The sequence below is a fragment of the Cervus elaphus genome, chromosome 3, assembly GCF_910594005.1.
Source record: "Cervus elaphus chromosome 3, mCerEla1.1, whole genome shotgun sequence".
Lineage (NCBI taxonomy): Eukaryota > Metazoa > Chordata > Mammalia > Artiodactyla > Cervidae > Cervus > Cervus elaphus.
In genome coordinates, this window is record NC_057817.1 from 21,216,911 (window position 1) to 21,288,999 (window position 72,089).

Sequence of the window (72,089 nt, forward strand, 5' to 3'; positions counted from 1 at the left end):
GTGAAGGAAATCATCAACAAAATTAAAAGATACCTACTGACTGGGAGAAAATATTTGTAGATGATATGTCTGATAAGGGTTTAATATCCAAGACATATAACTCATACAACAACTATTAAAAACAAAAACGAAGAACAACTGTCCAGTTAAAAACAATGAGCAAAGGATCTGAATAGGCAGATTCTCCACCAATGAGCCACCAGCGAAGCTCATACACGTACACGCGTGCGTGCTAAGTTGCTTCAGTTGTGTCCGACTCTTTGCGACCCTATGGACTGTAGCCTGTCAGGCTCCTCCATCCAGGACATTCTCCAGGCAAGAATACTGGAGTGGACTGACACGCCCTCCTCCAGAGGATCTTCTCGACCCAGGGATCGAAACTGCATCTCCTGCAACTCCTGCATTGCAGGCAGATTCTTTACTACTGAGCCACCGGGGAAGCCAATACACATACATACGCACACATATATACACACTCTGGGTAAAAGCACTTTGTTAAATATATGTATTGTAAATGTTTTATCTCAAGCTATCTCTGTAGCTTTCGTTATTTTTCTTAAAATGTCTTCTGAAGAGGAAAAAATTTAATTTTGGTAAAATCCAGCTTATCAACTTTTTCTATTATGGTTCATGTTTTTTGTATCTTATCTAGGAAATCTTTGCTTACCTCAAGTTCACAAAGACTTCAGCCTATGATTTTTTCTAGAAATTTTATAGTTTTAGTTTTTACATTTCTGATCCCTTTTGAGTTAAGTTTTATGTAGAGTGTAAGGTGGGCTTCCCAGGTGTTGCTAGTGGTAAAGAACCTGCCTGCCAATGCAGGTGACCTAAGAGACATGGATTCAGTCCCTGGGTGGGGAAGATTCCCCTGGAGGAGGGCATGACACCCCACTCCAACATTCTTGTCTGGAGAATCCCCTAGACAGAGGAGGCTGTCAGGCTACAGTCCATAGGGTTACAAAGAGTCAGACAGAACTGAAGTGACTTAGCACACACAGTGTTAGGTAATGGTCAATATGCATTGTTTTCCAAGCCAATGTCCAGTTGTTCCACGACTGTTTGTTAAAGTGCCTTTCTGTCTCCTTTCAATTGCCTTGTCAATGTTGGTGAAAATAATTTGACTGTATATGCATGGCCTCATTTCTGGGCTGATCTCTTTTGTTCAATTGATCTTTATATCTATCCCTTCACTAATGTCACACCACAGCATCATAGAACTTAAAAAACTGTGTATAAATGTTTGATACTTTCCTCAAAAAAAAAAAAGAAAAGCTTTATATCTACTTGGTTGTTTGTATTTTCATGTACACTTTAGAATCAGCTTGTCAGTTTCTGTATTAAGTCTTATTAGAATTATGGTTGAAATTGTGATGAATCTATTGGTGTGTTAGTCACTCAGTCGTGTGACTGAGGGTTAGACTCAGTCATGTCTGACTCTTTGTGACCCTATGGGCTATAACCTGCCAGGCTCCTGTGTCCATGGGATTCTCTAGGCAAGAATACTGGAGTGGGTTGCAATTCCCTTCTCCAAGGGTCTTACTGACCCAGGAATCAAACCCAGGTCACCTACATTGTAGACAGATTCTTTACCATCTGAGCTATCAGGGAAGTGATGAATCTGTAGGTCAACTATCTTACAATATTGAACTGTCAAATTATGAGCACTGTGTATGTCTTCATTGTTAGTGACTTCTTTGATTTCTATAAGGGATAGTTTGTAGTTTTCTGTGTATATGGCCTTACATGTCTCCTGTTAAATTTATTCATAAGTTTTCAAACACACATTTAATAATTCTAAGGTAAACAGAATAAAAGTTTTTTTTCCAGATTTTTGGTGCTAGTAAGCACAGACTTTATTCCTGTATATTAACCTTGTATTCTGTGATTTTGCTAAATTCATTTATTAGTTTTAGTAGTCATCTTAGTATTTTCTATGGATATGTTGACTTTATCCTCAAATAAAAATGGATTTACAGCTTCCTTCTAATCTTCATATTTTTATTTATTTTCTTGTCTACCACAGTATCTAGGACTTTCTGTACAGCGTTTAATAGAGTAATAAAGTTTCATTCTTGATATTTCCTGTTCTTAGAGAAAAATATTCCAGCTCTTAATACGATCAACACATGAATTTTGGGGTTTCAACACATGAATTTTGGAGTGTCACATTCAGTCCATAAAAGGGAGGCAATAGATAAATGGGAGAAGGAAGGAGTAAGCCAGTGAAGGGGTAAAGGAGATATCAGTTAAGATGATGGAACAGGAGAAAAGATCTTCCCAGGTTCTGTTAGCAGTGCAACCCTTTGCTCCCCAGCCAATGGATAATCCTATGTTTAGACCTATGTTTAATTTTATTTCTCTATCAAAGCCTTTTAAAATCACTTATTCCTTGTCTCTTTTGTGTAGCAGAATATAAACCAATTCCACTGCTGGTTGTAAAACATAAATGAGATTATATCAGTGAATACACTTGTCAACCACACACTGTCATATCAATGCAGAGAAGCATTCCTATTGCTATTGTTATTTTTGCTACTGAGAGAAAACCCAGAGAATGGATATAAATAGATGGATGTTAACTAAATTTATTGTGGTTATTGTTTCACTATCTAATGAGTGTGTGTATATATATATATATATGTATATATGCTTAGTTGCTCAGTCATGTCGGACTCTTTGTAACCCCATAGACTGTAACCAGGCTTCTCTGTCCATGGGGCTTCTCAAGGCAAGACTACTGGAGTGGGTTGCCATGCCCTCTTCCAGGGGATATTCCCAACCCAGGATCAAACCCAGGTCTCCCATTGCAGGAGGATTCTTTACCATCTGAACCACCAGGGAGGCCCACATATGTACACACACACACACACACACACACACACACACACACATATGTATATATTTATAGTAAACACCAAATCATTATGTTGTACAGTTGTCCTTGGTATCCATGAAGGATGAGTTCCAGGACCTCCCACAGAAACTAAAACCTGTGGGGACTCAAGTCCCAGTCAGTCCTCTACATCTGCTACTCTGTACCCATGGATTCAACCAACTGTGGATCATGCTATATGTTTTTATTAAAAAAAATCTGTGTGTAAGTGGACCTGCATGGTTCAGACTAATGTTATTCAAAGGTCAATTGCACACTTTAAATATAATGTCATATGTCATTTATATATCAATAAAACAGAGCAAAAATACATGCTTGCCCATGTGAAACAAATAAGCTGAAACAACTTCAAATCAGTTTACTATCTGCAGAGTCAAAAAGGACCAAGGTCAAGGAGTTCTAGCAACTTACAAAAAGACTGTGTTTATATTATTAGCTGGTTTTCAATTCTTGCCCACTAGGGTCAAAAGCATTCTTTCTCAGAAAGGAGTCCAAGGGGGACACTAGATATCTGAGAAACTGTAGGTCTTATGGATGTGACAGCAACTTTTACATTCCAGCTATGTTGTACAACCCAGTAATGGGTAGTTGTTTCCCTTTCAGAATCTATGAACTCTGTTGTCCCTCATCTTAGGTAAACAGATTGCTAATATCTTTATCAATGAGAGTTGCTGAAGCTCAGGAAGAAATACCAGGGGCGGGGGGTAGGAAATCCACGTATCAGTCCAGCTGGTATGAGAAGGATCTTAATCAAAATAACAACATTCATGAACATCTGGTCTCATAAGCTTTGTTTATCATTTCCTAGACCTCAGAAAAAGCTTTGTGAATTGTAGGTGGCCTGGTGTTTCTCACAGTGTTCCAGATGTTTTTTTCCCGAAGTCAAAGGCAGCCACAGGAAATTTGTTTAACATTATAATTTTTAATCATGAACAGAGACACAATACTTTTGACTTTCATTTCCTCTCAGAATCTTCTCAGATATTATCCTTTTATTCATTTTTAAAGTTTATTGAAATAATATCTCACTTTCACATCCCATCATTTTTGACTGCAGGAAATAAAATATACATTTTTTGTTTTTATTTTCTCCAGACCTAGCATAGTTCCAGTCATATTCTAAGTCTTCAATAAATGTGTGAATTAAATGAATACATGAATGAATGAGCAAATTAATAAAAATTTTCCTTCCTCTCTTGGTGGTGATTTAGTCACAAAGTCGTGTCTGACTCTTGTGACCCCATGGACTATAGCCCATCAGCCTCCTCTGTCCATGGGATTCTCCAGACAAGAATACTAGAGTAGGTTGCCATTTCCTTTTCCAAGGATCCTTGCTGACCCAGGGATCCAACCCACATCACCTGTATTACAGGCAGTCTCCTGGATTGCTGGTAGATTCTTTACCACTGAGTCACCAGAGAAACCACTTTCTCTCTAATAAGCATGTTAAGATGACAAGAAGATACCACCCCTCCACAGACGGACACACTCACACACACACATAACTGGTGTTGTGGAAAGATGAGAAAAAGTAACTTATTTCACAAGAAATGTCTGCTATTTTTCACATATCAGTGCCAGAGCAAGTGACTTCATGCGTTCTTCATAAACTGGTGATCAATATAAGTTATAAAAGAATCGTCTATGCTGGGATTTCATGAAATAATGACCAGCTGTGGAACTAGTTCATGTTTTTGTGGTTTTATAGTTAGATGTGCTGGTACAAGGCCTGACGCCCACTGAGACCTCCCCTAGTTTCAAAAATATACTTTCTCTATGGCACAGGACTGTTTATTCACAACTGTCAAACCACCAGCAAGTTATCAATCCACGTGCAAGGCAGGCACCAAGCTGTATTTGTGTTAATGTCAACTCTTGAGGGAAACCGAAACGAGATTGTGTTTTTATACAATTTTAAACACAGAGGAGAGAACACAGGAATTTTTTCAAAAATAAAATAAAATGCTTTCTCCTCAAGAGGTTTTTCCTTCATGGTGTTGTTCAAGCAAGGACTGTTTTGGAAATGCTGACAGGATCTTAGCAAAGGCATCCAGAGGGAAACATATAATATGTTTATTTATCTTAGAAACCACAAGAAGATTGCGAGAGGCCAGAACTGGCCTCATAAAATGTGTTGCTAAGATGTACAGTATGACGGCTTAGTTTGGGTAAAGTCAAGTCGTTTCTGTGCTGATAAAAGAGGGTAATCTATATTCTGACATCTCCGAAATTTATGTCTAAAACTGAACCCTCTCCCTGGAGCCCCAGATGCCTAGATCAAAAGCTTCTTTTATACCTCCTCATCGAAACTGAATAGGCATCTTAAAAGAACAAATCCCAAACCAGACTTTTCATTTCATCCACCCCAGCCTCCTCAGTGTTTTCCATCCCAGTCAAGGGTGACTTCATCCTCCCCGTGGCTCAGGCCAAAATTCTTGGAGTCATTTCTGTCTCTCTTCTTTCTCTCTCACACCCCATTTGATCTCTCAGCCATCCAGTCCTCTGTAACTTCAAAACATTTCCATATCTTGACCCCATTCTCACTTCCTTGTCTGATACTAACCAGGTCAAAATCATCATCACTTCTTTCTTGGTAAATATCCCTCCTAGGTCAATCCCTGTTTCTCTGCACCTCATGCAACTTGAGGTACCCTTTCACAGACAGATGAATCGAGACATTTTTCTACTGAAAACCTTTCAACAGCCTCCTGTCTTGCTCAGAGGAAAAGATAACCTTAAAGTCCTGTAAGATTTAGGTTCCCATTGCCTCTCTGACCTCATGCCATGTCTTGCCTCTCTTTATTCATTTTACCTGTTCACATTTGATCTCTCTGCTATTTCTAGAACCTACCACACATCTTCCTAACTTCTGGCTCCTTTTTTTGTTTTGCTTCCTTCCATTTTTCATAGCTCTGCTCAAATGTCACTTTATCTTAAGGTCTTCTTCTGACCCTGCTATATAAAATAGCAAGTCCCCTTCTCATATTGCCTATTCCCTGGTCCTTGACTTTCCTCTGTTTTGTTATTCATGCCCAGAAGCTCTCCTCCCACTATGACGTCTGCTGTCTGAGAGTGAGACATTGTTCATTGCTCTATGTCAACCACTAGCGCAATGTGAAACACACAGTAGGTCTTTAATAAATATGCGTTGAATAAACAAGGTGATATGTCAGACCTGGACAGAAGGGTTGGATTATTTGATGTCTGTGTATATTTAAAAATTGATTTGTGTTCCTACACTTGTCTGTGAAGGCCTGGGAGTATGAACTTAGCCCTGATAGTCCTTATTGGAATAAAGTGTCTAGGGAGCAAATCATCTGTTCATCAATGGTTAATCAATAGTTGAGAGTCATGTACTTGGTAAGCAACTCATCCAGTCCTTTTCTGGTTATCTTGCATTGTGGAGGCAGGAGTGGCAGACATATGGACTTTCTCTTCAACTTTAACTCTATTTGAAGGTTGTTTTACATTCCTGGATGTTTATGTTTTATTTTTTAATAAGTTTAGGGTTTTCCCTCTCTTGATTTTTCTTTTTTTTTCCACTGTTACACCTTGTAGTATGAAATTGACAGTATATCACAGACCTGTGACTTGAAATAACTATGCAGATGGTGGACTAGAATACATGAACAGATCCCCTAAAAGAAAATTCTTTTAGCAATGAGTGTAGGAATTTAAAAATGAGCAGCAAAATCAGAAATGAAATATCAACTTAACAACCTGTAACATGTGTGCCGCAGGAGAAGAGAGTCTGCAGCGCGATGAAGTCTTGTCAAGAGTTAACAGTGTGCATTGAGGAGCAATCTTGGAACAGCCCTCGCTGGAACTCTGGAGGAGTGAGAAAGTGTTGTATACACATTTTTAGTTTTAAGTTTACTTAAGGGATCGGGCGTTTCTTTGTTTGCCTAGAAAATAAGGCAATGAGATCCTGCAGCTGCAGCTATAAGAAAATGTGGAATGAGGAATTGTATTATGGAGAGGGAGGAGGAAAAAAGAGAAGGAAGGTGTAGGAATGACTCAGTAAAATGAGTGAACCAGGAAAAAAGTGGACATGCAGGTTACACCTGATTTATGTGATGAGAATGACATAGGCATTTCATTGCCTGGTCAAGGTCATTGATGAGGAGTGCATTAAAATAACATAAATACTGTGCTCTGGAAATTTTGGGGCACTTGAATATGATGAGATGACAGCCCTTAGGATAAAAAAGTGTGCAGCCTAGGCTAGCATGAATGCGTGAAGGGGGTTTACCCAGCCACAAAGGGTCAGGAGCAAATTCATACTTTCCAACCTCTTATGTAAACCACACACAGTCAAACAAAAGTGTTCATAGAAAGAAAAATAAATAAAAAATTTTATAAATATAAAAAGAAAGTGAGTTTTAATGGTTTAATTACATCCCCTCAAAAGACAGTTTCAAGATCTAGGCCCTAGTACCTGTGACTGTAATCTTCTTGGAAATAGTCTTTGCAGATGCAATGAAGATAAAGCCATACTGAGTTGGAATGGGACTTAATCCAATACTGTAAAAACAGACACACAAGAGAAAGAGGCCATGTTGGAGACAGAGACAGAGATTAGAGTTATATTGCCTCAATAAGAAGATTAAGTAACTCTCCTAAGTCCTGTGAACAGAAAATGTGGAAATCAAGGGAATGAACTACATTTACCCTTATTTCAAAGAAAAGATATTCAAGAAAGAAATTGTGCTGATACCTAACAGTGGGATTCTGAAGGGTCAGGCCTCTTTCCCATGAATTGGGAAAAAATTAAAAATAGCTTTACCACTGGAAAAGGTAAGTTTTAGTATCTGCCTTGAGGAGGAAAGTCCAAGCTCTTTCCCATGGTTCTCTCTCTATCTATCCCTCCCTCGGTTGTAGGTTAGGCAGCAGGGTAGCTGCAAACATTTCTTCTCCAGGAAGAAGGTTACAGCATGAAGGAGGCTGTACTTGAGAGGACAGTATGCATTCCAGCTCTGAAAAAAAATGTCTAGAGATGACCTTGAACACCAAGTGCCTTCCAGTAGAAATTACCTGTTCACTGTAGTCATGAGAGTAGGACCTCTTGAGAAATATGAGAGAAAAGAAGAAGAAGAAAGACATTTCCTCCTTCCTATTGAACGTTCTGGAAAACTGATATTTTGTGGACCGACAAGACTGTGGAAGGGAGAAAAAAAAAAAAGCCTCTTTCCCTAATGTTATCCTCAGCTCTGTGTATACTATAAGTAACTATAAACCACTGCCTCTGCTTCAGAAGAAGGTAAAGAAGTAGCAGAAAGCCTTGCTTTATGCCAGAGGATCAGACAATGTGCTAGGTATACCTCTGAGTGGTTGAACTTACTCTCTGCCTTGAGTACTCCCGAGATCTCCCTGTGGAAGGCTCATACAGTCATCAAAACCTATTTCAGTCCCTACCTGTGAAGTTTGTGAGGCTCCTCTGTTCTTATTATCCTGCTCTTAGACAAGGGGACCATCCCTCCTGTGAGCAACTGCTGTAACTTGCATACATTCCTATGGTAAAATTTATCCCTCTGAATTTCTATTGTTTGGTCAAATGGTTGTGTCCTTTGTTAAACTCCAATCACCTTAAAGTCAAAGATGGTGTCTTATTACTTCTTGTGTCTCCGGTGTCTGACATGGACCTGGTAAATATTTTTCCATGAATAGAAATTCACTCTGTACCATGAAAATCATATTTAAAATCATATTAAGAATATGATCTCCATTATGATATCAACATATGACTGTTAACTTAAAATTCATTAAAATTACATAAAATTTAAAAGTAAGTTCTTGAATCCTTTCACATTTCTCATGCTCCACAGTCAAGTTTGGTTGGTGGATACAGGCCTGAACAGTATTGATATAGAACACTTTCAAAATTGAACAGTGTTGTTGGAGAATGTTTTCAATGTTTTATGAACAGAAGTATCCTTTTTGGAAAGTGAAGACACTAATTTGAACTGGTGAGATTGTCCATTATTTTATATCCCTAAATTATATGGGAGATGTTCAGTGATTCCTCATTGTTCAGTACAATCTATTTTAAAGTAGCAGAAGATAAGACATTGAAGTGATGGAAAATTTGCCTTTCTTACTTACAAACTGTGTATCTGTGGGAAAATTACTTGGCTTCTCTAGGGCTCCATTTGCTCATCTGTAAAAGGGATATTAAATAACCATGGATAGTCCACAGAGCTGTTGTAAATATTAAATAAGATGCTTTGTGTGTGTATGTTAGTCGCTCAGTTGTGTCCAACTCTTTGCAACCCTATGAGCTGTGGTCTGCCAGCCTCCTCTGCTCATGGGATTTCCCAGGCAAGAGTACTGGAGTGGGTTGCTGTTCCCTTTTCCGGAGGATCTTCTTGACCCAGGGATTGAACCTGGGTCTTCTGCATTGCAGGCAGATTCTTTACTGACTGAGCCACCAAGGAAACCCCAAACAGGATGCTTTATATACAGTTAAATAATAATATTCAATAAATTACAGTGATTATCTTTAGGGAACCTGCACCTCAATACTCTAACCCATTAACACAGAGGAACTTCTGAGAACCATGAATAGATTCCCTTCTTAGTTTTTAAGACTATCACCTTTGGTCTTGACATGCTATGAACCATATAAATTTTTGCAAAAGCAAAACCTGATTCTAACCTGACCAGGACTCTGATTCTGACTCTGCATTTCCAATATCTCAATTTCATTATCTGTGAAATGGAATAACACAGTCTTATGGAATTTTTGTGATAAGTAGACATGGTCCCAAAAGAGCCAAATACAAAAGCTGGCAATTTGTTGTACGCACTGAATAGATTCCTGAAATAAAAGTCTATTTCTGCTACTGTTATTGTTGTCCTTATCTTTCTACCAAGAGTTATCACATGTCTGCAATACATTCACTGCTAGGTTTATTGAATAAATGAATGAACAACAGAATGAATAAGGTATGCTAAAGCAGTAAATAGCTTCTTCCAGTTATGGACTGATAACGGATTATGAATAAATATCACTAGCATGATCACTTCATGGGAGTCTGCTGGATAATTAAACTGCTCCTACAGAGCTTTGTATATTCCAGCTTTGTATACCCTCTTTTGTATTGATTTTAGCCAAAACAGCTTAGAGCTTAAGCTTTGATTCTTATGACCCTCATGATTATGCAAATATTATTTTGGTGTTCTGCTATATTTATGTACAATACGTAATTGACTGCCCATTAATATTGACAGCGTGCGTTTTCTGTTTACACTTTGATTTTTGACACTAACCACATTTTTTTCAATAAGTAAACTCTGCTTCAGTCAAAGCCATTATAAAAGCAGTCTGGTGTTTCACAACAGAAAATCAGATTTAGCTAATCATTTGACAAAGTTTTATCAAATATTTTTGTGTTTATTAGCACCTCTGTATTAGCATATCTGCTCAATGCAGAAAAGTCTAAAATAAACAGGGTCAGAAAAACTGCCTGGGATGACCTACAAATGTAGTGCTTAGATGAGTGTGTGCTAAGCTGCTTCAGTCATGTCCCACTGTTTACAACCCAAGAACTGTAGCCCACCAGGCTCCTCTGTCCATGCAATCCTCCAGGCAAGAACACTGGAGTAGTTTGCTCTGTCTGCCTCCAGGGGATCTTCCCAACCAGAGATCAACCTTCATCTCTTATGTTCTTGCACTGGCAGGCGAATTTTTTTAACACTAAGGCCACCCGGGAAGCCCATGCTTAGCTGAGGCTGGTTGAACGTGTTCAATGACCCTACTGATACAATTACAGTGTTTGGGCTAGTTATTCTCTGAGTGTTCTGAATAGATCCATTCCCCTCTCCTCACCCCTCAGCCCAGGAGGAAGCTTAATCTCTCTGGTTTTCTTGATGGGTTCTCTTTCCTTTAGGTTTGATCAGTGGGGGGACCTGAAGTAGGAAGGAAAGGTAGATACCCTACTTCAGTTCTTCACCTCTGGTGGGTACTGCATCTCACCAGGAGCATGGCTCCCTGGATGTGTCCTCTCACTTAGCTCTGGAAATTCAGTTCTTCTCCTGTCCATCAGACATGTGGGTGGGAATGCCTTTCTTCCATTGCTCATTCCTAGCTGCCTCACCATCCCTTGTTTCATGTGGTTAACTCTGAGCACCATCTAGAACAGACCCATCATCAAATTGCTTTCCTTTAAATTCTCTGGGGTGAATTCTGTTTTCTACCAGACCCTGACTTGTACAAAGATTAAAAGAGAAAGCTCTGTTGCCAGGTATTTCCCAAGTATTTGACTATGGAAAAGTCACGAAATTTCTCCTAATTTTAGTTCACTTTTCTACAAAATGGGGATAACAATGTATTTACTCTATAGGGTTGTGAAGTTTGTATGTGATAGTGAGAGACAATCTCATGACTTTTCCTGGAACTTTATGTTAATATGCTCTTGTCTGGGGGGCAGTGATGGAGGAAGTTCATATTTCGCAGCCGTAAGAGAGGCCAGCCTGAAAACGTAATGCAGGAAGGCAAAGCTGAAAGAATTGATGAGAAACTCTGCTAAAGGTTAATCTACTAGCAAGACTGTTTTGTATTCCCCTTCATAGTTAAACCAGTTTGGGTTGCAGTATTTACAATCAGAAAACATACAAGATTATAGAAGAAATAAAGTGTTCTCATATGTTTGCTTGTTAGATGTGGATAGCATACACGTACTTTTTGATAAATATTTACTCTATGTAAAGCAGCCCATTCCTCAGGCTTGTTGAATGATCTGCTTTGATAGCTATTTTTAAATTCTACACAAAAGAATTTATAAAACCAAAGGTTTAACTAAATGTAGGAAATATTTCTAATACAGCTGGTAAGTACAGAAATGTTTTTGTGAGCAGATTGATTATACACATAGTTTTAAAGCTGATTTAGTATCCAGTAACTGAAAATATTCTTTTTTTAGACCAATAAGAAAAAGTCAGTTTTGTGCCTTATCAGCTTAACACTTAACATAGATAAAGTAAGTTATAATACACAAACATCAAAGGACAGGGGGAGAATACAAACCTGAGAACTTGAAAAGATGTGCTGTTTTTTTTCAAGAAAGCAATGTCTACTCTCTTCAGAAGATTGAGTTTAGGGAAGATTTAAAATTACACCTTTATACAATAGTAACTTTAAATGTACTTGTGAATTTATTTTTTTCAAAACAATGACATTAGCAAAAATTTTACATAGCCTGGATTGAATTCACACACTCAAATGAGGCTTTATCAATAATAATGGGGATGAATACATTGCTAGACTATGTCAACGGAGCTAACCCCCCTATGAGTTACAGAAGATTGATACCGTTTTTATTTGATTCTTTCTGGAAATTAAATGCTCTACTAAAATTGTTTACTCCAAATTTTACATTTAGTGAAATAAGAATATCTGCAATAGCTCAGTTAACATCAATAATAAGCTTCAAAAAAGGATTCTGAAAATGCCAGGCAAAATATCTTTTATTGTAGGCAATTATTTAAACTGCATATTTGGCTTTATGCATAATAAGTCATGTGGGAAAAACATCCACATTGCAGATAGACTTCCAGTATCTAGTTTTCTTTTTTTTTGTTTTTTTTTTTTTCCGAGCAATGACATTAATGGGATTTTGCCAGGTTATAAAAATGAGGGCTTTCTTGGGAGCTACTTGTAGTTTCCAAGCTGAACGGCAGCACGCACGTAAACACATCGGAAGGTAGATGGCTGGATCTCCCAGTATTGGACTGGGTTGCTGAAAAGGCTCACTCCTGAATAAGAAGCCTTTTTGGTGTTGTATCCGGGTGGGCAGAAGTCGTTAGAGCCGATTACAGAGATATTGTTGTTGTGAAGGTAGACAACCTGCAACCCAAAATAATGGCACGTGGTTATTTTTCTCTAAAAATACAGAGACTGTACAGGTGAACACTACTGAATTCTTTTCAGCATGCTCATCCTTCAGTTTAAATACCTAAATACTCATCAAACCAAATGTTTGATTTCTCTCTCTTTTTAATCTTGTTTTTCCTTTCCTTAGTCTTCCTCATCTCAGTATATGGTATTTCAGTCTTTCCAGATGACTCAGGCTAAAAACATTGCCATCTTCCTTGACTCTCCCTGCCTTATACTTTCTGCGCTACCATCAACAAATCCTGCGAGTATAACCTTAAAAATGCACGTGTAATCCAGTTCTTCTCCCCATATCTACTCCTACAACCTTACCCAAAACCACTATTATCTCCTTCTAAATTGTTGAAGTTGCCCTGATTGTTCTTCCTGTTTCCTCTTTTGCTTTCTTGAAGTCTGTTCTTTCTTTCTCTTTTCTACCTTCCTGCTTTCCTTCCTTCCAGCTATTATTTTAAAAAGTAAGCAAGTTATATCATCTTGGCTCAGTACCCCAGCAGCTTCCCACCTCATGCAGAGTAAAATCTAAAGTTCTCACAATGGCTGACACATCCTACTTGATCTGGCCATCCTTCTACTCTGAGCTCATCTTTCTTCACTGTTCAGTCTAACCCCCCTGACCTACTCACTTCTCTTCAACTAGAGCACTGTCCCTCCTCAGGTTGACACACACCATATCCTTCTTTTGCCATAAACTCCAAGATGTCTGCCAGGCTTCTGACTCATGTAATTCATTTATCCTTACCAAAGAAATCTTCCTTGACTATCCCATTCTGCTATTTGCTGTTCCAATTAAATTTATTTTTATTCAGAGCAATGACCACTATATTTGCTTTTTGTCTGGTTTGCTTCTCTAAAATAAAAGCTCTATGAAGCGGGAAACCTGTTCTGCTTTGTTTGTGACTATATCTCTGGTGTCTGCTACAACAGAGCAGATGTTCAATAAATATTTGTTGAATGAATAAATGAATGATTTCATGGTTATTTCATAAATTGTGCCCACATTGAATATTATGTTTTCAGGAAAAAGATAAAATTATAGATTATTTAAAGAATTACTTAAAATAAGGAAGTAATATAGTGAAGTATAAGAGGGTATAGAGTATTAGAATCAGAATTAAAAATCACAAACTCTAAGAAATACTTGAATGTCACTGTATTTGGAATAAGCAAACGTAGAAATTTTTAACAAAAATGTATTCTGTTACAAGTTCTACTCAATGAATATAATATTATAGTTCATTAGAAATTTTTTCCAAAATATATTTTATGGTTATGTTTAATACAATGGCAATTTGTTTATAGATTTTTTTTTTTTAGCAAAACTAAATATCAGACTTAAAAAGAAGTTTGGAAATGAGTTTTTAGTCCCATTATTTATATGTGAATTCTGAAGAATAGAAGTGATTGATCATAAAACCAAGGCAAAAATATAATGGTAAAGCAATAATTTCTAAAGCAAGCTATAAAATCTATGAGGTCCTTCCTTAAAATACTGTTCCACCTACCAGAATATTTGTACTCATATGCTGGTGGAGAGTCTTGACTAAGAAAAGGTTTAGAAAGAGAACAATAGATGTCTTACACAAACAGAAACAAGGGATATTACTATCAAAACAATATCTGTAAAGTTTGTATATGTGTGTATGTGATTCTCAAACTTTGAAAATTTCTTGTTGTTATTTGACAGTCTCCATTGCTTAACAATAATTAAGAAGAAAGGAGAGGTGCTTGGTGAGAGTTTATGGCTAATAGTTAAAATAAGAGAAGGAAATATTAAGACATAAAGCAAGTGTTAGTCTGTGTAAAAAGAAAATTAAATTTCCAACTCATTAGATGAGGTCAATATTTTCTTACAGCCAGACAAAAATCATTACAAAAAAGAAAGCTATAGTCAAAATATCACATATGAATATAGACAAAAAATTAACAAAATATTAGGAAATTGTATATCACAACATATAAAAGGACAGTTCACCATGGTCAAAACCAAACATGATTTTTCTCAAGGATGTAAAATTTATTTAACTGGAAATCAATCAAGTTAATATAACATATTAAAGGAATAAAAGCAAAATGACATGATCATCTCAACAGAAAAAGAAAACATTGGAAAAAAAAAACACACATTCATGACAAAAATTTTCAGTAAATTAAAAATCAAAGGAAACATTTTTAACTTGATAAAGAGCATCTACAAAAGACCTATAGCTAACATCATGCCTAATGACAAAAGGTTGATTGCCCTTGTAAAATAGGGCAAACAAAGATGTCTAATTTCTTTTTTTTTAAATTGGAGGTCACACGTAGCCCAGTGTTCAAAGATGTCTGATTTCATCACTTCTACCAACATTGTATCATAGATTCTAGCCAATGCAATGAAGTAAGAAAAGAAATTTTAAAAATTCAGATAAGAAAGAATAATTAAAATTCTCTTTATTTACAAATTATAAGATCCTGAATGTAGAATATCCAAAGGAATGTATTAAAAGTACTACAACTAAAAACAATTTTAGCACAGGACACTAGCACTAGCACAGAAGATAGATATACAAAAATCAAATGAATTTCTATAAACTAACAAAAAATTCAAAAATAAAATTAAAAAAAATAAATAAAATTAAGGGAAACCATCCATAACAGCACCAAAAATAATACAAAATTTAGAAATGAACTTAATAAATTGTAAAATTTGCATATTAAAAATGCCAAAATATTGCTGTATTTGAGAAAATAAAGACAAAATAGAAAGATATTCCATGTTTGTGTATTGGAAGACTCAAAGTTATTACAAGAAAAATTCTTCCCTGAATGATCTATAGATTCAACACAGTTTCTATCAAAGCCCTAGCAATCTATTTGAGAAGAAATGAACAAGCTGGCTCTAAAACTTGAATGGAATGCAAAGAAACAGGAACAGGTAAAATTTTGAAAAATAAGAACAAGGTTAGAGGAACTTCATTTCTAATTTCTAAACAATCAGAAGTTACAGTTAACAAAAGGTGTAGTACTAGCAAAACAAACTGTGGTATATCCATACAATGAAGTGCAATTCATCAATAGAAATGAATGAATTACTGACACATGCTGTGATATGGGTGACCTAAAATTACTCTGATAAGTGAAAGAAGCCAATCACAAAAGCTACACATTGTATGATTACATTTAGAAATGTCTAGAAAAGAAAAATATAGAGAGACAGAAAACAGATGAATGATTCCCTGTGCCTGGGGACGAGGTTGAGAACAATGAGAAATAAATATATAAGAGGCCTATTTGGAGGTAATCAAAATATTCTAAAACTAGATTGCGGTGATAGTTGGATAATTACATAATTATACTAAAAATATTTGGACTATATGGATATAGAAAGAAAAGTAGAGTAGGTAAAACCCCTAAGAGCCTCTAGAAATGCAGGTAATATGAGTACATGGATGCCAATTAGAAATGGGAAACTAAGAGTAAGGTCCTTCTGAATGTGGGGCCCTGTGTAAATGTCCATGGAATTTGCTGATATTCAGCAAAGATTTCAAAATGTCATGTTTCATAATTTTTTCTCTGTGACCGCAGTAAGATACAATATATTGAGCTTTTAGTATGTATAATTTTTTTAAACACATAATTTAAATAACATGTTTGTTTAATTTCCTCAAGGTAACAATGGAAATCTTATATTATTATATATGAAATCACTATGACTACTTTAAGTAATAAGCATGACTTACGTTTGTAGATTTATGAACTGTAAAGCTCTATTAGCATAGTGAACCACTGAACCGTATCTTCTTATCTTTAAGAATAAACGATAACTGATAATTTATATGAAGTTAATTCGGTCACACTGCTAGGTAAACATTGTCTTTTGACCTACAAGATGTCTGTTGAAACTCAAAGTTAAAACTACTATTTTATTTCATATCTATAGATTACAGATGATATCTAACCACTATGTATTTGTTACACTGATCTGTGACTTGAAACTACCCTGCTTCATAAAAAAAAAAAGATTACATTCTGGAAGCAAGTATTATAGTAAGTTCAAGGTAGTAGTCCTAATTTTAAAAAAATTAATACTAATTTAAACCTATATGTCTCACAGAACCAGAATGAAAATTCATGTAGAAACATTAAAAATGTCTCTCTGCAAAAACATTTCTAAGCAGAACTTCCTGCCTCCAGGCATCCCAGTAGGGATGATTTGCTCCCTAGATATTCCTCACAATAGTTAGTGGCTTTATATTACCTGGATGTACTTGTGATCGGCCAGCCCACCAGGCACTTTGACAAGCTTGTTGTTGTTCAAATGAAGTTCCCTCAAATGAGGAGTGTTGGCCAAAGAGCCATTGTCAACAGCAGAGATGCTGTTGAAACTCAGTCCCAACCTGCAACAGAAAACAGAAATGAATGGATCCACTGCACGTGGATGCCTTCTTACAATAGGAAAGGCATTTTTTTGGTTTTGTTTTTGTACTTACTGTCACCTCTGCCTAATGTGATTTTTTTCAAACTATCTGAGCTTGGATAGAGCCCATTTGTTCTTAAGGTTCCATCTCAGATACAGTTAAATCTGTATCTGCTATATGAGCAGATACATATAGCATCTAGTTGTCACCCTCTTGTAATCAGGGGACTGTGTACTTGTGTGTCTTGCTTTGAGAAAAGTGACTGCCTTGTATATCTAGTACTAACACAGAGCTTGATGTGATCAAGAGTTGATTGTATAATGAATGCAGTTAACTCAACTGAGGTGAAATGAAAGGGACACTATTACTATCTTGGTCACTTTGTAAATCAAGCAATTGTCTATTTATTGTACAAATTTATTTGTTGTAAATAAAAAGTGAAAGTTTGTAATGTCAATAAATCTACCTGCCAGAAAGCTTAACAGAAGATGTGTTTGAAAGAGTCTATCAATGACAATCTGTTACTGTCAGAATATGCCTGGTGTCAATATTCCTGGCTTCTGACCCTGATCTCTGAGCTATGACCCCTAGAGCCCTGATCTCTGACCTTGATCTTGCCTCCTCTTCCATTATTCATACAAGGTTCTGGGTTGCATTTTTTTCACTAAGTGTTTAACAAGTGAGACTCTGCAGCTTTGATGTTCCCTCACAGTGCGTCCTAGGTCACTTCACTCATGTTCGATTCTCTGCAACCCTATAGACTGGAGCCTGCTGGGCTCTTCTGTCTATGGGACTCTCCAGGCTAAAATACTGGAGTGGGTTGCTATGCCCTTCTCCAGGGGATCTTCAAGACCCAGGGTTTGAACCTGTGGCTCCTACATTGGAGGCAGATTCTTTACCACTAAGCCACCACGGAAGCCCTCCCTCACACTAAATCAGATTCAAAACTCGGAAGAAGCTGACTTGAAGACAGAACTACTGTTCCCAAAATTCTCGGAATAAGTGTCTGTCATAACCAGGGTGCTGTCAATCCAAAAGGGCAGAGAGAGATGAGGCAATAAACAGGTGGAAGAGAACCAGGAAGCTCTAAGGCAAAGAAAGCAGAAGAATCTCTTGAATTCCTTCAAATTTAGTGAAAAAGACTTGGCCCTTTTTGAAAATTGATTCCTGCTTGCCTTCAGTGAGTTGAGATTTTTGAGCCCTTTTGGGATTCAGATGTTGGCTTAGGGCTTCCCTCATGGCTCCGCTGGTAAAGAATCTGCCTGCAATGCAGGAGACCTGGGTTTGATCCCTGGGTTGGGAAGATCCCCTGGAGAAAGGAACTGCTATCCACTCCAGTATTCTGGCCTGGAGAATTCCATGGACTGAAGAGTCCATGGGATCCGCAAAGAGTTGGACATGACTGAGCGACTTTCACTTTAGGTAACCAAAGTCTCCCAGTTTTCATCATGACTTGGTATTTGAAATAACTGAGATTAAAATGTACTGATTTTAGGCTCTTAATAACACAGGTGGCTTGCCTTACTTGTTGATTATCAGCCTGGCACCTTGTCTCATAATATCTTGTCTTTCCCTCAATCTTAAACTATCATCTCTTCTTTCTGGTCTTTCCTTTTCTATTTCAGAACCTTGACTCCTAGTTCTTATAGCACTTGAAGTCTCATATCCAATTTCGACTAATACATTTCTTAGAATATAATATTCCTAATAATCTAATTGAAGGAAACTACATTTTCAATGATTAATTTATATTCACTCATCAAATGTTTTCTAGGACCTATTATGTTAAAGACTTTTGTTCTAGGCTTGTGAGGGCAGAGGAGACATAGCTCAAAAACCATGATTCTTTCCATCAAAGAAAATTCCACCTATTAGGAGAGAATATGGTATATATGCTTAATAAGAAAAGGGAAGTTTGCCTGAAAATCACTTTGTATTCTTGCAGAGGGACATACAGGATTTTCTCTTGATCTTAATAACTAATGGGAATATTTGCCCTGCAACAGTGTTCTGAGATTAGTGGCTGCCTTTTTCTCCTTTTCACAGTTTTGATTTTCAGCACCAATGTACCTCTCATATTCCAGAATCAGGGAGCAGCAAACAACATAAGGATTTGATGGTTTACGAGGTAGACTTTTCTGAACTTGATTCCAAACAGAAATGTATTTAATCAATTCAAGAACTGAGAAAGTTTGCTTGGCCAGTGAGGCAATTTTCTCTAATTTAATGACTGGAATTCACATCCTTTTAAACAAAAATCTTCATTTCTATTGACCTTCTTAAAGTTTATTAGCTCTTTATGCTTCTGTTTGATAAAAAGTATGTGATGTTAATTTTGAAGTGTGGAATCTTAAAGTCTCCATACCACTTTCAGTACAAAATAAACTTACTTTTCTAAAATGGCACAATATTATGAATGATTTACCACATTTAGAATTTTATACTATTTCCAATCCCTGATACTTATACTCCTCCTAATACTACTGATAATAATCCAAATATAATAGCTGTCCTAAAGACACTTCTACACAGTGAGAAATGCAACTCATCACCTACAATTCTCTCTAGCTAGAGAGGCCTAATCAACATACAAAGGTAGGCAACACTATTTTGAATATTATTTTCTCCATTAGAGACTAATTAAAATTGCTTTAGATAATGGGTGTCTTATCATTTGAGGCACCAGGGTTACATATTGCAGCTACAGTTACATGCATTTAATACCTTCATCCCTCACGCTCCCCTGGGTCACTGGGGAATACCCGCAGAAACAGGGGAAAACTGCACTATATATGCATCTGCTTTTATGTATTTCTTAAAGATAAATGATATGCTTTGTATTTACTTATCCACGGTGAAATTTATGTGCAAAAAAAGGAGTGAGCCAATTTGGCGTAACACTGTGCTTCTCAGCAAGGACATTCAGCAGTACATGTGAGTCAGGAGCAGGCTGCTCATGAAGACAGCTGAAAGGGTCTGCCAACACTCTCTTTTTACAGCTTCGCCAGATTACAAATATTAAAAAAAATTGAAATTAGGTTAGAAAGCAGAATGGGCATTAATGATCATCTATAAAGAAAAAAAGTTTAGAAGGATCAGAAAAAAAATTTTTTTGAGAGTATATTTAATGTCCAGAGAGACATTTTAAACTCTTCAGGTAACAGGAGTTAAAAAAATCACATGATATGTATTCTGATACATGCTGTAAAATGCCCAATATTTTCATGTCCTGGTAGCTTTCATTTTAATATATTTTCAAATTCTGAATACTCTGTTATAATTACTTAGACTTCTGTTTGATACAATCAAGTTAGAACATATTGAATGAGAATACTGATTTAACCAAATACTAGGTACATATGATATAGCTTAATCTAAAAACAGTATGGTATTCATAAAATATAAGGCTGATATTAGTGGACTTATGATAAGTACACTATTTCATTAGTTTTTTTTTTTTTTATAATAATTCAGCAAAGCTGAAGTTTGTGGTTATTAGTAACAAAAACAAAAATTGTGGTACAGGCCAAAAATCAATCATCATGCTTATAATTCCGAGCATAAAGGCACTGATATACTGATCCATTTCACTGATAGAATATTATGAAATAACATTATTACTTAGCCAAATTATTCAGTCCTTTCAGGCTAGCTGCATCAACTTTGGTGATTTTGTTGCCATCGAGATGTAATTCAGTAAGGGAAGGAGGGAGACCTGCAATATGGAAATACAGGAAGTTAAATTAGCAGAGAAATATAATTAGAGAATGTATGAAGACTTAATGCAGACACATGTCATCAATTTTCCAAAAGACATTCAGTTTAAAAGGATTTGCTTTGCATCTCACTCATCAGTTTTGCTTTTCATCTTTTTCCTTCATCCCTTTTACAATAATACATGTTTTCAGAAGTAGTACAAGCCATTTCTACTTTTCTCCTAAATTGATTTTAACAAACTGTTTGCTATGTAGTCGATTACCATGAAGTAGATTTTTGTCCTAGGCACTGCCGATATAGTTGTAGAAGTGAAGTCAAACTTTGAATCTCATTAGTTTCTCACACCTTTGTTAACGGGTTCACACTGCCATTGACAAAGGATAATGACTCTAAAATGAAGCTTTTGGCATTTGAAGTATAAATAAGTAATTATGGATAAGTTCAAACTTATATATAAACAAACCTAATCATGTATTTCATTACTGAGATTCATTAATAACTCTTATATACTGTGTTGGCTTTAGTTTTAATCAATTTTTCCATAAAAACATCAAATGTTTCTGCAACATGATGTGTAGAAAGAGCTTACTTGATCCTTTTAAATTAAGACTGTTTCTTTATACTAGAGGAGTACAGAGTCCTATAATCAAGTGATCTGCCATATGTAGGACACCTGGGGAAATAATTTGAAATCCAATGCACCAACTAAACCTCTGGATAGTACCTCCTGAATGTCTATGACCTCTAAAAATGTAGTAATGTAAGTATAAAAGTTTAAATACTATATTTTCATTTCCTCTTGCCATCTGAGAATCTATTATGTTTTTATACCGTTTTTAAAAACCTACATATTGTTCCATTTACAAGGACAGCAACAACTACAAAGAAAACAGCAAATTGGTTACATGGAGAACTAACATCTGCTTAGCAGATAGGGTTGGTTGTTTATAATGAATAAAATTGGAAAATCACAGGTTATGTTTGGCTTGAAATTTTCACTACATCCCATTGAACTCAGTCAAGACATTTTATTTAATGTAAAAGTTTATTCCATATTTGATTTGAAAATGACTATTAATTTCTCAACAGTAGTATGATTTGTGTGGGAGATACCAAAGAAAGGGACTTCTGTTTACTGTCTGTTGTGTGCTGAACACTGATATTAGCATTTTCCTAACCTAGCTCATGTAAGTTTTTTCAATATATAAATTATTTTTCATTAATTCTGATTCATTGATGAAGAAACAGAGATTCACAGTTACCCATTTTGTAGATTATCTAGATAATAAGTGGGGACTGTGGTATGCTCCCAGATGGCCAAAGAGAATAACATGCTCTTCACTGAAGAAAATGAAATAACAGTGGCATGATTCTTGCAGGTAAATGTCAGGAAATCACAGTCAATAAGGTCTAAGGGATTTCAATCACTTTAGTCTCAGAATATATAAACGTGGATTTTTAAAAATACTCACATAAATAAAGCAAGTGAGTATATAGCAAAACAGCGAATGTACATCCTTTCTTCCCTGTCACTATGAAAAGGTGTTTTAAAAAATGTAGTATCTCTGGAACAACAATTATCATCACATCCCTCATTCTTACCTCATTTCTAAGTGTCTTCCCTTTGGGGACATCAGTTTCCCAAAAGGAAAGTTATGGTAAGTTTCACTGTGAAAGAGAAGTTTGTAATAGGAGGATAGAGAGATCCAAATTTATAAAGAACATCATTAGTCTCTCCCACAGTAGCATTTAGCCAAAGATTCTACACCTGTTACTGTTTTCCTCTTTCTCTTTTCCATTTTTAAGATAAAATATATTGAGAGCTTACTTTGGGCCAGATACTGTGTATGTACAAGTCTTATTTATATCTATTAATCCTCACAAATATTCTATAAGAGGTGTCTTTAATACCACCATTTTATAGGTAGCAAAACTGAGGTTTTAGAAATGTGGAGTAATAAGCCTGAAGTCATGGGATAACTAAACGACTGAGTCAATCCTCTCTCCCAGGTAGGTCTAACTTCAGAGTGTGAACTTAAAATCGCTCTACTCTACCCCACTGCCTTTTGACATCACTCAGTGATTGGAGATAACATGTGGAAATTAAGACTCCTGGCAAGAGGCTACGTTCAGGCATAACGGTACCAGCCTAGGAAAGGTAGACTCATACATGACATAGGTATAGATATGCACAGGCAGAAGGACCTAAGAAGGCAGCAGAATGAAATGGTCAAACACACGAGCTATGGCATCAGCCCAGCACAACCCAGCTGTGCCACTGCCTAGCTTGGAGGCTTTGGTCACAGTTCACTTTATGTCTTTCAGTTTATCTTCCTCAATTATTAGACAGGTGTGATTCATATAACAGAAGCCAAGAAAAGCATTTGGAATAACATAACAGAATTCATGGAAAGCATTTGGCACAAGTGCTTAATAAAACTGAGTTATTATGATTTTAATTCTATTAAGAGTTTAGTAAATAAAAGTAAGTAGAGAAGATGAGAAAAGAGCACCTAGCATAATAAATAGATATAAGAAATCAAGGAAAACTGATCACCAGGTGATGAAATGTGTTACTGAAATATATTTAGGAGATGTAATTAGAAGTACAGCAAAATCAAAGAATGTGCTTTAATGCAAGTCATCTGGTAGCATGAAGTAATAAAAAATACCTGGACTTTAAATTCCAGCTACTTTATACTTTACCTCCTATAGCTCTAAGGCTTTAGAGAATATATGTGTGTGTGTGTGTGTGTGTATAATAAAATGTACTATTGTAAGTGTAAATTAAAATACATTTACAAACATAAAATCCCTGCACTGGTGATGTAAAAATTACCTATTACCATGTAACAAATCAGAGACTCAATATGAAAGTACTGTGTGAACTATAAATCAATCTCCTCTCATCTATCTGTCTATCATCTGTCTATTGATCTATCATCTATCTATCATCTATACCAGTAGTTGCTATCAATGGGCATCAAAAATGCTTTGTAGCAAAAATATTATAGAGAGGGCAAGGGGTAGTAAGAACCATCCTATGGACTAAGTACTCTCTAGACCTGAAATTTCAGTAGAAGCACAATAAAGGATAATTGTTTCCTGTGGGCAAGTAACCTGTATTTTGTATCAATTCAAGAACAAGACATCTAAACTGAGGAAAGGCCAGGTTGAGGGGAAAATTGGAGAATACAGAGGTGGTTTTGTGTGACTGAAATACCAGGGACCAGAAAAATGTGAAAATTAGAGAAACTTATTTTTGCTGATTTGTTGGCTTAAAAACCTCTCCTGACTAAACCTTAGAATGGTGAACTTAACCCTGTGACTGTGTGATGATTGCTGTTTACTTGCCTGGCTTTGCTCTCGGCAATAAGCTTCTTGAAGGCAGGCCTATATATCCTATTCACTGCCCTGTCTCCATGCTTATACTTTGCCTAAGCTAAATGAGTGTTTAAAATACTTTTAATGAATAATAGAAGGTAACAGTTACCCACTACTTATTTACAGGCCAGATATTTTTCTATGTATTTAATTTTAAAACAATCCAATGAAGTGGATTATTATATTATTACCACTTTACAGATTTTACAAATGTGTCATAGATGGTGAATAACTTGTCCAAGATCATACAGCCAAATAGTGACAGTCTGAACTCAAGCAGACTCCAAAATCCACACTCTTTACAACATACAACCACCACTCTTAAAAGAGCGTGACCATTTTAGATCCTGTTATTAAGATAGTAATGACTAGAATGTCCTAAAATGCAATGGAATTCACTATGGGATTAGAGACTCAAAGTAAAAATTGGCTCAATTTCAGATGTTCTTCCATGGTATCATTTTTTAAAACAAAGTACTACAAAAGCAATCTGTTTTTTTTTAAATAACTGTAATCTTTTCTTTATGATATCACAGTTCTATAATTTAAAATCATTGTGTGTTAACTTGCATCTTACATTAGATGTAAGTATCTTTATAGCTAAAAGAGTCTAGCCATCTCTACAATCAGCCTGGATGGCCCTGTGGCCAGCTAGTTTTACTGGAATACTTCAAGGGATAGAGAATTTACTAGAAATAATGTTGGCCACTTGAGTCACCATTCAAATTTTCAAAGCCTTTTTTTTTTTTTTTTTTAGTGCCAAAGCTTTTGGATTTAGATATTCAAATTGCTTTGAAGACCCATGGCTGATTCAAGTCAATGTATGGCAAAAACCACTACAATATTATAAAGTAATTAGCTTCCAGTCAAAATAAATAAATTGATTTTTTTAAAAAAAGAATATCAAATCAACAAAATATATTAAAAAAAAAAGAATTTTCATCACCTTGAGGGATGGTGGTTATATTAGTGTCAGCAATGCGGATGTAGGAGAGCTTCTTCATTCCCTGAAAGGCTCCATTTTCAATGCCTGAGCTCTTCAGTGGGTTGGTGCCAAGTTCTACAAATGCAATTAAGTGCAAAACTTTTAGAGGACAACCTAAGGAAATTGCAAGCCAGAGTAGTGTCCGCTCAACAAGAAAAACTTGGATCAGTAACAACTTGAATGAAAATACAAAAGAGAAAGTAAAGGGCTTGTGTCTCAAAGGGATGGCAAAATGTGGTAAAAGTTTCCCTTATTAAAACAACCAAAAACAATAACATCAACAAAAATGATTTAGGAAAAAGTAATAATATAAAAAACAATAACAACAAAATTACTTAAGGTCCATACACAGGTTTGCCTAGAAATCAACAAAAGTGAGTGTTTATAAATCACACTTGTTATAGGGCAATTACTAAGATATAGTAAAATACTGTTAAATGATATGAATCTAGCATTTTGTAAGCCAATTATAATATGACAAATATTTTACCACACATAGAGAAAAACATTAGAACACATTATTTAAAGCAAACGATTTATAGATGTTCAGACTAGAATAAATTCTAATAATGTAAAGGTATTCTCCAAATATCTCTAATTAAGCACAGCTTAATTCCATCCTGCATCCTGGGCCTGCAGTAGGTAGTATAGCATCAGCCCTAGAGACTTCTTCCTACATTTTCAGATCCTCAAGTTCAAGAATAAAAATTTTGTAAGGCACAGATTCAATACCCATTTCTCCTGGCCTAGCTACTGTTATTTCTACATGCTTTAAGAGCTGTAAATTCTAGCTAATTTACCTTCCTGTAGCTAAAGCTTACTTGTAATCTCTTAAGGTGAACCTTGAATCCTGGTTTTAGAGCTATAAGAATATCTGTACCTACGACGATCATCTGGTTCAATCCATTGAACACAGACTTTCGCACTTTGGTGATCTCGTTCTCGTGTACACGCAGCTCCTGAAGAGTTTTGGGCATTTTCTCTGGCAATTCCTTCAGCTGATTCTTGGACAGATAAAGTCGTTCCAATTTCACCAAAGGGGCAAATGCCCCAGGGCTGATTTTGCTAATTTTGTTGTTGATGAGAATCAGTGTCTGTAGATAGTGAACAAAAGGAACATCTTAATTCCAGAACCTTCCACACATAAATATGTATGTCAAGCAAGTGTGTAATTTCATTCCATTTGTGGGACTAGCAGAGAAGTCTGAAAAATTAGAAGAAATTGGAAAAAAATTATACTGATCTGATTACTTGAAAAGCACATGAGAATCTGAACATCAGGAGAAAAGGGGAGAGAAATTTGATAAAATGCAGGTTATACATACAGAGATACAGATATTTAATTTTTAAACAATAAATGCTCTAAAATATTGAAATTACTAGAGTCACCTGGAAGGAATCTAGTGCCATAGACATCCATTCTCCAGTCAGCTTTTCAACCTATAGTCCATCTTCATTGGCTGTTGTCATGGAATCCACTACAAAATGGTGGCACTAATTTATACCATCACCAACAATGCAAGAGAGTAAAATTATCCCATAGCCTCGCAGAATGTGATATAATCATTTTCCAAAAGTTTGCAAATCAACACATAATGTTGTAGCTCATTGCTTTACTTTGCATTACCTTGTCTCTTGAGAGGTTAAAGAAATTTCCTTTTCTTTTGCTACCATTTACTTTATTTTTTGGAGGAAAAGGGTTGCTTGGTCACAAAACTTCTCACTTTTCTTAATGTTTAATGTATTTTAAAAAATGATTTATGGATACATTATATTTTCCTTCTGCTTTTGCTCATTTTGCACATAATGGTTTTATGTAGTCAAATATGTTAATTTTTTGTTATTTTAAAATGTGTGTTTCTAAGTTCTCCTAATGTAGGAAATTACTTGTAATCCATTATTGTTATACTATAGATACTGCTACACCTACTTTTGGACTACCTCCATTATCTTCCAATGATCTATGTGTATACGGACCACACTGCATTATGTCAACTTGTTGACTTATCATAAGTAATTTAGAATAATTTTATCAAGATCTAAGAAACTTCTGTTTTCAATTGTGGTTTGTTTTTAGGCACATGTGAAAATGTAAAGCGGCAAGAAAGGAACAAGAGGAATAGAAGAGTGGGAACTTTCCATCTCAAAAATGTAAGACTATTTTTGGAAGGTAATAGCTAGTTTAATAACCCATGTACCTTCTCATGTAGTTCACATTATTTGATTAAAACTTATTACAAATAATAAGTTAATAATCTTTTTAACTAATCCTAACAGGTGAATTGTTTGATTAAAATAAAATCCTAGGAAATTTCAGTAACTATTACAGAAAGTTAAAAAAAAAATGAAGGTTAAAGTCTTAGGAAATTGATATTAATAAGCAAAATGTCCAGAAAAATCAGTAAAAGCCAGAGCTAGAGGAGAGAAGAGAGGACTTGCATCATTAAAAAACAGTCAAAATGGTGGATGCTTAATTATAAACACAGGACGTCCTTAACTGCCATTCATGGAAGGAAATTCTGAAAGCCTGATATAATTAAATGCATTAAACCTGATCTGAAAAATATGTCTTATTTTATGTTGAATGTTGAAACCTATTATGAAGAGTCAACTTGCTGATATATTACCTGCCATTTCAGGTAATAAAATATTGCTTCTTTTACTAGATAATAACTAGATAATGTCTCTACTAGTGAGTATGCTATAGTAATAACTGCTGCTATATTTTGGAGGTGGTGTGACATTTGTCCCCAGTTATTTCTTCAGTAAAGCAGAAATAATAATAACACCTACAGGGGCTTGTTGTAAGGACTAAAAAAAATCAATCATGTATATAGACTGCTTTCTTGCAAAGTAACTTTCAAATAACATTGTTTGTAGAAAAGGTCTAGTCCAGCAAAAAGAATCTCCACTGAAAAATAAACTTCAAGTTTTGATCATCATGATATAAAGTGAACTGTTAGTTGCTCAGTTGTGTCTGACTCTTGGTGACCCCATGGACTTTAGCCCGCTAGGCTCTTCTATCCATGGGATTCTTCAGGCAAGCCTGGAGTGGGCTGCCATTCCCTTATCTGGGGAATCTTCCCGACCCAGGAAATGAACCCAGGTTTCTTGCCTTGTAGGCAGATTCTTTTCCAAGACCTGTATAAATTAGAGTTTCATATAAAACAGATCCACATGTGAAAAAAGTCACTCATGTATATTTAGTACTGCTGAGAATGGCTAACATTAGTTCTATACACAGGGATAGGTATTTAGGAAAGCATAGTTTATAAAATTATATGGCAAATGTTGATATGGCAAAAAATGGACTAATTACATTGACTAATGACAAAGCCCAGATAAACCAGAGAGTCAAAGGTAAACCATGTATATTGTTCAGGAGATCAGCTGATGAAAAGAAGAAAGACAAGCAGAAATGGACTATCATTATTTAGATAACAGGCTAAGAGAAGCCAAATTAGGAGGGGCACTGTTGCTTGAGGATAAGAAAATGCCCTGAGTGCCATTTAACCTAAAAGTGAAGCACAGGCTCAAAAAATCAGAACTACCTACTTCTTTGTAACTAAAGAAAAAGTGATGTAGCCTGGTAGGTAGGGGAGAGGTGATGAAAAAGTGACTGGCAATAGAAATAGGGTGAAGGAGGAGTAAAAGCATTGTCACCACCTTCATCAAAGAAAGTAGTCAAAAGGTACAGACTTCCAGTTTTAAGGCCAATAAGTACTGGGAATGTAATGTATGAAATGACAATAGTGAACTCTGCTGTATGGTATGCCTGAACATTGCTAAGAGAGTAAATCCTATGAGTTCTCATCACAAAGAACACATTTGTTTTTCTTCTTTTCTAATATCTGTATGAGACGATAGATACTAATTAAACATACTATGGTAATCACTTCACAATATATGTATGCCAAGTTATCATGCTGTACTCCTTGAAGTTGTATGAAAGTGAAAGTGTTAGTCGCTCAGGTGACTCTTTGCGACGCTATGGACTGCAGCCCACCAGGTTCCTCTGCCCATGGATTTCTCAGGCAAGAATAGTGAAGTGGGTTGCTATTTCCTTCTCCAGGGGATCCTCCCAACCCAGGGATCGAACCGAGGTCTCCTGCATTGCAGGCAGATTCTTTACTGGCTGAGTCATCAGGGTATCCCTGGTGAAGATATATAGTGCTGTATATTAATTATATTTCAATAAAATTGAAAGAAAAAGTGTTGAAATCCAACTTAATAGTATGTACAACTTTCCCCAAAGCCACTAATGTAGGGCTCATACTGTATGAGGGATTGTTTTAAGGAATTTTATTGTTACTATCATATTTACAGGCAATTATAAGTGCATGGACTTGAGCCAGACTGCTCCTGAGTTTAGAGCTCAAGCTCTGGCTGTTATTTGCTGTGTGATGATAAGCAAGTAGCATAACCGCACTGTGCCTGTGTGCCCTCATCTGTATTAAGGTGTTATCTAGAGTGTCTACTTCATTAGAACAATTATAATAATTAAATGTTAATGAATATAAGATTTTAGAAACAGTGCTTAGTACGTATGTGTGAAAGTCGCTCAGTTGTGTCTGACTCTTTGCAGACCCCATGGACTATACAGTCCATAGAATTCTCCAGGCCAGAATACTGAAGTGGGTAGCCAGGGGATCCCCTTCTCCAGGTGATCTTCCCAACCCAGGGATTGAACTCAGGACTCCTGCATTGCAGGTGGATTCTTTACCAGCTTAGCCACCAGGGAAGCCCCATAGTAATGACTAAAAAAGTGCTTGGCTTTTTGAAAATTAAAGCACTGTAGAATTTAAAGACTCTTTCAATCAATCAAAAAAAAAAAAAAAAAAACCTACCCATTAAATCCAAAAAAAGAACAAATGTTTGCTATTATCAGTTCTTGACAATGTTTGTTCATCTTTAATTAAAACAAAAGTTTTTTACTAGATTTATTTCCCAGGTGACTCAATGGTAAAGAATCTGCCTGCCAACACATAAGACACAGGAGACACGGATTTGATCACTGGGTTGGGAAGATTCCCTGAAGGAGGAAATGGCAACCCACTCTTCTATTCTTGCCTGGAGAATCCCATGGACAGAGGAGCCTGGTGGGCTACAGCCCATGGGATTGCAGAGTCAGACACAACTGAGCAAGAATGCAACTAAACTTTAATTCAAAGGAAATACATAGAATGTTGGATTATAATGTTTAACTTTCCATTATTTTATAGAATAATTGCTTATTTTTATGCTATTTATAAGAATATGACTACTCTCAAGCAGTACGTACCGCTGATAGTGAGGCGCAATTGTAAACTGAAAAAATTCAAAGTCGGACATGACTGAGCAACTGAACTGACTGAGGGAAATAAAGCAACATTTTTCTCTTAAATCCTTTCCATTTTAATCCTTGGTAAATTTTTATTTCTCTCCCTTCTCATTCAAGGGTGGCTTTCCTTGCTAAAATTACGATGTTTATTTGCATAATAACAAGGATAGAAATGATCATGAATGAAAGAGTAAGAGAAAAATAGCTGTTTAACATCCTCTAAATGTTTAGAAGCTCTAATAAACTCTCTCTCTTCTTTCAGTATTTACTTTAAATTAGAAAGAAAGGGATTGCCAAGATGATAAATTGCCTAAAAACATACTTAGGAGGGGATCAGGCAAAGAAAGAACACATTATTACAAACATCAGATTTAGTGAGCAGGTCACAGAGCTAGGTATCTCTTATTTAAGGTATGAGGAGTTTAAACAAACTTTTGAGATAATATTTAAACAAAGAGGAAGTTGAGATCAAGAGACTTTTCCTTTCTTAAAAAGTAGCTTGAGGGTAAATTTATGCAAATAAAATGAAGCATTTTATATTTTTGTTGATTGAAGCTAATATATTCATTTTTTAATTATTGCTTCTTTTCACTTGTTCAATAGTTGGTTTAAATAATCACTAACAAACTTTGTTGGCATCTCCATCAGCTCACTCCCAGTGAAATCAGAACATGGAAATAGAGGAAGGTGAGTAGAGTCCCATGCCCTGTGTCCTGTCAGTGGAGAAGGATCCCACTGGTCCAGGGTTCATCTCCAGCTCAGGCCTCAGCTCCCACTATTTTGGAGTCTGTATCTTTCACTTTAGCCATCTTCTATTCTTGTCTCTTGATCATTTTCTTCTGCCTTTCCTTCCTCTTGCACAGAAAACTCTCTTCTCTTCCTTTCAAAATTCTGCTAATCCTCTATGACCCTTTTGTCTCATATTATCTCAAAACACTATCTGGATAACCTGATGTAGGAACATGTCTCTTTTTTTCTCATCATTAGTGCCCACAATATTCACTACTTATATCATAATGTGCCTATATTACTTCAGTAATTTGAAGATGTCATTTTATTATGTGCTATTATGTTTATTAACTGTTTCATGAGCAATCTTAAAATGTCAAGGAAAAATTCTTTGCTTCCTTTTTAAAATCTGATAAATTTTCTCCTACTGGGTAAATGTTGCTTTTCTCATCTTGGCTGTTCCAAGGTTGATAAGTACATAGTGTCTTGATCGTGACATCCCTTTTCTGTTGGAATCCTGACTGGTAGACTGTGTTACCTTATAATAGACTAGAGGTAAGTGAAAAATCAGAATACACACACAGATACAGATAAGAATTCAGCACGTGCATGCTCAGTCGGTCAGTTGTGTTCGACTCTTAGTGACCCCGTGGACAGAATCAGCCTGCCAGGCTTCTTTGTCCATGGAATGCTCCAGGCAAGAATACTGGAGTGGGTTGCCATGCCCTCCTCCAGGGGATTTTCCCAATCCAGGGATCAAACCCATGTCTCTTGAGCCTCCTAAAGAAAACAGAACAATGAAATAAACTAAGATCAGTCCATTTTGTTCCACTGTTGAAATAAGTTCTGGAAAGATATTGGAAAGAGAGAGATCTTTATCAGTGAAATGTGAGAAGATTAAGATATAATGTATCTTTTAGAAAGCCGATACTAAAGCTACATAGGCGTTGCTGCTGGTGGTTAGTCTCTTAGTCATGTTTGTCTCTTTTGTGACCCCATGAAATGTAGCTCGACAGGCTCCTCTGTCCATGGGATTTCTCAGGCAAGAATACTGGAGTGGGTTCCCATTTCCTTCTCCAGAGGATCTTGCCGGCCCAGGGATCAAAGCCAAGTCTCCTGCATTGGCAGGCAGGTTCTTTACCACTGAGCCACCTAGGAAGCCTATCTAGGGGTATATGTGAGAAAATGGCTCTGATTTTTAGGGGTTAATACCATGCTTTACTCCATCACTCCCTAAAAAGAGAATTTAATAAACACTTATGTGTTTATTTATTGCCACAGAGCACTCTTGACCTTACCTAAGTTTTATTTTCAAAAATACTTTGAGTCAGATCTTGTTATAGCTCAAGAAAATGGCAATTCTTACATGAAGGTTCTTCAGGTTCTTAAAGTCTCCATCTTTGATCTCAGTTATTTTGTTGTTTTGCAGGTCCAGCAGTGCAGTATCGGGAGGAAGGTCTTTTGGCACTGCCTCCAGACCTAGCAGGGGAGGAAAAGCAACATGCAGTCATTAACAAGGGACACATGACCACAGAGTCACAAAGAATGTGTTTACAGAGATAGTAGTGTTTCTGTGATAGTTCTCCACTATCACATTTGTCTTCTTCTAGGAATTATATCAACTGTTGTTTAAAATATCTGCTTTACCTTTTCTAACAAAGTCTAAGGATTTATTTAAAAAAAAAATCATAAACAGAGCATACTACTTACCCATGTAATTACTCTTTTTCATAAAAGAAAAATTAATCGTTTGCCAGGTATGGTTCAAATGTCTCAGTACGCAGTGTGTTCACCTCATTGTTCTTATTTTGGAGAGTCATTTCTTTGATAAGTGTTAAGTGGGAGTGATTTGTAAATCTATACCTTTCTATATAAGCATGCTTTCAGTAGAGAACTTTAACCAAATCATCAAATATTCTTTTGATAAACTTAGCACTATCACAGATCTAATATAAAATTAAAATTATGTGAGTATGTAACCATGCTGTGTGTCAACACTTGAAAATTTATTCAAACTTTTGGAAGAATGGTTCTTTCAGTTTTAATTAACAAAACAGTATCAATTTTATGACAATCAGAATAAAATGAATAAAATTTGTGATTGTAACTTCTCTAAAATGTATTATACAAAGTGTTACTTTTAGACTTTAAATTTGGATCTAAATAACTGAATTTTTAGTTTATGAATGCAAATACATTGAAAAACTAAATGTTCTATGGCATTAAAAAGACATTTTCATAGTCATTCCACTAGATGTATAAGGATAAATTGCTTTTATTCAAAAGGCATGGCATTTAAAGTAAATTATCATGATGAATGTTAATGGAGATAATATTAAATTAGGAGGCCTTTTGCCTTGCTTTCTTCCATTGGCTTTGTCCCATATTAATATAAGATGATATTTTATTAACTCAAATGCATATACATTTTCATATTAATATTTTAAGATTGTATAACAAATCAGAAGTGCTTTTTAACCTCTTCATTATATCTGAAACTTGAAGTGCTGAAGATTATTCTTTCATTCATTCAATAAAGGCTTATTGAATGTTTTTAGACATCATTAATTTATTAGGCAGGCCCTGCCTGAGGATATATCAGGCACAAGATAGAAATTGCCCAAATTCTCATGGAAAAAAGAATTCAATCTACAGTTTTCAATTAAAAGGAAAATTACAACAGGGTATATAATAACTAGGTTGGGAAGATATCTTTTTGATTTTTATCATACATAAGCATATGAAGGTAGATTATCAAGGTAACCATATTTCTATTTTCATATTTCCTTCAAATTACAGAAAATGTATCTGAAATCACCAACTTCTACTTTCTTTCTGAAGAATTTTTCACATTATCACTGATCTGATGATAGTGGAAAAAAGTCTATAGTTTCCAACTCAGTGGTCAGCTAAGGTTATAAATTCGAACATCAAAATGCAGGTGATTCTGCACATGCATAAATATATTCTAAGAACTAACTACGGAAATAGTTCACAGAGGAATAACAGAAATGAAGTGTTTTCAGTGACAAACAGCAAACCACAGAACAGCCACCTTGTAGGAGGATATTTAACTGCACTATATACACTCATGATCATTGCCATTTTCAGAAATGTCAGTTTGCTAATTTCATGCAATTAAGGAGTGTCAGACTTCTGCCAAATCTTTGATAATTAGTGTTCTGTAACGAAGAAAAGACACGTTTCCTTTCATTTGGAAAAAAGTTACTGCCTACGTTTTATTATTACTTCATGGGCTTCTTTGTCCAAGTCTTAATTCCCACTTTTGCTTACTTTTATACATTGTTGAATGTGAATTCTAGTGTTCAGTGTCAAAATTGCCTTAACAGTTGTTCAGTGCCAAAGTGTAGGTTCATTTCAAATGTGGACAAAAAATGATATATCTGGCTGGCTGATCATTTTGATTGTTTATGTTGTCATTCTAGAATTTTATAATAACAAAAATTGCATGGGATGAATTATATACATCGTTCCCCTGATGATTTACCATAAAAAAATCAGGTTTGTGGCTTTTGCAGCTTAGTTCTTAGAGAGTCATCTTAATGATTAAAATCATAACCCTGCAATCCCTGAATTACTAGAAAACTCATATTCACTTGAGGGACTTAACAGATTTGTATTCTATTATTAAAACTTTGTATTTGCATAGCTTTACAATTTATAAAAAATGAAAATATGTTACCTCATTAATCTCACAGCAATCAAATGAAATAGGTAAGGCAGTATGATAATTTCATTTTTTCAGAAAGTTTTTAGGAAAAGTTCGGTGACATGAACAAGCTCATCTAACTGGAATGGCAAAACGCAGATGAAAAGACTATTCTCTCGGTTTCCAACAGGATATTATTTTTTTTTCCTGTCATCCCTATTTGTATCCCTAATAAGAACTGTTCTGACATCAGACTCAATAACATACTGAAAGGGCTAGATAAGGCATCAGAGAGCTAACTAAGCTCACTCAAAAATTACAGGAAGAATACGAAGGGGAAATAATCCTAGCTATGTATTTTTAGAATGTCACAAAGGGAAGGACCATTAAATATCAGCTAGTCTTTGATTCCTAAATGCTGCTCAGGTAGACTCTATGATGATGTTCTTATCAGTCTGTGTCAAAATCAGAAACCTATAGGGAAATTTGGTTATTTGGTTTTTGCAACCTATTTGGAAATTTGGTTTTAATATAAATTATCAGATATACATATATATGTGCACACACACCTTTGTGAGGCTAGCTCCTGCCTCCATTTAAAATATACCTTCTTTTTAAAAAAGGTAATTATTTGGCTGCTCCAGGTCTTAGTTGTGAAACTTGGGATCCTTACATATTCTTATTCAATACACACTTGTCCAACCCCATTGAAAGATGGAGTCAAACTCTTCTTCCTTCAAATTTGGCATGGCCTTATGATGTCTCTCAGAACTAAGGGGCTGTGGTGAAGGTGACACGGCATGACTTTTGGAACTAGGTCAGAAAAGGCTGTTTCTACCCAGTTCTTCTGGGATGTTTGCACTGGGGACAGTGTGGGGTCATGTAAGTTGAGTCTGTCTACAAGGAGACCGCTGTGCTGGTGAGGCCACCTGAAGACCCTCCAGATGACAGAAGAGCTGAGCTCCCAGGCAAGAGCAGCACCAACTGTCAGTCGCTAGAGTGAGCTGCCTTGAGGTGACCCACACTGGGTCAGCCTCACCATAGTTATGGCCTCAGCCAACACGCATGCGTGCTAAGTCACATCTGACTCTGCGACCCTGTGGACCGTAGCCCGCCAGGCTCCTCTGTCCATGGGGTTCTCCAGGCAAGAATACTGGAGTGGGTTGCTCTGCACTCCTCCAGGGGATCTTCCCTCCCCACGGATGGAACCACATCTCTTATATGTCCTACACTGACAGGTGGGTTCTTTACCACTAGCGCCATCTGGGAAATCATGGCCACCTGACTGCAAATGCCTAAGAGACCCCAAGGGAGAGCAGCCCTTCTAAGACCCGCTCAAATTTTCTGTAGCTTAAATTATGAGCAAATAAAATTATTTTTAAGTCACTAAGTTTTGAGGTAATATTTATTCAAAATAGTAACAGGCACAAAGTGGTTTCCTAAATCTAATTATTTTTCAATGAGCATTCTTTAACAGAATTCTAAATCTTTTGTTAAAACACAATTGTTTTCAAGCCTAGACTGAATTATTTAGTTGCTCTTCCAAATTCAGTAAAGGAAAATTTATCTTCTTTAAAATTGGGTTATTAATTAAAGTAAATAAAACTCTATTTAAGACATTACCAGGAAATCATTTCTGAAATAAAGGCAAATAAGAAATGTATTTTTTTCTAGTTGTCTCAGTGATGAATGGTATTGTTGTGCTAGTAAATTTCAGCAATCTGGTAAACATCTTGTTGGACAAAGGCCAGGATGTCCTAAAATATCATGCCTTTTTTTGTTGTTTTCTGCCCTGTGGCAGGGGTCCAAACTGCAAGATTTATTCTCATTGACTTCCAACACTTTTTTAATATTTCTGTCTCCAAGGTAATAATCAAGACAGTGGTGATACACTTAGTTTTGACACATGACCAGTATAATATAATGGAGTCCTAGGTCCATCAGAAAACGTTTCTGCTAAAGGCATGCACATTTCCCTCTTCTCCTAAAAATGGCAATTTAACACTGATGGCAGTGGATTCAGAAATATGAAAACTTCCCTTTAATTTAATTCTCTTTCCAAATAACTTAAGGAAAGTTTGAGTTTCCTGATTCTTTGTGTGTGTGTGTGTGTGTGTGTGTGTGTGTGTGTGTATGTTCAGTTGTGTCCAACTGTTTGGGACCCCGTGGACTGTATCCTGCCAGGCTCTTCTGTCCATGAGATTTTTCAAGGCAAGAATATTGGCACAGGTTGCCATTTCCTTCTCCAGGGGATATTCCTGACCCAGGGATCAAACTTGCATTTCCTGCATTGGCAGGCAGACTCTTTACCCCGAGCCACCTGGGAAACCCACTCCTGGTTCTATGTGTGTGTCAGTCGTTCAGACATGTTCTACTCTTTGCAACTCCTTGGAATGTAACCTGCCAGGCTCCTCTGTCCAGGGAATTCTCCAGGCAAGAATACTGCAGGGAGTTGCCATTCCCTTCCCCAGGGGATCTTCCTGACCCAAGGATTGAACCCAGGTCTCCCACATTGTGGGCAGATTCTTTTCCCCTGAGCCACCTGGGAAGCCCACTCCTGGTTCTATAGTCATCCTCAAAAAGATTAAGAAAGGATACACTACAGCTTCATGACTCCTAATTTCTAGTCAGTCATGTTCTACCCTCTTTCCAGCTCGATAGAGTCAAAAAAATAGAATTAAGCACTCATTCAAGCACTAAGTCATGTTAATTTATTCATATCAAGCATTTACTGATGTTTGAGAACCTAACAAGTATAAGGCACTTGTTGAAGTGGAGGGCCAAAAGATAAATTATCACCATGCTTTTCTTCTGGTAGGGAAAGTAGATATTTATTTTTATATAACAACCTAATTACATTTTGTTTGTTTGTTTTCATTTTTTGGCCATGCTGTGTAGCATGTGAGATCTTAGTTCCCAGACCAAAGTTTGAACTCTTGCCCCCTGCTTTGGAAGCACAGTCTTAACCACTGGACCACCAGGGAAGTCCCTGAAAGTATATATTTAAATAGATCATTAAAGATAATGAATAATTATCATATATTTAAATGTAATTAATTGATTATTGTAGTCATCAAGGCAAATATAGATTACAGTGAAAACACAGAAGTAGACAAATTGTAGAAATTGCCTGAAAACCATCTTCAGACTAAGTCAAGGGTTAATTGAATCTTAAGTGTTACAGTATAGCTGCTACAGGGTTTTTCCTTTTATTAAGACTGGATTGCAAACTGAGTTAATTCTCCTTTGTGCCTATTTCAAAGAAATATATAATTTTCTTGCTACTCTTTTGAAGGAGAAAATTAAGATTAGAGGGTCTTCTGCATTTCCTCTTTCATCCAGGAAATTGATATTCTGGCTAACCTATTCCCATCCTGTCCTCTGGAGCCAGGAATGATCTTCCAGAGGAGAATGTATCACAGCTGCAGTCTAACCAAACGCCTTGATCCCACACAGCTGCCTCTTTCTCCCCTCTGGGACTAAGGAGGAAACCAGGGATATGTTAGTTGTCAGTCAGATCAAGGAGACAGATGCTTCCTTTGGCCTTCTCTGACTCCTCTCTTCCTCCTCCTTCTCTTTAACCCCTTGAGTCAGAGGCGTTGGTTATCTGGGTCATACCTGAGCATTCCTCTCGCTGCATCTGAGATCTGTCATACTCCACTCCTACCCCAAACTGCTTTAGGCAAGCAATGGGCATGCTCTGTGCACAGCCTCCTGCTTGTACCACATCTTAGAGATGCCCTTTTGATGCATGTGAAACTCTGAATGAGGGTCATCCCACATCCCTGCTGATGTGAAGCTAGACATAAACTATGAAAGCAACTAAGCTTCCAGCATTCTCTCTGACCCTTGACAAAGAGGACTAATTTATTCTTCCAAGATGATTTCATGGAAGAAGTCTAATGGTTCATTTACCTCATACATAAGATTTGCTTCTAAAAAACCAGTTTGCCCTTAGATGCTGTGGCATCTAAGTCTCAAGTGGTGACCACTGACAAAATTTTCCTAACTGAAGCAAAATGATTTTAAAAAGAAGAAAGCTATGCAATTTAAAGGGCTGTAGATTTTCCTGAGATTTTAGACAAGTAAAATATTATTTGCATTATGAGGTACATTTTAAAAACATTAGTTATTCATAATGCTTTTGCCTGGAAAAATAAAATGTTCCACCTTCTGGCATCTTCTCTAGAGAAGATGCCTATATAACTATATAGGTCGTGAATCATTTATGATTATAAAATAGCCAAACACTTTATTGTTCTCTACTCAACCAAACCAATTTAGTTCAAAGGAATAGTCTTTGGAGAATACTATTTTGATAATTATATTAATTTGATAATTATACAATTTTCTAATTTTTGCCTATTTATATTTGGATGTGATATGGCTTTCTTTGGGGGAGAGTGGAGAAAAGGTGCTATTTTGTATCCAGCTTGGCAAGTCATATACTTAGTGTTTCTTAATTTCATATAAAAATAAAGACCATTATGAGAAATAGCCTCATGTTATTAGCTTACTTAAGTAGTAAACTGAACATAACATTTACTATGAAAAATATTTTGTATAAATATTTTCTTTTCTTACCTAATGAAGTAAGAGATATTCCCATTTATCCAGTGAGGAGACAGGCTTTGAAAGTTTCAAAGTTATAGGTCTCAGTCTCCATGTTAGTCATTCAATCGTGTCCAACTCTTTGCGACCCCCATGGACTGTAGCTCACCAGGCTCCTCTGTCCATGGGATTCTCCAGGCAAGAATATTGGAGTGGGTTGCCATTTCCTTCTCCAGGGGATCTTCCCGACCCAGGGATCGAACCCAGGTCTCCTATATTGCAGGCAGATTCATTACTGTCTGAGCCACCATAAATAGTAAAGCAGAACTTGAGTTCAGAGATGTTGGACTGCTTGACCCAAGATCTTTCCACAATCAAGTGTTTTTAAGGGTATTTCAAATCTTTTGAAAGTTGTTTATAATAAAAATCTTAATAAACTTTGCTTTAATTTGGAAGAATAGTCAAAAAAAAAAAACAATACTTATGCTTATTTCACCAGTTAGGGATGATCTGTCTTTAATAAATGAGAAGAAAGTACCAAATAATGCTTCTTGGTGACACTTGATCCAAAGATGAATGGCTGGGCCAAAGAGTAAGTAAGGAAGGAACTGTCTTCCCTTAAGGTACTAGGTACGTAAAATAAAGCATCTTTTCAAAAGATCTGACAAGGATGAGCTACATTGTGGGTTTATTATTTTAAGGAAATCCATAGGTTTCTGAATTTGCTAATCCTACATTTATTTTTATATTGATATTTTTATAAATGCTATAATTATGAGTGAATTTTTATGCCTTAAAAGGATAGATAATGAAAATAATATATGTGTCTCATAAAATTATGGTTCAAATCACAAGTTAAATACAAGTTCAACCAAATAATTTGGTCAATATCAATGGGGAATTCATAACTTTCTTAGGCTAAAATATATGTTTACTTTTTCAATCCCCCATGCTCTAGAAAAACATATGATAATACTATTCAGATAAGTTGGAACTAGGAACTAGTCAATGGGCCTTCTTGAACACTTCAGGTTTCCCATGGGCTGATTATTCATTTTTAATTTCACAGTTTTTACATCTCAGCTTTGAAAAGAACTGTTTAAAGATATGTTGTTTAACTTTGTCAGAAATACTTCTTACTGCAAAATAATCAGATATTTTTAATAAGAAATGTTTGCTTACATTAAACACTGTTTGGATAATAAGATGACAAAGCACTATTGTCCTTCAACACTGAAGCTCCTCCCTGTTCATTAAAAGCTCTGGTAAAAATAATCCTTAAGAAAACATTAATTGTTTATATGATAAGCATTCACATTTCTTATCCCAAAGTGCACTGCATTTTTTCTTTGCTTACCAACTGAAGAACAACAAATGATAATAATTCAAGCTTCATGTTCAGCTCACTGCTGCTAAGTCGCTTCAGTTGTGTTCAACTCTGTGCGACCCCATAGACGGCAGCCCACCAGGCTCCCCCGTCCCTGGGATTCTCCAGGCAAGAACACTGGAGTGGTTGCCATTTCTTTCTCCAATGCATCAAAGTGAAAAGTGAAAGCGAAGTCGCTCAGTCGTGTCCGACTCTTAGCGCTGCAGCCTACCAGGCTCCTCCGTCCATGGGATTCTCCAGGCAAGAGTAGTTCAGCTCACTAGAGAACTTAAAAAATAAACTGCATTGCCTTTATTTTAGGCTTCCCAGGTGGCGCTAGTGGTAAAGAACCACTTAACAATGCAAGATCCCTGGGTCAGGAATATCCCCTGGAGGAGGACATGGCAACCCATTCCAGTATTCTTGCCTGGAGAATTCCATGGACAGAGGAGCCTGGCAGGCTACAGTCCACAGGGTTTCAAAGAGTTGAACACTACTGAAGTGACTTAGCATGCATGCTTTTACTATGAATGAGATTGTCCACTTCTTCTTTGCTTTTCCTATGCTTCTTTCATCTTTTACTCCATGTAATCATCACACATGATGATTACACAAAACCTATTGAACCTCTACTATGGGCCAGGGACTTCACACACATAATAGGATCTTTAGGACTGTGATTTCTTTGCAGATGAAAATGTTAAGACTCTGAACAGCTTACCACGATCATAAAGGGAGTAGAGGCTATGTTGTAGTTGAAAATGTGAATACAGTGTTTTCTATAAAGGCAAGTGGATTGCTTTTCCTTTTAAAAAAAAATTTTATTTTCTGTTTTAGAAATTCATGACCAATTTTAAAAATATATATTTAACTACTCATCTGTGAAATTAAAAAACACTAAAAGTAACTTATAGGAGACCATTCATTGCTCACTCGAACTCAGGGCTCCTCTTCAAACATGGTTCCCCAAAATGAATCATTATTTCAATCTTAGCTACTTCTGTAAATAAGATCAGTAAGCCTAAAGGAATAATGTATTCTCTGGGATCTTAGAGAAAAAGATAACTTGGAAAACTGTCTCATTTGAAAACAACACAAAATAAACAAAACAATCTCAAGGACAAACAAGAAACTCTATCACGAAACAGCCACATCAATGACTTGATGTTTCCTAACGTTACATTTTTTCTGGTTAGTTTTGAACAATAGGCTTGGGAAATTTTCATGATAGACAATTAGTCAACTGTCCCAATGCTTTCATCAGAGTCAAGCTTTATGAGTTATTTATCAAGAAAGCAAAGTAAAACTATATTTATGGGAAAAAAAAAAAAAACTTCAGTGAAGTGATTGGATCCATCTTCCTTACAAATATCAAGTCTATTGTTGATAATATATGTAGTGAGGGGTAATTATGGATCCTTTTAAACTTGTTCTCAGGAAAAGTGAGATTCAATTTTCATCACACTTCTTAAGAACCCCAGCCATTTTTGCAACATTTGAAAAATTTTACTACCAGTATATCCATCACATGTTTATTCTCTTCTTTAGATATCTTGTCTAAACCAGTTATGGGGACAATCTCTAGATGCTAAAAAGTTTCTGTAGAATTTGGTAATAATTTAATCCCCTTTGTCTAGAATAAACAATTCAGAAAAGGAAAATCGTCACCAGTAGAGTAACAGACCCACAAGAACTGGGACCATATTTGTCTTCCTCATTGCTTTTTCCCCAGGGCCCAGAACAGATCTGACACATTATAAGATCTCAAAATATCTGCTGAATGAATGAATAATTAATTAATCTAATGGTATTATCCTGTAGCCTTTTAAAAATCTCACTTTACATTTTTTATTTGGGTTTAAATGACTGTACAGTACATGTTAGCATCAAAGAATCTAGCTCAAAGTGTTTGTATTTCAGCAGCTGTTACTATTTAACATGCTTCATATTTTCCTGGGTTCCTGTATGTGTTTATTCCAGCTCTAGGAGTTAGTGGCACATTTTCCTGCAAAATACCCCTAAAAAGCATATTCTGAATAACTATAGGATTTCTAAAATAAGTACTCTACAACACTATGGGGTTTATTCTATAAGGAAATGCTCCATGGCAGAATCATCCTGTGAGGTTTTTTCCTTCTTTTTTTCTTTCCAGTGAGAAAACGAACCAAAAGAAAAGAGGAATGTGAATCAGCTGCCATGTAAGCTAAATTCATTCCCCTTTGGCTCATCTGCTGGGGCTCCAAACTTTCTGGAGATTTATCTTCTGAGTATATGGCTCTTGGAATTCCCAGGCCAAATTTTTCTTGAAAGATAATAAATCAAAATGCATTTGCAGTGTTAGGCTAAAGATATAGGCTTCGTGATCATATTGAATATTTATACCATGACTTAGTTATAAAGATTTTCTTTGAAACTTTCTAAAGAATATAAACAGCTAGATTACAAAATTCCAAAGGCAGAGGCAAAACTAAGACCCAGGGATTATGAGAGTATTTTGGTACTTGAAAGATAAATTTTTGTTCTAAAACTTTACTGGGTTTGCTTTTGATAACACTGCATACTTTACAGTTTTGTTCAAACCCTGCTATCTGGGCTAAGCCAAGAGTAGACAGATCACCCAGGTTTTCTTAATATCTAAGATTTCATGGGAGCAAATCACAGACTTAAAATAATCTATCTCCTTGGAATCATAGAACACAAGATATTATTTGTTCAAAATTTTATTTTACATAAGGGGAGCCATGAAGCTCAGAAAAACATTTTTTTTTTTTTTTTTAGTGATTTAGTCCAAGATAGCAGAATGATGCTTCTCTGACTTAAAGAAAAGAATCAAGTCCCCTAACTTCAAAGTTACTTCTTTCACTCCTCCTTTCCTTCCCTTACTCCTCATTAGGTGGCACTGTCTCTCACATTTGGAATTGCAGAAATTGAAAATGCTGCACTCCCAGGGAAGCCATTCCCATGAATAAAGCAGATGAGGTAGCTAGAGCGCCTGCATCCCACTCACCCAGATCAGAACACTGGACCACTCGCAGGTGGCACTGGCAACGGAAGGGGCAGACTGGGCCCATAGGCTCTAATTCAGGAACTTCATGGAAGCGGTCGTCCGGGCCTATCCCAGAAGCCTCATCTTCCAGCATAAAGTCAAATAAGCCTTTCTGTTGAAACGGTCCAGCCCAGGAAACTTGTGCAACCAAGAGGAAGATGATAGTTGCCTTCATGATTTCTCTGGTATATTTTCACAACCAAGGAACCTGGGAAATAAGCAGAAGGTTTAGAAGAGTAGCCTTGCCTAGTTCATGCGTTACGTAAGTGGAGTGCACATAGAAAAAAGCATAAAAAGGTAATATTTTATGTACTGTTAGGAGCAGAACATTAGAAATATATTTGGAAGGTAATAAGGTTCAGTAGAGATGAACTTGCACTATTTACTTATGAAGAAAAATTTAAATAGCGTTTGAATCGCTTCATTGAATTTGGGGTCTGAATTAAGACCACAGGTTATATAGTCAAGCTGCAAAACTGTTGCGATGATAAATCACACTGGAATTTTCAAGGCCACGAGCTGTGCCACAGTTAAACAAGTTTTGTCTGTACACACGAGAGTTCTCCAATTCCTGCTCAGAAATATATCTGAAAGCCAATCTGATTTCTCCATCCCACTGCATTTATCCCAGTCCAGACCCTTCTCATCACTCCCTGAACAAGAGCTTTCAAATAGTCTCAGCCTTGAGTATTTCCTCCATTCCAGGCCATCTTCCACTCTGCTGCCCAAGTCATCTTCTAAAAATTCGATTTCATTGTATCGATTTTCTACTGCAAATCCTTTGCTGACTTCTCACAGCTTGCCAGTAAGGTCTCCATCCCCTTGGTTGCATATAAGACCATGCATGATTTGACACCAACTGATAATAAGCCATATTCCTCTCCATTTTCTCTCTACTCCCAGTCCCCACCTCAACCCTGACATTCCAAGCTAATCACCATTTCAGATACCTACCTTGTGAGAGAGTTGCAAAGGCTAAATGAGATAATGGGCTTCCCCTGTGTATTCTCTGGCGCATCCAGGCAGGATGCTGCGTTCTCCTTCTTCTGTGCTCCCAAGGCACGTTGCTTACCTCTTTTAAAGAACTTATCACATTATATTGTAATTTGTTTTGCGTGCTTGGTCTGCTCCCCCACTCGAAGATGTACTCCTTTAGGGCGTGTCTTATTATCCTTTGTTCTGTACCGGGGCCTTGCACAATATTTTGCCCATAAATGACTCAGTTGACCGTCAATTTATTAATAATACAAGTTATTCCATTTGTTCTAAGCAACCAAGTTTGATTTTTTAAAAATACGGTTATCTTTGTTTCAATATAAAATCTGTAGCGTAAGAAAGATACCAAATTGAAAACCTGAACTTGGTACAAGCATGATTCAGTTTTTAACATAAATCTTCTGGATAGTTTCTCAAATGAATCCTTTTTAAGGACTGTGTAAACTAGGAAACACATGTGGAAAATCCTATCTGATTTTTATATGACACATGTTATCTAATTTTACCAATACAATTATTTTGTAAACAAACTGACAAATAAAAATATGATTTCAGCACAGCTGCACCATTTTTATCCATTCATTTAACAAGCCCTTCTAGATATATATACATCTTTGTTATTGAGTTGGTTGTTTAGATGGCTGAAGTGAACTAAATGAATCTGAGTAACAAAATCTTAATAAATCTGAATAATGAAAAGTAGTTGATCATGGACAGAACAGTCTGAATTGTTATATATATTTTCAGACTCCATGAAAACTGCTCAAAATACTCCCAAAACACATTGTAGATATTATCTTTAGTCTCATCATCTTTAATTATGTTATTTCCAGTCACTATCCAAATGATAGCAATACAGAGAAGATAAGTCTTCATATGTGCTAACCTTAATATATATTCTGGAAATCTTTGCCTAGATCCACTTTGGGGAAACAAATGTTTTAAAATTTCTTACACTTTTATTCTTAGTTTATATTTATTACTGAAGCACATCAAAGGCAACAGTATGTAATACAGGCTAGTGACTTTAAAATAATACCACGAAGATTATTATTCACACTGCCCCTTTAAATTCAGTATCAGATTCTCTCTGGAAACCCATTCCCACTCAGTTACTGCATTGCCTTTTAAAGGAGACCCTATTGTTTTGGCAGGGTTCCCTTGGACTGGATCTCAGGGAGTGGTTTTCTGTCTGTTTCACATTAAAATGCAATGTTTACGGTTTACCACAAGTTTGCTAGCCTTGCATATTTCATGTCTTACAATTTTTGAAAAAAATGAAGCAAACTAATTGCAGATTTAATAAATAGCAATGAGAAATTAATGCAGATGTCTGTTTCTGATCTTTTCTTCAGAAAAAAAAAAATGCCTGGTTCACTAATCCTAAAAAAAGAATATTAAATATTAGCTCAGGGGAATATTATCATTTATATTTGTTCACTCTTGTTAAAATGGTGCCAATTCTCTACACAATATTCTTTTTGGTTGAATCTGAACTCAGACAGACAGCTTTTAGCTTCCATTACTTATCATTTTCTTGTTTGTGTGTGTGTGGGTGGGTGGGTGGGTGGGTGTGCATTTTAACCCTGAATGTCCTGGGGAAAAATAATATGGCCAGGTATTTTGCACAAATTCCTCCATGAAATAACTTCTTTTAGATTAGTATCATAATACTTAAAACACAGCATCTTAAAATAATTAATGTAGGCTACTGATAGTGATAGTCTCTTTATCATTTCCTTCCTTTTTTAATAATCAGGAAAACAAACTAGCCTATATCAGTAGCCCATTTAGACATCAAAGAGACTGTTATGAGATGATATACTATTAAAATTTCATTTCAACTACTTTAAGTATTCTCAAAATGTATGCCTATTTCCCAAATGCTAATTGCTAAGAATGTCACTACTTCACTAAAGTTCATTGCATAATTTAATGTGTTTATCAAAAATAATAATTTTAGCTTTCTTAAATGACATCCTATTAAATTATACCATTCAGATCAATTTGTATGATGTCATTTATGCCTTTGGTGTGAATCTCAAAGTCAAAATTTAAACCTCAGGAGATAAGTGAAGCTATAAATGCAGAGCAAATTACTACCCCCCCCCACCCCGGCCCCAGCACTGGGTGAATTAAAAACCTCAATAATAATAGAAATAAGTTCAAAGTAAACAGTAAAAGCAGTATCCATCTATCAATAAGGGGTACTATAGGAGGCATCTGATTCTTTTTCTGGTCAAAATAGCAATTCGAAGAAAAAGCCACAGGTATTTATATCACTGGGAGCCCACTTAATCAATGGTCATCATGTTACCCTGTTTTGAAATTAGAAAGAAAAATAACCCACACTTTCATTCTATAATGAATGTATCTTATGATAAAATTTCATTTGCAGCAGAAGTTCTAGCAGAGTCTCTTTACATTTTAGTAACTATGTAGCTAACTGTGAGATCATCTTAGTTAGGTCCTTAAAAATCAGCATAAATATAGTCAGTGTTTGTCTTCACCTCTCTGATGACAGTTTCTATTATTTTCTAAGTTGTAGAAATATACACTAACGTCTATAACTAATCACCAAAGTTCACTTCTCTGAAGTTTAAAAGTTCTTAAAATATACAAGAATTCAGGAGGAGAATAAATTCTTAAATATACAATCCAACTATGAATAGCATGCCAGTCTAGAATACTTTTCTATAAACATTTCCTAAACATTTAATTAGTAAAAACACAAAATATATCAATAAAGATAGTCACAGTGTTAGGTTATAATTTCTCTAAGAAACATCTTTGCAAAGAACAGAGAGAAAGAACTAAAACAATGCATTACAACCATTTTACCAAATACTTAGTTTCTCTTTTCAAGCAATACTTGTTTAAAACACTGCATAAAGATTACTAAAAGTTCAGTACACGTTTTTTTCCTCTTTTTCTCTTACCAAATAATTCCTTTTTTCTCAACTTGATCAAAGTTTTATTAGTCTGTAGCAGAGTTCAGGACAATTATTGAAAACCATACCTTTTAATCCGGGGATTTGCCACAGGAGCCCTCAAAGCTGAGATGTAATTACACTAAATATTCAGCCCAAGCAAAAGAGTTTGCAGGTGTGGAAAGGAGGAGGGGGAAGGTGCTGCTCTGTGACCGTCACTAGGTTGAAAACCTCCTGCTTCTACTCCATAGCACAGTTAAAAAATAAGGTTTCCCTCAATGAACACAATCCGGCTGACACCCACATTAGATCATATGGTAATGATATGTCTCTTGTATTGTAGCCAGAAACTTTATCGGCCTTTTTTTCTCCCCATTTAAATGCTTTATTCCTTTTGCATCTGCTTAAAATTCTAAACTGCTTCTGTAATATAGTAGTGGAGCAACTTGACTTGGAATTTGTTTCATTGTGTCGATTCATTTCCCTGAAATTGTAACTAAAGGGTTTATTTCCCCACCCCCAGCCCTACTCCTTGATCCACTCTTTCTAGTCTTCTTTATGAGTCACATTTATCATACTTCCGAAATGACAGTTTTTGTTTTTTTTTTTTTTTTTTGCTTTCAGGATGTGTAAGTCTGGCAAATGGAATGAAATTATTTTAAGTGTGGGCTATGAAAATAAATGAGTACTCATTCGGATTCTTACTTGCCTTGGGCTATTTGTGCAAATTCAAAAATTCAAGTACTATGCTATGGAGGTTTTCTATATATCTTGAACATATTTCTAAAGTTCCCTGGAAGAAAGCCATGATTTTATATGAAAAGCACACCATTTATTACTTTCCTTACTTATAGTTTAAAACCTTTCTTGTTGTCTACCAGTTGTGTGTGTTTTTTTTAAATAAAGCACATAGATACTAGAAGATGATCACAATTTAATTTAGTCTGTATATGAAAATTTTTATTTTTGTAGGCTATACTTTTATACAATCCAGAATTTGAAAAGGCAATAAAGTCTATGGCTCTTTCCAAATTCAGTAAATAGAAAAAAGAAAGTGCAAATACAAGGAAAGATATTTATTCAACCAGTGAAAGCTTTTTTGAGTTTTTGTAATTCCCTTGCTGGATGCTGTCAGTTCTCTGCGTGTCTCTATGTTTTGACTTGTATCTTTATGCCCTGGCCCCTAGGCTGTTACCAGGTGGAAACTTGAAATCAACATCTGTGAAACATGAGAGGATAACCCTTCCATTCTCCACCCTCCCTTCTTCCCTTCTCTAGCCATCTAAGTACACAATTCTACAGTAAATATACTTTGCCTTGATGAAATTTGAAGGGATTAAATTTTTAAGTGTGTTACCTACAGAAGAAGGGGTAGGGCTGTTATCACATGATATTTTGCCTTATTTTCCAAGCCCAGTCTCCATAATGTCAACACCTTACCCTACTCTTCTCCTTGGCATTTAATAACCCCATGCCTGGTTAGTCTAATGATTTAGAAGAAGGCAAATATTTTCTCTGGACGTTGGTGCAAAATCCATGATCCCCATGCTGGTGGTTTAGTCACTAAAGTGGTATCTGACTCTTGCAACCCCATGGACTATAGCCCACTAGGCTCCTCTGTCCATGGGATTCTCCAGGCAAGAAGACTGGAGTGGGTTGCCGTTTTCTTCTCCAAGGGATCTTCCTGACCCAGGAATCAAACCCAGGTCTTCTGCATTGCAGGCAGATTCTTTACCAACTGAGATGCAAGGGAAGCATATGATCCTCTTACCTGGAATCAATTAACTTTTTCCTCTTGAACTCCTCTTACATTTACCTCATTCTTATAACATGCAATCATTTGTTCATTTTAGGGTTAGTTATGTACATCTCTCATCTCAAGGAATAAAATACATCCTCTTCATACCTGTGTCCCCGCAACCAGCACAAAGTAAATTCTCAAGAACCTTTTCATGAATGACCATAAATGAAGATAGATCATTGAATAAGGATGATTGTTGTTTTGCCCAAGTCTGCTTCACTCTTTATCAAAACCCAATCTGGGCTTTCCTGGTGGCTCAGGGGTCAAGAATTCGCTTGCCACTGTAGAAGACACGGATTGCATCCCTGGTCCAGGAAGATCCCACATGCTGGGGAGCACCTACGTCCACGTTACAACTACTGAGCCTGTGTTCTGGATCCCTGAAACATAACGACTGAGCCCCCACGTGGTAACTGCTGAAGCCTCTGTACCCTGGAACCTCTTCTGGGCAACAAGAGAAGCTACGACAGTGAGAAGCCCCCATAACAGGACGAAGAGTAGCCCCTGGGCACAGCCCCAAAATAAATGAATCAATAAAAATAAAAATTAAAGAAAAGAACAAAAAACAATCTACTATAGTACTACAGTGTAGATGATGAATAACAGCAGCAATTGTTACCAGAGAGGTAAAAGGAGAAAGAGAAGGGGAAGAGGGTATTAAAGAAAAAGAAGAAGAATTAAAACAGGCGGAAAAGACACGTTATCTTGATATACAGACCATCTTAATTTTATAAAACAGAACTGTTTTGGCTAAGTTTCACATCCAGTTTCTTCCCTCTGATAGTAAGCTGTATGAACTCAGCACACTCAACCTCTCTGAGTTCCCATATCTGTAAAATAGGTTAAAAGTATTACCTAATTCATAATGTTGAAATAAGGATGGAACGAGGCAAAGGTTTAAGGTATGTAATTCAGAGCATTGCTGTTATCCCAGGAAATTAAGCTTCCTGTAAATGTTAGCTTTTATTGTTTTCTGATATATATCATAGCAATCGTTTAAGTTGGGCAAGGGAAATCATGTTACTGAAGTCCAGTGACCTGCCCAACCTCACAGAGCTATTAAGAAGCACAACAAAAGTGAATACCCAAGTATTCTAGTACCTAATCTACTTTACTGTAACTATACTTCATTTTAAGAAAGCTCAAACTCTTAAGTTATAGAAGATTAGTAATAAAAAATTTTGAGTAACATGTCTTTGTAGACTTGTTTAAAAACTGTGACCAGGTTTTACAATTCTTTTTAAACTTTGTCTTTGTGGAGGAACAAATATTTCTATCTTTTAAGTTTTAGTAAGAACCTCACCTCCAAAATCCTAAGGACTTTACTGAACGTTAGTTTATTTCAAATTTGTGCCTTTAATCAGATGTTAAATTACATCTGTCATCATACCTATTTTTAGGTAGAAGAAATGAAGTTACAAAAAGTCACACATAGCAAGTCATAAAGATGCCATAGGGACCACTGTCAAAATCTAGGTCTCTTGCAATCAAATGGGAAATGAAACAATTTTGAGGCAAGAAGCCATGCATGTGTGGAGAAGGCTGAAACTTATCCTGGCTTGGAATGTTTGGGGGTAGGGTTCACTGAAACCTTGGCTGTTGTTACAGATATTTGAAATATTCAGATTCACAGCAGATACCACATCTGCTGTAAAAACCACTTAAACAGTGATTTCTACTGACAACTCACTAGTTAAGTGGGTGACTATATTCTGCATGTTGTCAAAGTTCATTTCAGGGCTAGTCAGTCTTTCCCACCGACATCAAACACAAATGGTCTAAACTGTACCTGCATACTAAGATGTGAAGAATGCCAGAGCTTCCAAAGGTCTCCTTCTGACACCCTTTATTTTCGAAGAGGTCTGGAAGTAAGTGATTATCTTCACAAATCTGTGACTGGTTTATTCTTAGACTGACTCTTCAAAGTAAGGTCAGCAGCTAGAATGGGTGTCTGGCTCTTTATTAGCCACCCTAGACAGTTTTTCTTCTTTAGACAAGAAAGAAGGCAAAGGTGGAAGTCAGGCCAGCCTAGCGTGCAGGATGGACTGGAACAACATTTCTTCTTCTTCCCCATATTACGCATCCTATCACCGCTGTGTTTAGTGTTCTTGTGATTTGCATGTGAGTAACTTAACCTCTCTGTTTTAGGTTTTTAATCTATAAAATATATCTAACCTTAGTACTACCTACCTTATAGATTTGCTGTGAGGTTTAAAAACAAAAAAAGACTAATACATCAAGCATTTAGAACTGCCCCTGACATATCTCAAATAATATATGTGTCCCTCATTGCTTCTGCTGTGGCCGCTCCTGGGGGCCTGGTTGTTACAAACCTTTCCCTGGACATACCAGTTTGGTGATTGGATCACATCCCTGTCCTAGCCCACAGATGTTATCTGCCTAGCAACTCAAGAAATCCTATAAACGATATGATGTAATAAATGATATAGCTGGAAAAACAGGGACTTTTCAGTTAGATAAGCTTGGGTTTAAACTGCTACTTGTAAAAAAAAACTGTCTAGTTTTCTTCTAATCCTAAAATGCATGACATTTTGCTGGCTTCCAAAACTTGACAAAATCCATTCGTGGGACTATATAAGGATCCAGAGATTCCAGGTAAAGAGTCTCTACTCTGAACAATGAAGGCAAAATGGGAATAGAGACAAGGACTGGGCAAGAGATGAATTAAGATAAAGCTACGGAGATATGTGCCTCTCTTTCATGGCAAGGAAGCATTCAGTTGCTTTATTCTTCAACTCCTGAATGTTCAGGAGCATCTCTTTTATCAATTGCAGTCAAGAGATTTATTATTTTCATAGTATTGATCAATAAGTTGTACTGGGACACCAAGCCAACATATTAAATATCTGAATGTCTAGTAACCTACTAAATAAACAATGAATCGGTGAATACTGACTGAGGAACCGCTGTGGGAGAAAATTTTGATCCTAGGACCTGTAGAGGATATTAATAAACAGAAAATATAAAGTGAAAGGCATGACCTCAAAGGACTTTCACTGCAGTAAGGAGATAGGGTATAAGCTATATTATATTATATATACCTATATACATATACATATATAGATATATGATATCATTTTAGAGTTATATATACACATATATGGGTTTCCCTTGTAGCTCAGCTGGTAAAGAATTTGCCTGCAATGCAAGAGACATGGGTTCAATCCCTGGGTTGGGAAGATCGGGTGGGAGAGAGCATGGCAACCCACTCCAATATTTTTGCCTGGAGAATCCTGTAGACAGAGGAGCCTGGAGGCCTACAGTCCATAGGGTCACAAAGAGTTGGTCACAACTGAGAGACTAAGCACAGACATATATATATAGTAACATTTCAGAGTTATGTATGTGTATATATATATAAAATGACATTTTAGCCTTGCAGTATCAGAAAAAGCATAATGGACTATGTAATTATAACTCCTGGCGAAAGTAAAGTATGATGTAATTAAAAATAATTGTCTTAGCAAGTCAGAAGAGGAATGGCAGAGAAATCACTTTACACATGGGTGGTTAGGTAAGTGTTTAATGCAGAATGAGGAACAGTTCGAGCTGAATCTTGAAGGTTAAAAAGAGTGTGAAAGTTGAGAGGCAGCTTTTTAGGCTGGCAGAACAGCACTATCAAAACCTTGGCAATGGGAAAGCAAGAGACAATAAATCAGTCAATTTGGCTTAAATTCAAAGAAGCTCTGAGCTCTTTTCTCATCCTTGCATATTCAGCAACCACCCTAGTATCTGACATGTGGATGTCACACAGTAAATGAATGTTCCGTGTTTATGGTAATAACTAAAGGCAGATAAGGAAAGAAATGAGGGCAGAGTCTGCCTGTGACAGGACTTGAAAGTCTCCCTTGGGGCACTTATTTATTCATTCATTTGTTCAGCAAATATTCATTTGATGGTTACTATGTGCCAGTTTCCTGTGCTAGCAGCTGGATATCATCAAAGGTGCTTGAATGAGATACAGCATGATAAAATTTTATTTTAACAAATCAAATCCAGCAAGTGTATGCAGTGTGCTGAAACTGGAATCAAGAAACTAGTTAGATGGTTATTGCTTTAGTGTTAAAGTATTATTAATAATACCTTAGCAACAAGAAAATGAGCTGGCAAAAACTTAGGCCACTGGTCACAAAGCTGATATGATATATTAAAGATAAATGTTTAGACATCTGTTTTGTGCCAGGCACTGGGTGTGTTCTCAAAAGTCATTAACTCAATTGAGACTCTTGATAACCTTATCAGTTAAGCACTATCATAATTAATTTTCATAATCCGTTTTAAAAGCCTGGAACTAGGGCTTGAAGAAGCTCTGTTCATGGTCTTTGTCATGTAAGCAATGGCAGGAAAATAGCTAACTTCCTTGCTTGTATCTTTATCTGTAAGAAGAACACTGTTTAAATGGAAAAGACCAGCAGAGATGATTAACTAAAGCTCTTGATGTTTGTAAAGGTCAAGAGAAATTAACCATTTTATGTGAGTACAACTTTTAAGGCATTAAGATAATCAGTAGTCTTGATAGGGACTTTAGTGTGAGTAATTATGGAGAAATCACGCAATCAGAAGTATGGAATAAAAAAAAAAAAAGAAAGGATTTACACCTAACCTTTCTCTGTGAATTCTCACATGGGAAACGCCCTTGGGTTGCACAACGCCTTACTTCCCATAGAATGATGGCAGAAAGGTGACATTTTACAGGTGAGACCACCTTTGGAGATGTACCTATCAAAAGTGAGTGGGAGCTACCAAAGAAAGAGATAAAAGAAAGACCACCCCCAAAGAAAGAGATAAAAGAAAGACCACCCGCTAGCCATGCCCCTGCCTCTGTGCTTATAACTATTGCTGCTGGAAATGAGACCTGCTACTGCAAACCCACCCACGTTTGGCAGTGCTGTACTTTCTTTTCAAGCAAAGAAAAACATTCCATATAGACAAAAGTAAACCAAGTAGAAGATGGGACAGACAACAATAATGTGTAATGCCTGAATTGTGAGTTGAACACACAGGCCCTGGGGCCAGAATGCTCAGGTTTTGATTCTTGGCTCTGTGATCTCACTGATTATCTGTGTGACCTCATGCTATTTCCCCATTAAGGACCACAGGTTATCACACGAGGGTAATGATCGCACTTTGTTACACAGAAGGATAAAATGAGTCTGTGTTTGCAAAGGGTTTAGAACAGGACCTGTCCTGTAGGATAAGTTTTGTGAGTTTATGTCGAGCGATGCAAATTTCAGAACAAACTGAGAATTTAAGAAATTTTCTCCTTCGTCTTGCCGTTTATTCATACTCTTGCCTGAAATTTCTGTCCTGTTTAGTTTGGAGCATTCAAATGCAAGTCAGGTCTGTGCAGTGTATTTAATGCAGGGCACCTATTTGGTCTGTAAATATTCCACTTTGAGTTTACCTTGTATCCTAGGAAAAATAAATGCTCCACCACAGGATACAGTCCTCCAGAATTTAAGAAGGCAAATGAATGAGAAGTCCGATTCTAATGTCTGTACTGTAAAATAATGGCTTTGCTTAGGAACTTTTTCTGGGATAATTATAGCCCCTTAAGAATTATTTGACTTGATTCAAATTATCCTTTCAATAGCAATAATTCATCCCTTGTAATCTGTCTTATTTAGGTTATTTTTAAGTAATTCATGAGATGAATTCTTTGATGCAGATAGATATTAACATGAAAACAAAGTGAACTATGCTCTCCCACTGAAGTTCATGAGCTTTTATTTTTTTGGAACAAATTCTTTTTTATTTTTAATTAATCCACTTTAACTTCTTAAAGAAATATTATTGTTTAGAAATAATTTATGTGCCCATTTTTTTGAGAATGAGCATATTATTGATAAAAGCAATAAATCACCAATGTGTGAGCTTACTTTAAAATGATTATGAGTCTATGCAGAAAAAACAGAAAATTGGAGGCATAATCACATTTGGTCCTTCAGGTTTAAATCTCTTTGGATCTTTCTGTATCAAAAGGTTGGCTTCTTCTGAAACATCTTTCCTGGAGGCCAGTTTCGATAACTTCTCTGGCATTAGTCAGTGGTCTGAGACAATACAAAATTTAAATAGAAACAGAGTACTTAATTCTTCCCATAGGCCAAGAATCATACAAATTGGTTCTATCAAACCAGCTCCTAAAGGTTTCCTACCTACTAAATGATAAAACTTTTGGACTCTGTGGGAGAAGGCGAGGGTGGGATGTTTTGAGAGAACAGCATCGAAACATGTATATTATCTAGGGTGAAACAGATCACCAGCCCAGGCTGGATGCATGAGACAAGTGCTCGGGCCTGGTGCACTGGGAAGACCCAGAGGGATTGGGTAGAGAGGGAGGTGGGAGGGGGGATCGGGATGGGGAATACATGTAAATCCATGGCTGATTCATGTCAATGTATGACAAAAACCACTACAATATTGTAAAGTAATTAGCCTCCAACTAATAAAAATAAATGAAAAAAAAAAAAAAAGAACATTATGTGTCTGTCTGAGAAGAGTAAAACCATAGTGAAAGCTGCTGGGAGAGAACGGGAAATACTGGGAAGATTTTTGTTTGTTTTTAATCTATGTAGTTGCAAACCTTGATGGTTGCCAGCTGGCAATTAAAACCTAATGGCATCAACCTTATATTAACAAGTACTTAATGAAGCCATGGCAGATCTGTGGTGTCAAGAGCTTTTTTTTTTTTTTTGGTGTGTTTTTACTGTAGCAAAAATATACATAACATAAATTTTATCATATTTACATTTTAAGTGTTCAGTTTAATGTCATTAAGTACATTTACAATGCTGTGCAACCATCACTTCTTTCCATTTCCAGAACTTTTTCATCATCTCAAATAGAAGCTGTGTATCCATTTAATAGTAAGTCCACATTTCCTTCATCCTCCTGCTTCCCTGGTGGCTCAGAGGTTAAAGCATCTGCCTGCAGTGCAGGAGACCTGGGTTCAATCCCTAGGTGGGGAAGATCCCTTGAAGAAGGAAATGGCAACCCACTCCAGTATTCTTGCCTGGAGAATCCCATGGACGGAGGAGCCTGGTGGGCTACAGTCCACGGGGTCGCAAACTCATCACTCGCATGACTGAGCAACTTCACTTTTACTTTCCTGTCCCCAGTAATCTCTGTTTTACTGACTCCATGAATTTGCCTATTCTAGATCCCTCACATAGAGTGGAATCACAACAAATTTTTACTTTAGGGGAAAAAAATCAGCTTTTTAATTTTTAATTTGCTTTTTTTTAAAAAATGTATTTAAATGGAGGGAGAGTGGGATGGGAAGAAACTATCAGGGGCACTGAAACAGCTGGAACGATGTTGCTTCAAGGGATGGGTTTCTTCCAGGAAGAAATCCCCGGAATCAGTTATTAAGCCTGATAAATGGGCCTGGGAGCTTGCTGTGTTTATGTCAAATATGTAATTTGAGGGCATCTAACATTCTTTAATTAAAATCAGCACCAGACAAGAACATAACAATTAAGGTATATTAATTATCTGTAGAAAATAATTCACCAAGGAAGCTTTCTTATCACCAAATGTTTGTTTATAAACATCGAGAATGTAATTTGCAGGCCAGTTAATGCATTCAGAATGATGGTACTGATACTCCTTAGCAAGCATTTATTTCCAGTTCTTTGCTCAATGCTGGCAACTGAGCTTTAGCAAAATATCTGTCTTGTCATAGCAGTTCTGTGAAATGAGGAACAAAAGGGTATGTTTTGTGACTATAAAATACATTTAAACTAACATGGCAGCCTAGCCAAATAAAACCTTTAATCTTGGTCTTACTAGAAATACTTTCTGCAAAAACTAGCTATTTTTATGAAAGTACTAAAGATAATATCTTCCTGAAAGAGTAGCATCTATTTATGTGAGGTGCTTTTAAAATTTATTTTTAAAACATTGAATATGTTACAATTAAACATAAATCTCTTAAGTATTTAATCCAAACAGCAGAAATCATTTAAGCACTGTGCCAAGATTTGTAGGAAAAAAATATCAGTACCAGACAAAATCTACCTTGGGAAATGTGAAGTTACTGTCATTCACAGTTTAAAAATCATAGCTCAATTTCTTCCAAATTTAATTTATACTAAGGCATCCTAGCTGTGAGTACCAGAATGAAAATTCCATCAAAGAGGGGATATTTGCCCTTTGTTTCACTGCAATATTTCTTGTGTTTGAACAGGCATGGCCCATGGCAGACCTAAGTAAATAGTTGTTGAATATTGGCCCTGTAGGTTCTAAGGTTCCCCAGCTCCAGGGCATACAACATTCAATTCTTCCATGCTACATCCTAAAATATCTAGAAGAATCTGTCTTCACTGGTAAAGACCCGTAGTTGGCACAGGATCAAGTTCAAGTTGCTCCTTTCAGACTGATAATTGTGGAGATTTCCGTCCTTTCAGCTTTCCCTGCCATGTTCCAGAGTTCAGACTTCACCATCCCTAGTTGCTCTCCAAAGCCCCACAAATGATCCCCAGGTACCCATACAGAGAATTGCAAAACCTCTTCTGTTTAAACTTTCTTATGTTCCTCTTTATTTCCATTTCCCTATCCAAAGTTTTTTTTTTTTTTTTACCTTGCCTCCTTTCATTCAAGACTGTCATTTCCCCTATAACTCAGTGGTTTTCAAAATTTAGGAAGTTGATTACTGACATCATAGCTTTCTATCTTCTCTGTTTTACTCAATGATTATTAATTTTACTTGATTATTAATTATTCACTTAATGACTATTATTCTAAATAATAATAAACTCTAAAAAAACCACATGGTAGTTATTTTTTTAAATATATTTAAACAAACCTAGACAGCATATTAAAAAACAGAGACATCATTTTGCCAACAAAGGTTCATATAATCAAAACTATGGTTTTTCCAGTAGTCATGTATGGATGTGAGTTGAACTGTAAAGAAGGCTGAGGGCCAAAGAATTGATGCTTTCAAACTGTGATGCTGGAGAAGACTCTTGAGGGACACTTGGACAGCACGGAGATCAAGCTGGTCAACCCTAAAGGAAATCAACTCTGAATATTCACTGGAAGGACTGTTGCTAAAGCTGAAGCTCCAATACTGATGGGAAGAGTGACTCATTGGAAAAGATCCTGATGCTGGGAAAGATTTAGGGCAGGAAGAGAAGGGTGTGACAAAGGATGAGATGTTTGGATGGTACCATTGACTCAATGGACATGAATTTGAGCAAATTCCGGGAGACTGTGAAGGACAGGGAAACCTAGTGTACTGCAGTCCATGGGGTCACAAAGAGTCGGACATGACTTACCAATATGTTTAAGTAAATAACCAGTATAGTTAACGCCTTAAATCCAAATTGCTTACTATCAATGAGAGAGACTTTACTCTTTTGGAAAATACTTAGTAATCCCTTACTCAGTGCTTTTAAAACCAAATTTCAATACTTTATACTTAAATTAACGTTAGCAATGTTTAATCCATAACAGATAACTGACATATAGATATTTGAGGTTTTCCTACCTGAGGCCCCGTTAGTTTGTTGGGACCAGGTCAGAAACATGTCCCTAGTTTTCCATGTTTGTGAAGTCATTCAAATCTCTTTCTCAGTGTCACAGACATTCTTAATAACAGCAATCTAAAGACTAGACTAGTCTTACTTTCTTTGTGTTAAATCTACTCTGTATGGATCCTGGACTAGTTACCTACAATGCTCTTATTGGATAAAGTTACCTGGAATGTTATCTTCTAATACCCTGTAAATCCAGCATTGGTTATGGTTGGTTAGTCACTAAGTCATGTCTGACTTTGCTACCCCATTGACTGTAGTCTGCCAGGCTCCTCTGTCCATTGGATTTCCTAGGCAAGAATACTGGAATGAATTGCCATTTCCAACTCCAGAGTATCTTCCTGACCCAGGGATCCAACATGAGTCACCTGCAGTACAGTCAGATTCTTTACTAGCTGAGCCACCAGATAAGCCTTAAATCCAACTTTAGACTTGCCTAATAGATTCCCTTAATATTGCCTTATCTTATTTACAAGATTGCCCCTCAATATTTTCTTTAACAATTAAGACTCTTACCTATCCTTAGAAATTCCTTAGGTCAGGTTCATCAGAAAGTAGATCCTGAGACAAAGCTTTCTTGCATGAGGTCGATTGGAAAAATATCTCAGAAACAACCCTTGTAAGGGAGAGAGGGAAGACACCCTTGTAAGGGAGAGAGGGAAGACAGAAAAAGTTGAACTGTGTTGAGGTCACAACTGCAATACTGGCAGATCCGATGGAAAGCTCTGGAGCTGAGTGAACTTTAGACTTGACTCCAATTGAGCAAAGCTGCTGAACTCCAGTACCCCAATAGCAGCCAGATAGTGTGTATGTTGTCTCTGAGAAGGGACTTGACCTTGTGCAAGGTAATTACCTTCACCATAGGATCACCTTGTGAACTATCCGATGAGAAAAGTCCTGGCAGCACCGAAATCAGTGCCTCAGTACTAACGAGGAGACCTGAGCAATGACCCACAACATCCACCACAAGAGCTTCCTGTCCTACAATATAGGAAAATGCAAACTGAATTTTTATATGAATCGAGTTCACATTTTCCATTATTTTGAAAGTGTCTTTGTAGTTGTTTATCTTACTAAACCATGAGTTGATTGAAGGTCAGGGACAGGACTTTTCCACTTTTAATTTCTGACATCTGGCATAATATGTACATGGTTGTTCAAAAATTGTTAAAATATTGAAACTAAAAAACTGGACATTTGACTCAAGTCTGTAAGTAAGCAAATTACAAAAGATTAATGATACAATTGACCTTTGAGCAAACATTAGGGTTACTGGGGCCTCCATATACTTGGTTTCTCTGTACCCAAATTTCCTTTACATTTGCAGATTCAATGAATCACAGATAGTGTGGTTAAGCAATATGAATTTATTGAAAAAAAGATCGTGTATAAGTAGACCCTTGGAGTTCAAACCTTTATTGTTTATAGGACAGTTTAGCACAGTTCAGTTGCTTATTCATGTCCAGCTGTTTGCAACCCCATGGACTGCACCACGCCAAGCTTCCCTGTTCATCACCAAGTCCTGGAGCTTGTTCAAACTCATGTCCATTGAGTTGGTGATGCCATTCTACCATCTCAACCTCTGTATCCTCTTTGCCTCCTACTTTCAATCTTTCCCAGCATCAGGGTTTTTTCAAATGAGTCAGTTCTTTACATCAGGTGGCCAAAGTATTGGAACTTCAGCTTCAGCATCAGTCCTTCCAATGAATATTCAGGACTGATTTCTTGTAGGATGGACTGGTTTGTTCTCCTTGCAGTCCAGAGGACTCTCAAGAGTCTTCTTCAGCACCACAGTTCAAAAGCATCAATTCTTCGGCACTCAGCTTTGTTTATGGTCCAACTCTCACATCCATATATGGCTACTGGAGAAATCATAGCTTTGACTAAACAGATCTTGGCAGCAAAGTAATGTCTCTGCTTTTTAATATGCTGTCTAGGTCGGTCATAGCTTTTCTTCCAAGAAGCAAGTGTCTTTTAATTTCATGGCTGCAGTCACCATCTGCAGTGATTTGGGAGCCCAAGATAATAAAGTCTGTCACTGTTTCCATTGTTTCCCCACATATTTGCCATGAAGTGATGGGACCAGATGCCATGATCTTTGTTTTTTGAATGTTGAGTTTTAAGCCAACTTTTTCACTCTCCTTTTTCACTTTCATTAAGAGGCTCTTTAGTTCCTCTTTGCTTTCTGCCATAAGTGTGGTGTCATCTGCATATCTGAGGTTATTGAAATTTCCCCTGGCAATCTTGATTCTAGCTTGTGCTTCATCCAGCCTGGCATTTTGCATGATGTACTCTGCATATAGGTGAAATAAACAGGGTGACCATATACAGTCTTGACATACTCATTTCCCAATTTGGAACCAGACCATTGTTCTACGTCCAGTTCTAACTGTTGCTTCTTGACCTGCATACAGATTTCTCCAGAGGCAGGTCAGGTGGTCTGGTATTCCCACATCTTTAAGAATTTTCCACAGTTTGTTGTGATCTACACAGTCAAAAAGGCTTTGGCATAGTCAATAAAGCAGAAATAGATGTTTTTCTGGAACTCTCTTGCTTTTTTGATGATCCAGCAGATGTTGGCAGTTTGATCTCTGGTTCCTCTGCCTTTTCTAAATCCAGCTTGAACATCTGGAAGTTCACAGTTCATGTACTGTTGAAGCTTGGCTTGGAGAATTTTGAGCATTACTTTGCTAGCGTGTGAAATGAGTGCAATTGTGCTGTAGTTTGAACATTCTTTGGCATTGCCGTTCTTTAGGGTTGGAATGAAAACTGACCTTTTCCAGTCCTGGGGCCACTGCTGAGTTTTCCAAATTTGCTGGCATATTGAGTGCAGCACTTTCACAGCATCATCTTCTAGGATTTGAAAGAGCTCAGCTGGAATTCCATCACTTCCACTAGCTTTGTTCATAGTGATGCTTGAGTTCACACTCAAGGATGTCTGGCACTCTGTTCAAGGGACAACTGTATATAAAAATCACAAATTTAGTTAAAAGACTTATACATGACTGTTTATATATTATAAAATTTTGCTACCAAATGTGATGAACTGTAATCTAACCCAAGAATTTTCAAGCATGCTAACACTTGAGGGGTGAGGAAAGAGGTAGCTGATTCTCCCCTAATCCTCCTCTGCATCTGCAGCAATACTTAAATTTTATGTCCACATCATCCCTTCACTGAAAAAAATCCATAAAAAGCTAATGGTTCTCAATAGTTATTTCATGTAAGTGTTGAAAAAAGCACAGTGCTTTAATCTGTGAAGGCTGCTCTAACAAATGTCAGACACTGGATGGCTTATAAACCACAGACATTTATTTCTTACTCTTCTGGTGGATGGGATGTCCAAAATCAAGGCTCCAGAGATTGTGTATTTGGTGAGGACTTGCTTCCTTGTTCATGGACGATTGTGGTTTTGCTATAACCTACATGGCAGAAGGGGCAAGGGACCTTCTCTGGCACCTGATTTATAAGAGCACTAATTCCAATCATGAGGGAATCACCCTCATGATCTAATCACTCTCAAAGGCCCCACCTCTTAATCACCTCTTAATCTTGGGAATTAGATTTCAATATATGAGTTTTGAGGGGCTATAATCATTGAGCTTATAACAGGCTTCATTATAACTTCTCATGTTCACAAACAGCTCTAAAGTAAGACAATTACAAGAATATACAAATTAGACATTGTCATATCATTTTTTTAAAAATTGCTGCTTATAAGATTCACAAACATTTAAAAAATATTGTGTCTAGCTTCTTAAGATGAAAGACATGCCCTTAATGCTATAAATTTCTTCCCATCACTGCTTTTTACTGCATTCCACAAATTTTGATAAGTTGTCTTTATATTTTCATTCACTTCAAGTAATTTTAAACAATTATCTTCTTTGACTCAAACATTTGTCTTCTTTAACCTCAAAGTTACCAAAAAGTATGTTGTCTAACTTCAAATATATGGGGATTTAACATCTATCTTTCTGTGTGATTTGTACTGTAATCCCTTTGGGTCTGAAAAAGCATACTCTGTGTTTTTCTATTCTCTTAAATTTGTTAAGACATATTTTATGTCCTCCCAGAGTGCGGTCAGTCTTGATGAATGTTCTGTGTGAGCTTGTGAAGGATGTGTATCTTGCTATTGTTGGCTGAAGTAGTCCATAAGTATCAATTGGCTCAAATTATGGAGAGTGTTTTCCAGATAAAATATATCCTGATTTTCTACCTGATGATCAATCAGTTGCTGAAAGAACAGTGTTGAAGTCTTCAGCTACAGTAGTGAATTTGTCTATTTCTCCCTTTTATCTTATCTGTTTTTGCTTCTTTTTTTTTTTTTTGGACACACTCTTTTTAGGTATACACATTTAAGAGAAATTAAAGTTGACTTCTTTATCATTATGTAATGCCCATTTATCCATGATAACTTTCCTTCTTCTGAAGTATGCTTTATTTGGAATCAACACAGTTACTTTAGTTTTCTTTTGATTATTGTTAGCACAATATCCATTGCTCCATCCTTTTTAACCAATCGGAGATTTTATTTTTAAAGTTGGCTTCCATCAGACAACATAAACTGAGTCTTTACTTTTTTACCCATTCTGACAATCTTTGAATTTTAAATGGTGCTCTGACCATCCATGTTGAGAGTTATTCTTAATACAGTTGGATTAATATCTAACATGTTTGTAACTTTGTTCTATTCATTGAATTTGTTCTTTTTCCCCCTTTTCTGCCTTGTCTGCTACTAAATGAACATCCAATATGATTCCCTTTTACTTCACACATTAGCACATATATTAGTTTTTTAAATGTTGCATTTGCCTTAGATTTTCCAATATACATTTTTTAACTGCTCTGTCTGATAGTCTTTATATATATATATATATATGTATGTATATATATATATATGCATATATACGTATAATTTTATTTATTTATTTACTTATGGCTGTGATTTTTTTTGTGGTTCTTGCTGCTTGGGCTTTTCTCTGGTTTCGGTGATTGGGGGCTACTCATGGGGCTTCTCTTTGTGATGGCTCCTCTTGCTTCTGAGCACAGGCTCTAGGTCACGTGGGCTTCAGTAGTTACAGCACTTGGGCTCAGTAGTCTTGGCTCCTGGGCTTTAGCGCATAGGCTCAATTGTTGTGATGCATGGGCTTAGTTGCCCCAGGGCATGTGGGGTCTTCCAGGATCAAGGATTGCCAAGTTTCCTGCCTTGGCAGGTATATTTTTTTTTACTACTGAGCCATCAAGGAAGCCTCCCAATATACATTTTTAATTAATCTAATTGTTATTAAAATGATACTAGACCATTTCACTTGTAGCAACAGAATATTTCCAATCCCTCTTTCTTCTCCCTGTGACATTGCTGTCATTCACTATCTATCCAAAGGCTATACTCACACAGAACATTGTTACTATTATTACTTGAAATACAGTTATCTTTTATATTAAATAAGAATAAGAAAAATAAAATATTTTTTAATCTTTTTTTTTTTCTCTGACATGCTCTTTTCCTTTAAGAGATTCAAGTTTGTGGCCTATATCATCTTCCTTCTGCTAAGCCCCCCAATATATATTTTTAATTAATGTAATTTTTATTAAAATACTAGACGACTTCACTGTACCAACAGAATATTTCCAATTCCTCTCTCTTCTCTCTGTGACATTGTGACATCCCCTATACTCACACAGAACATTGTTACTATTATTACTTGAAACACAGTTATCTTTTATATTAAATAAGAATAAGAAAAAATACTTTTTAATCTTTTTTTTTTTTAAATTTTTCTCTGACATGTTCTTTTCCTTTAAGTAGATTCAAGTTTGCGGTGTATATCATCTTCCTTCTGATTAAAGAAAATTTTTTTAACTTTTTTTGCATACAGGTATGCTACTAACGGGGTTTCCCTCATAGCTCAGTTAGTAAAGAATCCGCCTGCAATGCAGGAGACCCCGGTTGGATCCCTGGGTAAGGAAGATCCACTGGAGAAGGGATAGGCTACCCACTCCAGTATTCTTGGGCTTCCCTTGAGGCTTAGCTGGTAAAGAATCCACCTGCAATGCAGGAGACCTGGGTTTGATTCCTGGGTTGGGAAGATACCCTGGAGAAGGGAAAGGCTACCCACTCCAGTATTCTGGCCTGGAGAATTGCGTGGATTGTATAGTCCATGGGGTAGCAAAGAGTCAGACATGAATGAGCGACTCACTCACACTATGCTAATGATGATTTCATTCAGTTTTTCTTTGTCTTAGGAAGTTTTTATATTTCTCTTTCACTTTAGAGAGTAATCTTTCTGGATACAGAATTCTTGGCTGGTTCTTTTTATTTTTCTTTCAATACTGAAGATTTATCCTACCTTCTTTCTTACATAATTTCTGACAAAATGCCCATTGTATCTTTGTTCCTCTGTAGGTAAGGTGCATTTTCCCTTCTCTGGATTCTTTTAAGATTTTTTTTTTTCTAGCTTTCTCTCTTTATTTTGGAGGATTAGGGTTTCTAAATATTATGTGTGTGGAAGTAGTGTTTTGGTACTTACTTTTGTTCTGACTTTCCTGGATGTGTGGTTTGGTGTCTATCATAAAGTTTGGGAGCTTCTCAGCCATTATTACTTCAAATATTCCTTTCTTATTGTGGTATGCCAGTTTTGTGTATGTTATATCTTTTGACATTATTCCACAGTTTTTGGATGTTCTGGTTTTGGGGTTTTTTTTGTTTTTTTTTCCTTCTTTTTGAATTTCATTTTGGGAAGTTTATATTGATCTGTCTTCAAGCTCACTGACTCTTTCCTCAGATTTATCTAGTTTATTGATGAACTTATCATAGACATTCTTAATGTCTATTATAGGGTTGGGGATTTCCAGCATTTCCTTCAAATTCTTCCTCAGAATTTGTAGCTGTGTGCTTACCAAGTGTTCTTGCACATTAATTTTTTAAAATAGAGCTCATAATATTTTGTCAAGAGTTTTTAAAAATCCCCTGTGATGATTTTAACATCTGAGTCTAGTTCTGAAGCTTCCTTTATCTCTTTAGACTATTTTTTCTTGCTTTTTGTCATATATTAAACAAAGATTACACATCCCCTTCCCATTCCAGGGCCCTGAGGGGATCTTCACCAGATCCTCAACTGAAACCTGGTAGAGTTTCTAGAGGTAAAACCCACAAAAGATCCCCTAAGATCTCAAAACCTAAACATTTCTCATTTTCATGCTAAACCACAAAATTACTACTTAGATGTTGACCCTGATGCTAGGAAAGATTGAGGGCAGGAGGAGAAGGGAGTGAGAGAGGATGGGATGGTTGGATGGCGTCACCAACTCAATGGACATGAGTATGAGCAAACTCCGGGAGATAGTGAAGGACAGGGAAGCTGCAAAAAGTCAGACATGACTTAGTGACTGAACAATAAACAACAATTAGTTTATGGCTACCTCTGCTTCTGCCCTAGTTAGCAGATTCCAGCTGAAAATCCCAGAATTTACCTGTCTAAGGAAATGGCAACCCACTCCAGTATTCTTGCTTGTGAAATCCCATGGACAGAGGAACCCAGCAGACTATAGTCCACAGGGTCGAAGAGAGTCAGACATGACTGAGAAACTAAATGACAACAAATCCAGTGTAGTATTTTCCCTGAAACCTGCATTTTCTGATGAGTTCAAGAAAAGTCATTAATATTTTTTTTAAAATTGTAATAGCAGATATTTCTAAGCTTTTTACATGTTATTGGTGAAACTGGAAATGTCTTAGTTCTTTTAGGTGAGTGAACCGTGACTTTCTTTCTAGTTTCTAAATTTCTATTGTTGTAGTCTTAGATCTTGTTTTCATTGTCCTTTTTTGATGTTGGCTCATTTTATTAACATTTTTATGGGATTTGGTGAAAAGTAGAGGTTAATATATTTGTTTAATTTCCCACCCAATTATTTCAACTTTACCATTATATCCCCTCAGAACTCCATGAAACATAGTTTCCTCAGTCAGGTCAATAAGTACATTAGTTCCTAGAATGATTACTTTGTTCACTTTCATATATTCAGGGCCAAGACAGTGCTTGGTAAATAATAGGTACCTCAAAAATATGTTCTAAGGGAATGGGTAGATGACTAAATGGCTGAATGAATGAATGGCTACTTTCTTTACTGCAGTTATAGGTATGCCAAGAAGAGTCTTCTCTTCAAACCACCTCATCATTGGTCTGCTTGTGCTGGAAACTCCTTTGGAGTTTCATAGGTGTCAGTCTGGAAGCATTTTCTTGTTTCTGGAGTTATGTGTTCATGTTGAATGACGGGAGAAATGACAGAGAAGACAGTATCATGTAACATTCCAGTAGAAAATTTGCATGAACCTAAGCAAAATTGTTTGAAAACTGTCAAAACTGGCCAAAGTCAAATATTTGTCTTGGTAAGATATTCTTCTTGTAATACCTTGGAAGGAAAGCAAAATGTCTTTAATATTATCTTTTTTCTTATCACAATTATACTTGCAAGTATTTTTTAAATGCTGAATTATTACTTTTACTGAAGAATTTCCATATCTCATTTGTTACTCTAATGTCTAGCACATAGATAGTTTTGAATAAATAATGTTTTCTAATTGATCAAATGAATGCATTCATTCACACATTGTGTTGAGGGATGTGTATTTATTATAGATTTCTGCTCTAGAGCAGAAGTTAGCAAATTTTTTCTAGGTAAAGTTAAATATTTTTTATTTGTGAGCCATAAATCCCTGTTGTAACTGTTCAGCTCTGGTATTGTAGAGCAAAAGCAGCTATAGCCATGTGTAAATAAATAACATCATTGCATGCTAGTAAAACTTTAATTACAAAATTAGGAAGGGGGCTGGATTTGAGCCATGTACCCTGGCTTGGCTAACCCTACACTGGAGTCGAGATATTTAACCCAGATATATACTCTATAATTTTATATTCCTCTCTCTAGTGAATATTCCTCCTGGAATGCCCATAGGTACCTCAATCTCAGCATGCTGAAAACTGTATTTATCATTATTCACCTGCTCAAGTGTTCCCTGTATATTTTTTACCTCAGTAAATGACAAAACTTTCTCCTCAACTAATTAACAGTCTATGTTCACTTCACTTAGTTGTTTTTTGGGTTTTATCTTATTTCTTCATCTAGAATATGTTTCTTTACTGACTTATTTTGTTTAATAGAGACCAATATCCCTTTCATTTTAAAGGATAACATTTTAACAAGTGTGTGTGTGTGTTCAGTTGCTCAGTCATGTCTGACTCTTTGTGACCCTATGGACTATAGCCCACCAGGCTTCTCTGTCCATGGGATTTTCCCAGCAAGATTACTGGAGTGGGTTACCGTTTCCTCCTCTGGGTGATCTGCCCAACCCAGGGATCAAATCTGTGCCTCCAGTGTTTCCTGTGCTGCAGGCAGATTCTTTACTGCTGAGCAATGAGGGAAGCCCCTATTTTAAAAAGTAAGATACATGAAAATGGGATTTGAAATCAGCTATGTTTTTAAAGACATATGACCATGATTTCCTTTAAATTTCATCACTGTAGTTCTATGACTACATGTAGTTCTATGATATCTATGACTACATTTGGAAATAGTATAAAAAGTCAAAATTTGAAAAGTTGTGAATGTCAAATCTATAACCAAATGGTCTTACCATACATCTTATCCCCATAATGATTTTTGCTTTTTATATATGAAAGCATAAAGAGAAGGAATATATGTATTCATGCATATGTAAAATTTCTATTTTTGAAATTTTATGTTTTTATTGAAGGAACACAAAAATTGATGGGTTAAAATTTTTATAATACTGTTTTGAGCATAATATTGTATATTATTTAAATTATTAACTTGAGGTTTCCGTATTTCTCACCAATTGGTTGTCTTTTTCCCTCATTGCTTAATTTTGTAAATAATTATTGACTAAACCTGATTGTTCTCTAAAAGAAGTCCATTTCCCCATGATGTTTGTGTGAGCTGAACATGTTTGTGTGAGCCTATTAATCATGGAGACACATAATTTATGTATCTGGGGGGTGTGTGTGGGTATCTCAGTCACTCAGTGATGTCCGACTCTTTTGCGACCCCGTGGACTGTAACCCACCAGGCTCCTCTGTCCATGGGATTCTTCAGGCAAGATACTGGAGTGGGCTGCCATTTCCTCCTCCAGGGGATCTTCTGGACCCAGGGATTGAACTAGCATCTCCTGCAATGGCAAGCAGATTCTTTACCACTGAGCCACCTGGGAAACCCTTAGGTATTTGGACATATGCATTAATGCATGTTTTCACTTGAAGTTAAATTTAAACCCGGAAGATAAGAGTAAATTTACTCAGCTGCTCTTTTTTTTTTTTTCACATACAAAACTTGTAAAGTAAGCCTTTTAAAACATGAAATTCATGTTAAAAGACCTAAAAATACCCATGGGCGAGATCTGGAGTGAGATGTTCCTGGAGTCAGGGGACCATCCATATTCAGATTTCAGTTCTTCAAAAATAGCTGTGAATTTGTGAAAACAACGTCTCCTATTTATTAATACCACCTTTATTTATCTTGCTTGTGTTTTTCCTGGATGATTGCTCAAAATTTTGCAAGTTAGTCTATGAATGAATACATAAGAAAATATTTATCACTAATCATATGTGCTCACTCACTTCAGGGAATTTCCATTTCATAGATGAGTGTTCCAGATGTGTTTCATAAGTTGCTTCTCCTAGAGACATTGGTAGAGAAAGAAAACTCAGATCTTTACATTGCTGTCCCGGAAGTCCATGTTTTGTCTGAGAACAGAAGTAGGCGTCTTAGAGGGCAGAAGCCCTTTGAAATTCTTTCCAAATTTTAGCTTCCAGACAGCAAGGAGAGGCAACAGTGGCCGGGGAAGGGTGAGTGAGCAAAAGAAAACATGAGGATCCAGAATTCTGGATCAATGCATAGCCAAACACCTCCCACAAACTGGTTTTAAAGAAGCAGTGGAAAGAATTGTGTACAGATAAACTTCTATAAAGTTCTAATGCATTACTGTAAATTGCTTTAAAGAGACCAAGTTTGATTCATGTAATTTACAGTTTCTTAACGCTCTCCCACCCGAAGCCCATGATGCTTTATGTTCTCTGCTTGGTTCTGGTTCCTTTCCAGGCAGAACCCAAATAAAAAGTACAATTTCAACTCAGGGCAATGGACACAAGGCAGCTCTACTTCAAAAGGTCAGCTTATGTCCTGAAGACCATAATTAGCCTAAACTATTAATAGTCATTTTTACTAGTTTCTAAAATAGAACAAGTTAGTCTTACTGTTGGATTTCTTCACAAAAGGTTTTGGTTTAGTGCTAGATTAAAAGGTAGAGTTAAATGGACATGATACGTTGCTTTGGAGTTCTTTTGCGTTGGAGCAATCTGTATTTTGGTAACCAGTTTTTACTGACAGAGCCACAGAATGACAGTGTGGTTTAAAATTGCTTATGAAGCACAATGTATTCATGAAAAAATGTTATAGAAATTCTCTGCCTTTGTCATTTTATTCAGTGTCCCCAAAAGCCAGCATGTCACTGAAGTAAAAGGGTTGACTCTTCCATTGTCTTTTCACCAAAGCCTCCTATATAATATTTCTCAAAGTATATTAGTGGCAAACAACCCATTTTCATCAAAATATATCTTTCTTGACACTCCTGCACAACTGGAATTCATGCCGTGTCACCTTCTAATCCAGCCCTTAGATATTAGCCTTTGATTCAGTCCTTGTTCAGTTAGGTACAGGAAGAGTGTGTTGTGGGCAAGAAGGGTTTGCCTTTCACATCTCTATTAGTGCTCTATCGCTGCTGTAACAAATGACCACGAATCAAATGGCTTGAAACAACACAAATTTATTATCTTACCATTCTGGAGGTTAGAAATCTGAAATGGTCTCATTGGTCTAAAATGAAGATGTCAGTGGGGCCATATTCCTTTCTGAAGACCCTAGGTTAGAATGGAAAAATCAGAACATTTGTGCCTTTCAGTAGTGCTATTGCTTATTAAACTCCACAGGCTGTGTCTGGCATTGTGCTCAATTGCATCTTGTTGTCGCTAAGTCAGGTTTGACTCTTTTGTGACCACCATGGACTGTAGCCCACCAGGCTCCTCTGTCCATAGAATTTCCCAGGCAAGAACACTGGAGTGGGTTGCCATTTCCTTCTCCAATGCATGAAACTGAAAAGGGAAAGTGAAGTCACTCAGTCGTGTCCAACTCTTAGCGACCCCGTAGACCACGGCCTACCAGGCTCCTCCATCCATGGGATTTTCCAGGCAAGAGTACTGTAGTGGGGTGCCATTGCCTTCTCTGTTGTGATCAACTAGATGGAGCTAAATGACTCTCAGTTCATAGGCACTGGGGAGTGCTGCTCTATTCATTCTGTTTCCTTCCACTCTTATTCCAGACCTGCAAGCGGCAGCAAGTACTGATAAGTGGGTTTGCCTCAGTTCAGTTCAATTCAGTTCAGTCGTTCAGTTGTGTCCGACTCTTTGCAACCCCGTGAATCGCAGCACGCCAGGCTTCCCTGTTCATCACCAACTTCCAGAGTCTACTCAAACTCATGTCCATTGAGTTGGTGATGCCATCCAGCCATCTCATCCTCTGTCATCCCCTTCTCCTCCCACCCCCAATCTGTCCCAGCATCAGGGTCTTTTCCAATGAGCCAACTCTTCACATGAGGTGGCCAAAGTATTGGAGTTGCAGCTTCAGCATCAGTCCTTCCAATGAACACCCAGGACTGATCTCCTTTAGGATGGACTGTTTGGATCTCCTTGCAGTCCAAGGGACTCTCAAGAGTCTTCTCCAACACCACAGTTCAAAAGCATCAATTTTTTGGCACTCAGCTTTCTTCACAGTCCAACT

At 36.5% G+C, this 72,089-nt stretch overlaps 1 protein-coding gene and 1 long non-coding RNA gene across 3 annotated transcripts in view; both read right to left on the minus strand.

Annotated features, from left to right (window-relative positions):
• Positions 1-12,340: 12,340 nt before the first annotated feature.
• DCN (decorin) lies at positions 12,341-48,344 on the minus strand. Of its 2 annotated transcripts, none has more exons than XM_043881050.1 (8): positions 47,966-48,344; positions 43,912-44,158; positions 32,684-32,796; positions 26,149-26,362; positions 25,230-25,343; positions 20,804-20,897; positions 17,023-17,161; positions 12,341-12,737 (listed from the first exon to the last, which is right to left on the minus strand). In XM_043881050.1, the coding sequence occupies exons 2-8, from the start codon at positions 44,123-44,125 to the stop codon at positions 12,543-12,545; spliced, it is 1,083 nt and encodes a 360-aa protein (XP_043736985.1). In that variant the 5' UTR covers positions 44,126-44,158; positions 47,966-48,344; the 3' UTR covers positions 12,341-12,542. The 2 variants fall into 2 exon arrangements, with proteins under 2 accessions (XP_043736985.1, XP_043736992.1); XM_043881057.1 differs by lacking the exon at positions 47,966-48,344 and adding an exon at positions 44,905-45,121.
• A 13,711-nt stretch (positions 48,345-62,055) lies between these two features.
• Positions 62,056-72,089, minus strand: part of LOC122680119 — a 12,023-nt gene continuing 1,989 nt past the window's right edge. The window contains exons 2-3 of the long non-coding RNA XR_006336638.1: positions 71,092-71,173; positions 62,056-62,198 (exon numbers count right to left, since the gene is read on the minus strand). This is a non-coding gene — a long non-coding RNA (uncharacterized LOC122680119). The remainder of the gene's footprint in view (positions 62,199-71,091; positions 71,174-72,089) is intronic.

Excerpts from the sequence above, each read along its gene's own strand:
- DCN (XM_043881050.1), bottom strand. The coding sequence starts at position 44,125 with ATGAAGGCAACTATCATCTTCCTCTTGGTTGCACAAGTTTCCTGGGCT. Across the intron at positions 25,344-26,148 it reads GAACCAGATGATCGTCGTAG|AACTTGGCACCAACCCACTG; the intron begins GTACAGATATTC and ends TTGCATTTGTAG. Across the intron at positions 17,162-20,803 it reads GGACTGAATAATTTGGCTAA|GTTGGGACTGAGTTTCAACA; the intron begins GTAATAATGTTA and ends TTTCTGTTGCAG.